At 37.1% G+C, this 72,089-nt stretch overlaps 4 protein-coding genes across 9 annotated transcripts in view; all 4 read right to left on the bottom strand.

Annotated features, from left to right (window-relative positions):
• Positions 1-13,630: 13,630 nt before the first annotated feature.
• LOC123513148 (tumor protein p63-regulated gene 1-like protein) lies at positions 13,631-22,954 on the bottom strand. Of its 4 annotated transcripts, XM_045270059.1 has the most exons (9): positions 22,893-22,924; positions 22,465-22,775; positions 21,721-21,833; positions 20,278-20,479; positions 19,878-20,054; positions 19,550-19,726; positions 19,259-19,392; positions 18,573-18,764; positions 13,631-14,728 (listed from the first exon to the last, which is right to left on the bottom strand). In XM_045270059.1, the coding sequence occupies exons 2-9, from the start codon at positions 22,596-22,598 to the stop codon at positions 14,625-14,627; spliced, it is 1,233 nt and encodes a 410-aa protein (XP_045125994.1). In that variant the 5' UTR covers positions 22,599-22,775; positions 22,893-22,924; the 3' UTR covers positions 13,631-14,624. The 4 variants fall into 4 exon arrangements, with proteins under 4 accessions (XP_045125994.1, XP_045125996.1, XP_045125993.1 ...); XM_045270061.1 differs by lacking the exon at positions 22,465-22,775 and having other exon boundaries at positions 22,893-22,954; XM_045270058.1 differs by lacking the exon at positions 22,893-22,924 and having other exon boundaries at positions 22,465-22,879.
• A 629-nt stretch (positions 22,955-23,583) lies between these two features.
• LOC123512942 (T-complex protein 11-like protein 1) lies at positions 23,584-41,499 on the bottom strand. 2 transcript variants are annotated; one of them, XM_045269645.1, is made up of 9 exons: positions 40,919-41,499; positions 32,147-32,486; positions 30,251-30,455; positions 29,765-29,988; positions 29,365-29,554; positions 28,851-29,060; positions 28,326-28,510; positions 27,915-28,081; positions 23,584-27,751 (listed from the first exon to the last, which is right to left on the bottom strand). In XM_045269645.1, exons 2-9 carry the CDS (start codon positions 32,449-32,451, stop codon positions 27,477-27,479), a joined length of 1,761 nt encoding a protein of 586 aa, XP_045125580.1. In that variant the 5' UTR covers positions 32,452-32,486; positions 40,919-41,499; the 3' UTR covers positions 23,584-27,476. The 2 variants fall into 2 exon arrangements, with proteins under 2 accessions (XP_045125580.1, XP_045125579.1); XM_045269644.1 differs by lacking the exon at positions 40,919-41,499 and adding an exon at positions 34,788-34,931.
• A 5,788-nt stretch (positions 41,500-47,287) lies between these two features.
• LOC123512941 (methyltransferase-like protein 22) lies at positions 47,288-62,224 on the bottom strand. 2 transcript variants are annotated; one of them, XM_045269641.1, is made up of 7 exons: positions 61,993-62,224; positions 52,793-52,939; positions 51,556-51,705; positions 50,131-50,316; positions 49,813-49,980; positions 49,428-49,527; positions 47,288-48,975 (listed from the first exon to the last, which is right to left on the bottom strand). In XM_045269641.1, exons 1-7 carry the CDS (start codon positions 62,081-62,083, stop codon positions 48,768-48,770), a joined length of 1,050 nt encoding a protein of 349 aa, XP_045125576.1. In that variant the 5' UTR covers positions 62,084-62,224; the 3' UTR covers positions 47,288-48,767. The 2 variants fall into 2 exon arrangements, with proteins under 2 accessions (XP_045125576.1, XP_045125577.1); XM_045269642.1 differs by lacking the exon at positions 52,793-52,939 and having other exon boundaries at positions 61,993-62,221.
• Positions 62,225-70,612: 8,388 nt separating this feature from the next.
• LOC123512940 (hsp90 co-chaperone Cdc37-like) overlaps positions 70,613-72,089 on the bottom strand; it is a 13,884-nt gene continuing 12,407 nt past the window's right edge. Inside the window, exon 7 of the mRNA XM_045269640.1 lies at positions 70,613-71,449. Coding sequence (XP_045125575.1) covers positions 71,279-71,449 — 171 coding nt within the window. The 3' untranslated portion in view covers positions 70,613-71,278. The remainder of the gene's footprint in view (positions 71,450-72,089) is intronic.

The raw sequence follows: 72,089 nt of genomic DNA, 5'->3' as shown, positions 1-72,089 counted from the left end.
TCACATAATGTACATAATAGTTAATTGTCATAATTCTAAAACTTTTCAGCACATGGAAATCATCATACATTGATCATTATTCTGCTTAAACTGAAACATAATAAAAGTGCACAATCAATATTTATCCTGAACTCTGAACAATATAAGTGTGTTGTTCCTGAATTGTTCTTTTACAGAAATATATTCTCTGGAATCATCCCACAAATTCACATATGAATGTGCATTTCAACTTTATCAACTTTATTCTTTATTTTCTATCCTTTGTCTTTATTAATGAACTCTGATTATTTAATGAAAAAATGCTACAAAGCAAAAAAAAAAAGCAATCCCATTTCTAGTTTTCCATTCACATATTTCACCTATTCATTTAGAAAAATCTTTTACATTATTCTTTTGATGGTATATGTGTTTAGTTTAGTTATCCTTCTTCTCAGAAACATAATGTTATATATAAGGTGATACAAAACAGTTGCACTAATTACAACTTACATGGATATACATTCATAAACCTCATGTATTCAAGAAAACTGAACAATAGCTGTATTATTAAATGTTCTTTCAAAGTATAGAATATATATATATATATATATATATATATATATATATATATATATATATATATATATATATATATATATATATATATATATATATATATATATACATATATTGCTTCTGATACACTAAGGAAAAAATCTTTCTACAACAAATTTAATGAAATTACTTAGATGCATTCTTTTCACAAAAAATTCACCTTTCAGCACACTGGACCAGGCCTTACAATATCCGAAACAAGTGAAACTCATTAGAAAAATATAATTATTCTTTTTAAACCATACCTCAATAGACTGCCATTATAATCTGAAAAAAGTTCATTCATATCATTCTTAGCCCCTTGATTTCCTGACATGATAGCAAAAACACACCCACATCCACACAAATACTGGTACACAAATTACATTATTGCCACACACCTACAACATTTTAGAGAGCTTTTTTTTAATTACATCTGTACAATACTTAATATTTACTACTCCTGGTTTTTTAAGATAATCATACTTCATAAATCAATGTAATCATTTTCTTCTTGGCATGTACAATACTTATGCTACAATGAAAAAAAATCAATAATATCTTATAATAATTGTTCTGCAAATGTCACCTATATCAACACCATTTTGACAAATACTAAAGCTTCCTTTTTGGTAGCCATTCAGATTATATTACACCAATTTTGGATTGCATTCCTACACAATAATAATTTCCTTTACTTCTTACAAAGATTTACATGCTTCAATCATAGATTCACATTGTTCATTACTTCAGTTCATCTAATTTATCACTCAAAACATAAACACAAGGTATTATTTTCAATCATTTCATCTTCGGACAGCTCTCTGCATGTAATTGATATGTTCGTTCCTCCCAGAAAGTAAACAAGACTGTACATAATCAACGCAACATACCCATTAAAATATAAGATGAATTAATCAAGAACCAGGAAAAGTAACAGATATGGTCCCATAATCAATAGCTGTCAATGAGACAAAGTCTTACAGAACAAAGTACAAGTGATTAGTGACTAGCTAGCCATTAAGTACTGATAATTGACAGTCTTGGACATAAACCTTTGCCATCACTTGGAAATGCTGTGGTTGTATTTAGACATACTTTCTCCTTAAAATGGCAGATACTAGCTTGAGGTTTATTCTATATATCATCTGTTTTGTGTACCTAACAAGCTTATATTTGATATACAACTGCATAAAACAAGAGACATGGTGGCAAGAGATTTATTGGTAGGAAAGTTATTGTGATGCAGTGATTGGATAACCATTGCTTTAGGTATGCAAAAGTGAGGCAAGTTCTACTACTGCTATAAGACACTGCTATAGCTATGCATCATCATGAATAGCATGCTGAAATTCAAGTAAATTACTAGATCTCTATGTGAAAAAAAAAAAAAAAAAATATGTAGAGATGAGAATCCCATAGAGGTTATGATTAAGTTATGAAGAACCAAAGGCAAAGTATAGTGGAATCAAGAATCTGATAAACAGGAAATTATGTGGATTTTTATGAGCAATTTTAAATTTCTTCACAATAATTCCTACTATATTTTGTCAGTCTTGGGCCAAAAGGATGAATAATAAGGCTGCTCTTGATTAAAAATGTGGACCCTTGGAACCTTAAACTGCCCTATTTTCTCACGTAATAAAATAACTGCTGTAAATGTCTAAATACATGATCAAGTTATACACTTGTTACCAAAATGCACATACAACCATGGACAGAAATATCAACATAAATCAATTGGTATTAGAGAAGAAAAGAAGGAAAGGAGAAAGCAAAAGTATTTATACAAAGTTTGTTTATCTGTAATAATACATGTATGCAAGTTGATGCTATGCATGTGGGATGGTTGCCAATGTATATATATGCAAGGGCTTTTTTCACTCTCATGGCAGTCAATGGGAAATCTACAATTTTTTCCTACTTATATCACATTAATTCAGGTATGGAACAATGGTGTGATAATGTGAAGGATTATCACCATGAGAGTCAACAATGCACCAAAGTCAAATGCATTACACTTGCCTAACAACAAATACATCAAACTATGCTGGCATGGATTTGTGGGTGCTGATGCTGTAAATAATATTACCCTAAAAAGAAGAACATTCTGTTGATACCATTGGGAAAGCAGTGAAGATGCAAGGAAGATGCTAATATGATGTGAATAATGAATACTACACAGGTAAACAACAATTTCATTAAAAGTGACACACACTCAGCATGCCTCACAATAAATGTGTCTGTAGGCAATTCTGGCATACCCTTATGTTGGGGCACTGATGGTAACCTGAGAGCAGCCCAATCTGTCTGGATATCTTGAACACTGTGTTTACATATTGTGCATTTGTTATATAATGAATACACAACAAATGCATACTGGGATATATAAGTGCATTTAAATAATCAGAACACTAGTATAAGTAAGTATAACCTCAAATAGGTGGTACCAATCTGGTACAAACTGCCACTTCAGAGCATTGCAAGTAGTAGTGGCTCCCACAGACAAGCCTAAGCAGACCTATTCTTCTTCTAGTTAACTATATAGTCTTGATACAATAATAGTATGTAACTGTTGAAAGTATAGTGTACAACTTTAGTCATGTTAGACTCTTAAAACATTTATCATATTTTCACATCATTTATAAATTATTGATACCATTTGATTTTTCATTCATAACTGTAATTTTCACTTAACATAATTGTGACAGTGAACAGAAGCTAATTGTAAATAAGATTGTGTTAATCTTCCCTAGATGATGGCAAAGTATTCATTTATAGCTTATAAATTACTTGCAGCTATGAGAAACTGTCAAGATTGTGGGAAGGTGCTTAAGAACCAATAAAGGGCACAAGACAAGCTCCAGGCTCAATACACTGGAATACTATCCCTACCTCTATGCACAAGAGTTACTTCATCAAGCTACTTGCAGGGTGTTTCTTAATGCACCAATTGCTTGAATTTAAAAAATAAGTGCAAAATATACAGTAATACAGTAAATGGTGAACAGAGTACTATTGTGTGCAAAAACAGTTACTGAGTAATCAATGCAATGTCTTTTTTCTTTTGCACTACACAAATTTGTGGTTTTACCAATCCATAGGGCTAAATTCATACTTACTCCAAATACAACCATATACAATGAGTGCCTCCTATATGCCCATGCAGGTTATATATAATACATATATGACTGAACTGTCATATATACATATACGTATAAAGGAAAATAAGTAATTTCCAATATTAATTAATATGACTAAATTTATCAATGTTATTTTTTTATACATATTATGCAATATATATATATATATATATATATATATATATATATATATATATATATATATATATATATATATATATATATATATATATATATATATATATATTGAGCTGTGAACAGATATCTACATTACATCCATAATTATAATAATAATGATGATAATAATAATAACAATAATAATAATAATAATAATAATAATAATAATAATAATAATAATAATAATAATAATAATAATAAATTATGATAATGATAATAATAATAATAATAATAATAATAATAATAATAATAATAATAATAATAATAATAATAATAATAATAATAATAATAATAATAATAATAATAATAATAATAATAATAATAATAATAATAATAATAATAATAATAATAATAATAATAATAATAATAATAATATTATTATTATTATTATTATTATTATTATCATCATCATCATCATTATTATTATCATCATCATCATTATTATTATTATTATTATTATTATTATTATTATTATTATTATTATTATTATTATTATTATTATTATTATTATAATTATTATTACTATTACTATTATTACTATTATGCATTGTTATTATGCATTGCATTATTAAACCTTACCTAAGCCTCCTCATCAAATCTATATTCATGATTCATAAAATACATGCCAGTTCATTTCATCATCAAATTTCTTGTATTTTTCCAATCACATTTTTAAACAAAATGTTAAAAAAAAATGAAGAACAAATTTTACCAATGTACAAAATTGGTTATTTTTAAACTGAATAATGTACAAAATAAATGCCTTTATTTAGTTACATGTAATGCTGTTCCTTTCATACAAAATTATTTCAACTAAACATGAGCTTCCTTTGTTGAAAATTTATGCATTCCAAAAAATATTAAACCTGTCAATGAGAAAGTTTAATGTAATATAGATCCAAAACATTATGAAAACTCATTTGTGTTGAAAATAATTACATCTTAAAAATGCAGTTCTATGTTTAGAGATCAATAAAGCAAGATCTGCTCATGAACAAATTATCTAACATTCCTTGGCTGACTATCTAAAAATTCATGTTATGTATGGCAGGAAGTACTTCTATACAATTTGAATACAATAAACTTGTCTTGTTTTTGGTATTTTGAAATGTATTGCATGGACCTCTCAAAAAACACACTTAAATAAGGACATTTGACTAGTAACAAAAATATAAGAGAAATATTATGTAGATGTTTTCTTAATTTGCTTTTCTATCCACTAACAACAAAGAGTGCTCATTAATTTACATGAGGTGCATTCCATTAAACATGAAGTAGTCATTCCCAGAGAAGATTAAATGTGAGGAAGTAAATCAGTCAATAAACATTACTTTGTATTTTGTTGTGATTTTTTTCTAAATCAACTATAGTAAATAGTCCTACAGAAACTATAAGCTAACTTCTAATAATGTTAAATTAATAACTGAGAACAATGTCATTACCAGTATCTTGATTGAGATTATACATATCAATCATAAAAAGGTAAATTATGCAATCTGAAGAGAACATGAAAATTCTGTTATCAATACACATCTACAGAACACTTACAATGTGGTTACATATATATTTGGTTGAGTATTATATCTATTAATTTCACAGAGATCTGAATAATTATGTATATACAAAACAAAGTTAATGCTAATCTTAGCATGACTAGATTAAGGAACATAATCATAAGGAGCAGAGAATTTTTACTTCAATCACACTACAAATAATCTACAAAAAAAGACATCAGAACATGAGTAATAATTTAAAAGATTTGAACCAGCCCAGTGTTTCCTCAAGAACAACACTGCATCAGCTTGACCAGTTACCAGTAGTCCATTTCAGGATGAAACAAAACTGCTTAATCTACAAAAAAAAATTATAGCAATACTAGATGGAGAAATAGTGACTGCTATGAATATAAATTTACTGTATGAGAGCAGAAAACTTCATAACTCTAACAATGGCAGATTAGGAGAAGTAGGAATATCTGAGTGAAGCAAGAGGATAATGTAGAAAGATGAAATAAAAACAAGCCAAGTAAATATATCAATGAACAGAAGAGTGGAGTACCTGCAATGTTATCAGGAATCAGTGGCTCAACAATATTTTAGATTTTGGCATATACATTACTTTTTATTTAAGATGACACACGATAGTGTTGTAACAGTGCAATGCTTTACTGCATCAGCTATACACTTGACTCATTTGTATGAAGGTCTGAACTGTGCCTCTGGAAGCCAATGCTCAACTAACTCAGCTGTTCATCTGCCCTGCAGTATTAGTTTGTAACTGAACATATTACATGTCACTCACAAATAACCACAATGAGCTGGATGATGCAATGTTTCATTGGTTCAGAGAACATATAAGAAGTCACCCTATGATAACAGATGAGCATTGCTGCTATGAATCAGTTGGTATGCCTCCAGCCTTTATACCACCATCATCATCATAATATCACCCCATGAACAAAACCAATGCAGGCAAGCATGAATGGAGCCCTTCAAAATAATAAACATTGTTTTTGCACTTTATATTTGTTGATGCAAATTTATTCTAAGTGTTTTAACTTTCACATTGAGAGAAAGATATATGATCAAGTGATTTAATAGCTCTAGACAATGAAGTTAATATCATTATAGTAAAAGTATTTTTTCTGGTTGAGGTATGACTCTGCCTTTGCAATTGTAGTCTTTAAACCTTCATTTTTCTTAAATTCATTCCCTTACAACTAAAGTTCTAAGAAGCTAGAACACTGATGAACTCAACTCCCATAATTATAGACAAAATACTGCATCCATATTTCTTTCCATTCTCAAAACTCTTTTAACCATTGCATTGTATATTACAAGTATCCTCCTTCCAGCTTCCAATTCTGAATTCATAATCTTATTAAACAAACATGATTCCATGACTACTGAGTTAAGGACTAAGGACTCCTCACAGCAAACAAAAAGGGCACTTAACAGTCCATGGTCCACATCGAAAGACATAAAACCAGAAAAGTCTGAAATATGAACACATAACAGGGTGGCCTGTTGTGATTTGTGGATGATAAGAATATATGCATTCCTGTATTGAATATTAAATGGATGAAATAAAAACATGAAAGAAATGGAAGACATTAGTGCATGTGATGTCCTAATTTGATCCCAACACCAATAAATAATCACCTGGTCATTAACACATCAAATGTATACATTATAATATGCAAATTTTCCTATCCAGGTTCTCCACCCTCAACTCAGACAAGAGTATGAAGTACTCTTGATGGCCAAAACAACAACAGTTATGTCAAATTGATATCAATGATGTGTTGGTTCAAAGAAAACCTTTCTGTTTTGGTCTCTTTTACATTTTGTTATCATCGCTGAGCCTCCTTTGCTGAATAATGAAGGAGCTATTTCATACAGAGTCCAAACCTAAGATTTTTAATCATCTGCTTAGAGTACTACCAGACATCAATACAAACTCAAACCATTGTGACATGGAACAGCAGATATTGTAGTGTGGTGGTGCAATCGCTCATTTTGCCAATGTATTCTTTGTGCAAAGGTCTTAATTGCTTTCTTTAATTTTATATGCCATAAATATACTCAGGAGCACACATTATCCAGTACAATCGGGGAACTGTGGGAGATCTTAAGGAGGCTGAGAAGAAAACAAACAAATCTAATTGGTAGACTTCAGAATCAATTTTGTTTAGTCTTTATTGATTGGCAGAAATTCACCAAACCAAATTTCAAGTGCATTTCTCTTTCTTTAGATCCTTTCCTCACAGTTCGTCATATTCCATTTCAAAACTTTTTGCACAGTCAAATCCATCTCTCACTTTATTTTTCCACATGATCAAATGTGTTCATATTCATTATTTAACAAATGTTCTCAATTTCAGGACATTATAAATTCTACTTCATAAAGATTATTCATATTCTACCATCTTCATATTGAGGTAAAATCATCAAAAGCATTTAGATAGAAATGCTTTGGATAGAACATCTCATTCCAAACACAATTCTTACTGTGGGAGAAGTAACAGTCTCACTGTACAATCTCTGAATGGAGACTACTTTGAATATGGAAAGTGACTAGAACCAATTTAAGCTAACTCTTTTCTTTTTCTCACTCTTCTTTGAATAAAACTAGTATTTTTGTACTGCTTGTCATATATAACCAAGCACGAATCTTCAGTTTCACTAATATTCTTCATAAATACTTGGTATTGTGTCTCACACATTTGTCTATCACTCTGTATAGTGAGACTATGTGGTACACATATAAAAAATATGTGGATTCAAAATCTTTATTACTTGTGGCTTCCTTCAACATCAAGAACAATAGTTTTTAAATCCTACATGCCACTTCCAGTAAAATGTGATAATTATGGAAAAAGAAATGCATGCAAAACTTCAAAAAGATGGAGAAAATTATCATACTAATATACAAATAAAGAGCATTAGTAAACAATAAACACAATAAGAAATGGCTGAGAAAGAGGTGTCCAAAAGAGCACATTAGAGGCTGCTGAGGAAAAAATTTGTAACATGGAATCCACTATGATCCAGGGTTCAATCCCCTGGCCAGGTAAATATTTGGAAAAGTCTACTTTCACACTAAAGCTTGTTCACCTTGTCAAGAAAAACAAATAAATGGCTCTGAGTTGTGATCTTGAAATTCAGAATGAGGATATAAGCAACAAGTTAATTCCCCTGTGTGTGTGTGTGTGTGTGTGTGTGTGTGTGTGTGTGTGTGTGTGTGTGTGTGTGTGTGTGTTTCACTGTTTGATCTGCTGCAGTTTCTGATGAGACAGCCAGACATTACCCTACGGAATGAGCTCAGAGCTCATTATTTCTGATCTTCGGATAGGCCTGAGACCAGGCACACACCACACACCAGGACAACAAGGTCACAACTTCTCGATTTACATCCCATACCTACTCACTGCTAGGTGAACAGGGGCTACACGTGAAAGGGGAGACACCCAAATATCTCCACCCGGCCAGGGAATCGAACCCCGGTCCTCTGGCTTGTGTGTGTGTGTGTATGTGTATTTACCTAGTTGTAGTTTTACAAGGCCTGGGCTTTACGCTCGTGTGTCCCCGTCTCCATATCTACACTTATCCAATTTTTCTTTAAAACTATGCACACTCATTGCTGACACCACTTCCTCATTCAAACTGTTCCAAGTCTCAACACATCTTTGCGGGAAAATATATTCTTTAACATCTCTCAGACATCTTCCCTTCCTCAGTTTCTTACTATGCGATCTTGTGCTTCTAGTGTCATGTTCTTCTCTCAGGATTAGTTTTTCATTATCCACTTGATCCATTCCATGTGTTTTTTTTTTTTTTGTGTGTGTGTGTGTGTGTGTGTGTGTGTGTGTGTGTGTGCGTGTGCATGTGTGTGTGTTCACTGTTCACTGTTTGATCTGCTGCAGTCTCTGACGAGACAGCCAGACGTTACCCTACGGAGTGAGCTCAGAGCTCATTATTTCCGATCTTGGGATAGGTCTGAGACCAGGCACACACCACACACCGGGACAACAAGGTCACAACTCCTCGATTTACATCCCGTACCTACTCACTGCTAGGTGAACAGGGGCTACACGTGAAAGGAGACACACCCAAATATCTCCACCCGGCCGGGGAATCGAACCCCGGTCATCTGGCTTGTGAAGCCAGCGCTCTAACCACTGAGCTACCGGGCCGTGTGTGTGTGTGTGTGTGTGTTTACCTAATTGTATTTACCTAATTGTAACATACGGGAAAAGAGCTATGCTCGTGTTGTCCCGTCTCCATATCTATTAATGTCCAGCTTTTTCTTAAAATCATGAATATTCCTTGCGTTGACCACTTCCACGTCTAAACTATTCCATGCTTCCACCCTTCTATGAGGAAGCTATATTTTTCACATCTCTCCTATAAGTGGCCATTTTAGTTTTTCCCATGCCCTCTCGACATTCTTTCATTCCACATACACAGATCTTCCCTATCCATTTTTCCATGCCAATCATCACTCTGTATATTGCTATCAGGTCTCCCCTTTCTCTTCTGTTTTCCAGGGTCGGAAGTTGCATTCTTTTCAGTCTGTCTTCATAAGTCAAATCTCTTAAGTCAGGCACCATTTTGTTGCAGCCCTCTGTACTTTCTCTAGTTTCCTTATGTGTTTCTTTAAGTTCGGAGCCCACTGTATTGTTGCATATTCAAGCCTCGGTCTTATCATTGCAGTAATTATTTTCTTCATCATTTCTTCATCTAAATATCTGACGCCACTCTTATGTTCCTCAATAAGTTCAATACTTCTCCAATTATTTTGTTTATATGTCTCTCTGGCGATAGGTCATTGGTAATTGTCACCCCAAGGTCTTTTTCTTCATGACTGGTTTTATGTCTTCATTTCCTATCTTGTACATACTCCTGATTCTTCTTTCACTCTTGCCAAACTCTATTTTCTTGCATTTTGTCGTGTTGAACTCCATTTGCCATGTACAGCTCCATTTCCATATTCTGTCCAAGTCTTCCTGGAGTAGTTCGCAATCTTTGTCACATCTCACTTTTCTTAACAATTTTGCATCGTCTGCAAATAGGCTCACATAACTGGACACCCCATCCACCATGTCATTTATGTAGACCGAACATTACTGGTGCCAACACTGATCCCTGTGGAACTCCACTCTCCACCAAGCCCCATTCTGATGGTCTGTCCTTAATTATTGTTCTCATTTCTCTTCCTACCAAAAGTCTTCCATCCATTTTAGTAAACTGCCATGCACTCCTCCTACCATTTCAAGTTTCCAGATCAGTCTCCGGTGTGGTACCTTATCAAAGGCCTTTTTTAAATCCAGATATATTCCATCAGCCCAACCATCTCTTTCCTGTATTACATCTATCACCCTCGAATAGTAACATATCAGGTTTGTCGTGCATGAACGCCCTTTTCTAAAACCAAATTGACACTCACAAAGTATGTCATTTTCTCCAAGAAGTCTGTCCATCTATTCTTCACCACCCTCTCACACATCTTAGCTACCACACTTGTAAGTGACACTGGTCTATAGTTCAATGGGTCTCTCTTGTTACCTGATTTATAGATTGGGACAATGTTAGCTCTTTTCCAGTCTTGGGGCACTACACCTTCCCTTAATGAGGCATCAATTACTTCACAAACTTTTTCTGCCAGTTGCTCCTGCATTCTCTTAAAATCCATCCTGATACCCCATCAGGTCCCACAGCTTTTCTCACTTCTAAACTCCCCATCATGTTCTTGATCTCCTCCACAGTTACTTGAAACTCCTTCATAATCCCTTTCTGTTCCATTACCAGTGGTTTGTCAAAAGCAGTCTCCTTTGTGAATACCTTCCGAAAGCATCCATTCATAGCCTCTGCCATTTCCTGGGATCTTCACTGCATACTCCATTTACTTCTAAACTTTCAATACTTTCTCTATTTTTGATGTTGTTGTTCACATGTCTGTAAAAAGCCTTGGTTGGTCTTTACATTTATCAATTATATCCTTTTCTTGTTTCTTTCTTTCTTCTCTTCTAATCAACACATATTCATTTCTTGCTCTTTTGTAACTTTCCCACTGCTTAATCCGTCTTTTCCTTCTCCACCTCTTCCATGCATCCTCTTTTCTTGTTCTAGCCTTTTCACATCTATCGTTAAACCAGTCCTGCTTTCCAACTTCTCTATGTTGTCTTATTGGTACAAATTTTTCTCACCTTCTTTGTATATTTTTATAAATTCCTTCCACTTTTCATTTGCTCCTTAGCACTCTTGAATTTCATCCAATTTGTCTCTTGAAAGAATTTCTTTAGGTTTCCAAAATCTGTCTTGGCATAATTCCATCTTCCCACTTTATATTCTTCATTTCTTCTAGATTTCTCTTCATCTATCACCTTGAACTCCAAAACTGCATGATCACTCTTTGCTAAAGGGCACTCCACCCTCATCTCCTCAATGACCATTGGCTCTGTACTAAAGACCAAGTCCAGTCTTGACGATGCTCCCTCTCCTCCAAACCTAGTATCTTCTTTGACCCACTGAGTTAACACATTTTCCATTGCCAGTGTCAATAGTGTATTTCCCCATGTTGTCTCTGATCCTTCCATTGACCAGTCTGTGTGTGTGTGTGTGTGTGTGTGTGTGTGTGTGTGTGTGTGTGTGTGTGTGTGTGTGTGTGTGTGTGTGTGTGTGTGTGTGTGTGTGTGTGTGTGTGTGTGTGTGTGTGTGTGTGTGTGTGTGTGTGTGTGTGTGTGTGTGTGTGTGTGTGTGTGTGTGTGTGTGTGTATTTTACCTAGTTGTATGTTACAGGGTTCGAGCAGGGTTCATAGTGACCTGTCTCCATATCTACATTTATCTAACTTCTCCTTAAATTTGCACACATTTTCTGCTGTTACAATCTCTTCACTTAATCCATTCCAGATGTCTACTGTCCTATGTGGAAAACTGAACTTCTTGATATTCCTATGACACTGACTTTTCATGATTTTCTTGGAATGTCCTCTTGTTTGTCTGTCTCCCTGCTCCGTCAGTGTTACCAGGTCTTGTCTATCTATCTTCTCCATACGGTTTACTAACTTATACATCGTTATTAGGTCTCCTCTTTCCCGTCTATCCTTCAAAGTTGGTAGCTCCATCTCCTTCAGTCTTTCTTCATAGGGAAGATCTTTTATTTCAGGGACCATCTTTGTAGCAGCCCTTTGTATCCTTTCTAGTTTCTTGATATCTTTCTGCCTATATGGCAACCATACCACTGCTGCATATTCTAGTCTAGGTCTTATCATAGTGGTTAATATCTTTTTCATCATACTTTTATCCATGTAATTGAATGCTACCTTGATGTTCGTTAGTGTCTTGTACGTTGAAGCAAATAATTCATTTATATGTACGTATTTCTGGAGTCAGGGTGTCTTGTATAATCACTCCCAGGTCTTTCTCTTCTCTTCTTTTCATTATAATCTCTTCTCCCATTTCATATTCCTATGTAGGTCTTCTACTACTTTTACCCATTTCCATTACATGGCATTTCTTAGTATCAAATTCTAATTTTCACTTCTGGCTCCATCTCCAGATCTTATCAATATCTTTCTGTAATTCCATACAATCATTTTGTTTTTTTTATAACTCTCAAAAGCTTGGCATCATCTGCAAACAAATTTATGTAGCTACTCAAACCCTCTTGTATATTGTTGACATATATTTGGAACATTATTGGTGCCAACACCGAACCCTGTGGTACGCCACTGGTTACAGTACTCCAACTTGATGGTGGGTGGGTGGGTGTGTGTGTGTGTGTGTGTGTGTGTGTGTGTGTGTGTGTGTGTGTGTGTGTGTGTGTGTGTGTGTGTGTGTGTGTGTGTGTGTGTGTGTGTGTCATTCACCTCGGTTGCCTGCTGGTCACCCAGCCAGTCTTCCCCATTACAGAGCGAGCTCAGAGCTCATAGACTGATCTTCGGGTAGGACTGAGACCACATAACACACTCCACACACCGGGAAAGCAAGACTACAACTCCTCGAGTTACATCCCGTACCTATTTACTGCTAGGTGAACAGGGGCCACACATTTGCCTCGCCGCTTACCGTGATTCGAACCCGGCCCTCTCGATTGTGAGTCGAGCGTGCTAACCACTACACTATGCGGTGTGTGTGTATGTGTGTGTGTGTGTGTTCTATGAAAGTTCAGAATACTCTGCAATATGTATACAGTAAAAAAAAAAAAAAAAAAAAAAAAAAAAAAAAAAAAAAAAAGATTATGAAGGAGGAATACATAAAATGCTGAGATTCATGTGACTGAATAGATGATAAACATGGAAAATTTTATGAAAATGTTTAGATACAAGAAAAGAACCACATAAAAGATGAGTTTGTTCAAAAGTATAGGTATTTATTGATTTATGCGTGTTCAGATTATGCAATTCTGAAATAACACGAGGTAAAAAATTTTGCCATTTTCTCAAATGACCCGGACTGTTTAGAATAACACGATGTCAAGAAAATCAAGTTGCACAGCTGGTTTAGTTTTGTGATGCAGCCACAAGGTGACACCAGGTGTTCCCCCAGCCAATATGCTGTCCCTTTGTGCAGGGCCCATAAAAGCTTGGTTCCTTAAAAAATAAGTATTTTTTGTAATTACTAAATACATCTATACAGGATAATAAAAATGTCTCAAATGTTTCACTGTTACCCATGCACCGCTAGTGTTGACATATCTCTCTGCTCTCCTCTCTAAGTGCTTTAACAAACATATTGTATATATCCCACAATCCATATCCTTCAACTTAAGGCAGTTTCACACGTGTTAATATGTGGGTGGCATTGCTACCCGCTAGATGTATCAGGTAGATATTGATGCCTAGGAGGTGAAGCTACTACCAGCGAAACAAGACTGACACATTGGTCTTGTCCAGACACTAGCGGCTTTGTTTACATTGTGACATTGGGAGAAGATTTGAACATGTGGTGTTTAGATGCAGATAAGAATGGAGGTAAAAAACCTAGTCATTTTTTTCATATTACACTAATTATTTAGAATAGCACAATGTCAAAATGCTTTGCTGGTATGGGAAATCTCGAGGATTATGAAATTCCGTCAGATGTTAGTTTGGGCCGCCATATCAACACAGCTGATCACAGCACAGGCGCACTTCACCTTCAGGATAGTTAGTGATGCATGATAAACATCATTAGGAAGATCAGTGTATACCGTCTTGTCGTCAGTTAGACTCTGTTACTATAGCAATGATCATTCTTTGTTTATTGCAGCTGAGAGGTGCACAAAAGTGTTTGTTACAGGATACATGTTGTAGGGACTGCAAGGTGCGTGCCAAGTCACTCTCTCAGACGCAGCTGTGGATTCAAGAATGGATTAATCTGTCTTATATGGATTCCTATGGGGAAAATGGTTTAGGTTCACGAATATATATATATATATATATATATATATATATATATATATATATATATATATATATATATATATATATATATATATATATATATATATATATATATATATATATATATATATATATATATATATATATATATATATACATAGTAGAACCTTAAACAATATACAGCTTAGTTCAGTAATCATGTCCACTGTATGCGATTTTCACATTACGCGATCCCTTCAGGAACATATCTCTCGCATAAATCGACAAATCCCTGTACAAGAAAACAAAAAATAATTAGCAAAGAAGACTGACAACGTAAAAAAGAAAAAGAAGAATGAAACATGTGGAAAAAAGTAAATAAATAAAAATCAAGATGGAAAAAGAACAGCTGATTACAAGGACTTTATGCCTAAAAGAAAACAAATAACTAGGGACTCTTCCCTGCCATGACCACTCATCAGCACAGGGTTCCTAAAGGAACAGGGTGTAAAATATGCAGACAAAAATGTGATAGATTATGAATGTTTATCTTAAACATTTTATATAAAAAAATATAAATTTGTCCTAGAAATTACTCTGTTCATACATGCCACAGCTACTGTGTTTCAAGCCTTCAATTGAAATAAAAGCACACTTCGCTCGTTTGCGACAACAACGTCATAACTAAAAAAAAATGGATTTTCGAGTTATCCATATAGACATATTCATCTTGAAATGCAGATTTTTTTGGCAAAAGTGTCATAATTGTAGTTAAAAAATTGACCACTAGAGGCGCTAAATGTCCTAACGATATAACATGATATGTACCAACTTGTTTGCGTGAAGAACGTCACATGTCAGTTGTTCTGTGACCATCGTTGGGGTAACTACACTCACGCTCTCATTTAGAGTGTCATATTTTTATTTAGAACTATGTTGTTGCAAAATGTAAGTACTGAACTTATGAGTTATATTTCATGCAATAAAGTGTTATTTTCATGTAATATGTTTTGTCTGCGAACATACAGCTCTATGTTTTACATCACAATTCAAAATGTGTCATTATTGGTAAAAACAAACAGTTCAATGTTTTACATCCTAATTCAAAATGTGTCATTATTGGAAAAAAAAACTTGTGAATAATAGGTGTTGTATTTGAGTTATGACAGTATTGTTACAAACATTACCTCATATTAGAGAAGCACATTTTTTGTTTAACTTAAATTATGAGCGAAAAACTCAAAAAAGGTTGTGTATTGGTGACATTGTTGCAACAAAACATGGTATTCATAAATGTCATATTTTTTCAGATTAAATAGGTACCATGTCATGTAGAGGAAAAATGATGCTAGAATTAGCATTAAAGGCTAAGTAAAACAGTGAAGAAAACCCTGAGGAAAATAGTACAGGTAAATACTATCATAACCTTGATTCTATTTCTATATAATTTGCTTTAAGGTGGGAGGTATGCCTAATTTTTTTTTTATTTATTTATTTTTTTTTTATTATTATTAATGGGCCGATTTTGATGAAAACTATTTCGACAATCAAAACTTTCGGAGGAGTAGGGATTTGACGTTTAAATATGCAATTTTTCAGAAATGCAAAATAAAGTAAAATTTTCAGATAACTGTTCTGGCCAACAGAAAAATAAGTTCAGGATGGCACTTTACCTTTATGCAGTAAACAACTTACCAAATATAACTTCAATAACACACAAGTTTCTAATCAAAGGGCATACCCAAAACTAGGGTGACTCTGCCCATTTCCTAATTGAAAGAGAAGTAAAGAGAATTTTGAAAAGTGGACCCATTTATGTGCCAGAAACTTACATAACGGCAATTCAAACAGCTAGAAAGAAAGGACAGCCTTTCGTAGTAAAAGAACTTTGTTACAAAGATTTCTTGAACATCAAGTTTCTAGCTACTGAAATGGGACCTATCAATTGCAAGACTCTTCAACTCTCTGATGTTAAAGTAATGAAATTTGAAAAACAGTCACCATTGTCAGTTTTTTGTAAACATTCCTATGGTTCAGACTATAAGGAACTTAAAATTTTGAAAAACTCAAATAAAGCCACCTCTATTAATGACTTATTGCCATGTTACTCCAGCAAACTTACATTGCCTGCTAACAAGAAAAAAGACTTGATGGACCTTTGTAATAAAAATCTGATTCCACAATGCCATCATAAATTTTATGAAGAACTGTAAATGAAATCAATCTTAATGAAATTACTTAAAATACAAATTTAGTACGCCAATTACGATATTAAGTTTTGTTGTATGCTAATTCCTTAGGTACATATTATTTGAAAGGAATGATAAATGGATGTTTATTTATGTTTTTTTTTTTTTTTTTTTTGTATCATACAGTCCATCTTTCATTTATTTGAAAATTTTTGGGTGGTCTAATTCTTTAGGTATATTTGAAAGAAATGATAATTAGGAAGAATCTATTATGTTCATAAGGATGTTTTTTTTTTTTTATATATTTGAAAGAAATGATAATTAGGAAGAATCTATTATGTTCATAAGGATGTTTTTTATAATATTTTTTTGTGTTACAGTCTATCTTTCATTTATTAGGAACAATCTATTATTTTCATAAGGACGTTTTTTTTTAATATTTTTTTGTGTGTGTTACAGTCTATATCTTTCATTTATTAGGAAGAATATATTATTTTCATAAAGATGTTTTTAATAATATTTTTTTACAGTCTATCTTTCATTTATTAGGACGTATCTATTATTTTCATAATAGGAAATTAATGTATTATCATCAATCTTGTCACAGTCACAAGCAATGAACAATACATAATTAAGTAACATATTGGTCATTATTTTCCTTTCAATAATGGCACAAAACAAAATAATATATGAGAGGTTTACTAATTTTTTATGTAAACGTCATATTTAAAAAAAAACATTAAAAAAGTTTAAATAATGTTTGATTTAGCAAAGATATAATTATTTCAATTTCTATAAACTTTAGAGGACTATTTGATGTTTTAAAAAATGTTCCAACTACGGTCTTTTGGGACTATTCACAATATTGAGAGTGTTTTAATTCTTTAAAATGGCTCTCCTGAAAAATTGCTTTTTTTGAGTTATGACGACGTTGTCGCAAACGAGCAACTTGATAAAAAGTAAAGCACTCAAACCTTAGGCAATTCACTATATATACTCAAAATTTGTCTTGTAACATCTATATTAAGTATACATGACTAAAGGGCTGCACTCATAAATAATATTAACAAGTATGGCACAGTACACTGACAATATTTTTTAACACAATTTCCTATAACTGGTTCAAATAACCATTTTCTTCAAAATAATATCACAATAAAGCATCAATAAATACCTGCAATATATTAAACAAGAAAATAAACACTGTAATACTTTAAGGAACAAGAACAGACTAGGCTAGTGACATTATATGCAAAAGGAAATCTGTATAAATATTCACTCTAGCATAAATAAAGACTGTATAAAGATATGCACATCAACAATTTACACCTTCTGAAATGTATGCCTGAATATTCTCTACATCATCCACATTTCCGTTTCTTTTATTCAAAAAGAAGACTCCCAAGACATAGAGAACAATAACCATGTAGCCCCACTAGGGTTACGAGAGAGAGCGACCTCCCTCACTGAGTAACTGCTGTTATAGGTGCATGAATTCATGACCTTCACAGCCATAAATTGAGCACTCTACGACAGCCACCCAGCCCCCAGAGCAATTCAGGAGAAAGTAATAATGATTAGAGAAAACACACACGCACACACACACATTTCAAAAACTCACTTTACCTCGAAGTTTGAAGAAGCCAAGTTCTGTGGCATTATGAAGAAGAGAAGCAATGCCTAAGTAGTTTTCAATAACAATGGGGCCCTGAGAGATGGTACAGGTGACTACCCCTTGCTGCTGTTCTTGCATTTGCTCTAATGCAAGCTTCAAATCCTTAGATAAGCTCTTGGCATCATAAAAACCATTTTCACAACCTGTTGTAAAAATTAACATGAAAATCTGACACTTTTAAGAGAGAATAAAATAAGGAGCTTTTATTAGTTATATTCTTTGTGTGTGATGTGACTATGAAGTGGCACAACAAATACTAGCTGACAAAATATATTTTAATTGTTCTTGGTGGTGATTTGGGACAAATTAGTAACATTTGTATGTTACGTTTCCTGTACCATTGTTTGAAATCTCCAGCCACTGACTAAAAAACTGAGAAAGAATTATTTGAGAAACAGTAACGAAAAGCATTTTATATACGTATTTGAATAACTTTGTGGTCATTGAGGACTGCAAATGTTACATATTGAGAAAGCTCATTATCTCTTGTGAGTAAGCTTTCTTGCAATGTTATCGAACATGTTATCAAAATCACATGGCACAAAACACAATAACAAACTTATTATTATATATGATGGAAAAAAAGTATGGAACAGCATGCAAACTTAATAACAAAACTCTGAGAAAGACCACTTGCCTGTGTACCAGTAGAGTGGGTGTGAGGTAAATGTGGTGTAGGGAATATCTCTACTCCAAGGATTCCATTTTTGAGCAAAAGATATCTGGTGGCCATTGTTCCATGTCACACGAAAACCTTGCATGTTGCGAGCTCTGAAAAGAATTAATACATCAGTATTCAAAGAAGCTAATGCATACAAATAAATTTAAGCTTTTATATTTACCTTTTTTTTTCCTCCTTACTTGAAAAAATTTTATATAAAGGAAAATTTAGTGATATGACTATAACTTGATTTACATGAATGCTTACCTTGGTTCAAAACTAACTGCTGAGAGAGAAAATTGTTTTTCAGTGGAGGGTTCTTTTGGCACATTGCGAGGAGACCCTGTTGCTTTGGAGCTGATAGTGGCAATTGTATTCTGAAGTCTATTCAACAAACAGCTGCGAATGACAGTCACCATACCTCCAGCTATACCACTTATGCGCCTGTTAGAGCAGAATTTATTTATTATTTCTTTTGACAGCAAACAGAGTATTAAAAATTTTTTTTTTTTTGAACTTCATAAATAATGCATTTCTCTCACAAATGAGTTGCATCAAAGACTAAAACAGCACATGAAGTAGAATATCAACTTACGGTACAAGGGAATGGCTGGGATACGTCAATTCCCCAATCTGAAGGTTTTCCAGCGATGTAAGATTGATGCGAGTGAATTCTAAGGATCGTAGAGCAATGAAATCATACTTTATTACTAAGAGTGATCTTTCACATAAAAGCACTACTCGTTCTTTTTCTATGTCCCAGTGATTGATCCTGAAAGCATATATGAAGAAATTAATGGAATGTTTTACAGTGCAATTAAGCATCACAATTCACACTGAATTATTATCAACACACTACATAAAACTAATCTGATAAGCTACACTGTTAGCAACATACCATGGCTATACAGATACATGATAATGTAAGTGATCGGCAAGTCATATTAATACACTATTCACAATTTCAGTTTGATACAATAATGTCATACACTCACTCAGTTAAGAGCCATGCTCCTTTTATAGGCCCATCATTCTCTGGAACTATCAAGTGCCGGCACTCCTCTATAGCCTGCTCTAAGGTGCCAACTCTGACAGAGAAAAACTCATCTATGCAAGGCTCAGTACCAGTCTCTGCATGCCATGAAGCTCTCCGAGGTCGGCCAATTGGAGGTTGTTGATAAAAAGACCGACTCAATCCTAAAAAGCAAACATGCCATTAGATAAATGAAACATCTTCAAAATTTCCTGTAAGATTGATATACGTACAAGAAACTTGCTTTGCACATGTCTAGTTCAGTTTACCTTTCTAAGTTCTCTTAAATAAAAAGTATTCTGCACCATGATTTTTGTCTGCTCACAGATACCTCTCTATAAAAAGTTTTGACATAGTCTTGAAGTGGAAAATATGAAAGTAATAGCTTTAAAAAATTATATTCATGAATTACATGCATCATCATGAATATATTAAGGATCAATTATATTTACAATTCTGAAATATTAAAAAGTCAACTGTGAAAAAACTGTGTTAAATTCATATTTGATGACATGCATATACCCATTAGAGGGCAGTATGTGAGTAATAAGGTTTCACTGGTGTTGGTTGGCTTTTCTTTCAAATTACGTCACTCAAGCTTTCTTGACTACTTCCATGGCTTCCAAAAAACTTTTGACAGGATTTTCAGAGGCTTAAATATGTATTTCCCTTGCACTTGATTGTTTTCTCCATCAGAGCTACTCCTGTTAACATGGCTAAAAAAAATAAACAACTTTTCATCTGGATGGCCTTTAGGAGGTTGGACGCATAGGAACATATCATTTACACACTTCTGATGTAACCTGCAATTTTGCAGCATGCAAATGCCAATTCCCAGTTTAGGCATGTATTTATTTAAGATAAGACTTAACCTATACTGGAAGATGATTATGTCAAGATAAAAAAAAAAAAAAAAAAAAAAGCTTACATATTCATCTTTACAAACACAGTTATGCTCCAAACCTTGGTAAAAATTCCTGTCAACATTTGGCTAATAGTCCACAACATGAATAGTAACTTGAGACAAAACAAATGGATTTTGCATCACAACAATACCCTTGAAGTTTGATTCTTAAAATAAATAAGTTTGTTCTTGCTTAATGAGCATGTAATTTCCCAATATTTAGTAGATCTAACACCATCAAATTTTTCAGTTCTTCCCTGGTATATAAAGATATACATTATTCTGAGTCGATACACAAGATAAATGCACACAAGTATTCTTGTATACTGTCAAAAAGTGTTAAAAGTTGAAATTTAGTTCAAAAAATTTGACAAATTGTTAAAAATCATGCATTATATAAATGTAAGCAAAATAATAATCTTATGATAGACAAATCTTGTACAAAGAATATTCTAAAATAGTAACATCAAATGTTAAAAAAAAATCTTAATGTATACCCACCTTGACTACAGTAAAAATTATTTGCTTGGTCAGGCGTTGGAGGAGTGATCACATCTGCAGTAGGATCACTGATGGCAGTGCGCAAAGTGGGTCGATTTCTTTCCTCCATTAACCTGCAAACAATGTCAATAGAAATTTTTATTATTTCTGAATTCTTGCAAGCAATATGCTAAGGTCCATGTGACCCTACTGCTAGAACTCTTAAGAAAGTACATGGCTACACAGGAGCAACTTCACTTCTTTACTTGAGGTTATGAATATGATGGATGGCAACACATCCCTACTTTATTTACTTTCAGTTGTTTGCCAAGGCAATAACCTTTTATCTATGTGGCCTTGGTCAGAAACTTCATTTGTGTCTACATGAGGGCGAGTCCTCATATTATAATAAGAATCCTTCATTTCTCTCCTCTTCCCTGGCAGATCGTCTCTCGGGGAAGGAAACCAAACACTGACTGGACATGACAACTTGGGTTACAAGATCTCACACAACTTTGTACACTTTCGTTGGCATAACATTTAAACATAGGTTCACTGCCACTATAAAAAATGAACAGTGGAGGCTACTGTTCAGGCTGGGTCAAATATCAATTATTTCACTGGTTCGCTGCTGCACATAGCTTTGATTCACCACAAAACACATCGTTACCTACTTGATCCGAGCCAGACTGAAATGGGCAGAATAATCGTTCTTCCTAGTAACCTTAATACTACAACAAGGAACACAAGGTGTCCGATCCTCACCTGGGGGCGGCGTCCCCGCTGGGGCTCACACTCCGCGAGGGTTGGCCCGAGGCGGGCTCCAGGCGGAGGGTGGTGCCCTTAAAGTCATCAATCGGAACATCATCCAGGTTTTCTTCGCCAAGCGGGGAGGCCATGGCATGTAAACCAATGTCCGTATTGATTAGTGCAAGGCGCCGCCCCCGGCCACTATCTTTCCCGAGACGAAAATCTGAACACACCAATCCTTGCCGATCCTTGCTCTAGGCACCCCAACTGTATCAACTTCTCGACATCTCATGCACTCAATCACCTAGACGAGTTTTCCCCCACCGCTAGACACACAAAATATTCATATTTTCATAAGTTTGCGCAGCAAATTTCAATTATTATTTTTACAGCATGAAGGATATATCAATCAAGTAGGTGTACTGGTGTAGCCAATGGCGCACCTGGCCGTGGTGAGGTGACGTGCGGGTCACACGAAGCAGCTGACTGATGACAGTCAGCTGATGGGCCTGTCCAATGCGCGTTAAGTGTTACACCTTTCACTTTATTTATATTGAAACGGTATTAAATTTCTTTGAAAGGTAGCTTGCAGTCATGCACGTTTGACTCACTGATAGTCGTCTTTTTTTTTTTCTGTTCTTGGGAAATTCTTAGAATATAAGCATTTTCAAACGCACTTCTTACGCGCAGGTCTCCTGGGAGCTTACAAAGCTTATAACTACTCCGCCCGGGCGGCGAGCTACAAGCTTTCGATATCCTTTTCTGTCATTATTATAAATAAACAACTTCACTCTTCCTTCATTAATTCCATATTGATGTATTGGATCTTGTCTAATCTACTCACATGAACACCTCTTCCAGAATCCAGATGACTTTCTGTGAGGAATAGATTTCCTTGAGTATGCCAGGTAAGTCTCTCCTCAGAAAAAAAAAAAAAAAAAAAAAAACACTTTACAAGGATGCCATGCATCACTAGTATCTACTAGTTCCACTTTTGCATCTGCTAGACTGCCTGTGTAGTACAATGTGCAAGCTGTTGAGGTGTAAATTGTAGTATGAAAGCATATTTGAATTCTTAATGTTTTTCTATAGTATATGTATCTAATTGGTTTAACATGGAAAAGAGTAAACAACTTTTTCTTCTTTTAACATATGTATTTTACCAATACATTAAAAACAATGAACAAGCTAGGTAGGAAGAGAACATGGTAGCAACTTTTAATAAGAAACAGTAAACAATGGTTAGTCTCCTCCCTAAATTTACATGTCCAGACTTGAGAATTATTGCACATTTTTTTTTCAAGATTGTTTTTCTTTATACACAATGACAAAAAAAAAAAAAAAAAAAAAAAAACTAGGACAGAAAATCTAATTTACTGAAAAGTAAATACCTATGTATATATGACATGATTTGTTGAACATCATTTTCTATGACTGCTATTAGTTCCCTAAAAATAGTTTATGATGTATCATTATGACTTTTATATTACACACTGAACCATTAAGAGCAATAATAGTTTAAACATAATGCTTAAACTTATATAGCTCCAACATACAATAGGGAATCATCACATATCAAAATGCTTGATTTTAAGGTCTGGATGATCAAGAACAGCAAATATTATCATTCTCATGTTACCATAATTGAATGGGAGAGCATATGCCACATGTTGCTGAAAATCATGCAACTTTTGCATAACTGTAATACAGATTAATAAAGTACCAAAATAACTCTCCTTGGGTCATTGTAACAAAGCATGCAGTACAGTACAAACAAACATAAGAACTCTACCATCATATATATGCCTTACATGTAAATAAATGCCAGTCATAGGCACTCTTGGCAATAAAAGTTATATACCCTTTAATATTTTGACAACACAATGATGCATTAGTGGCCACTGATATTTTCTACACAAAAACTTTCACTTATTGAAATGTTTCATTACATCAGCACAAAACTTCTTTAATATAAAGATAATGCACTGATTCACATTCTTGATATGTAATAAATAAAATCACTATAACACCAGGATTTTTCTACAGAGGACACAACTAATAGGTTTACATCTCTGCTAGGATTTCACAGATGCAACAATTTATAATGTACATATAGTTACTTCATATCAGTGAATGTGTTAAAATGGATGGTATCAGTGCAAATGAAAGACACAAATGTTAGTTGCTTAAAAACTTTTCTACACAAGAATGGAACGAACCATAACTACATACTCATTCATTACTTAACACATACATAATAAAAAAAAACCAGTGGAATATGACTAAGTGTTTTTTAAACAAAGACACTACACCTCAAGATAGAGGGAGACCTCATTAATTCCCAGTACCACATTATTTGTATGCAAAACAATAATCAATCATAATATGATTCCCTAAAGTCCCAAACAGTCGATGTATAAGTGTTTCCTTAATTGGAATGAAACTAGAATTTCCACACAGCTTTTACCTTACTCTATCTCCTGCACTTAATATAGCAGGGAAATCACATTCAAGATAATTCATAGCAACTGTCAGAGGAGAAACATGCCCAGTGAAGTGGACCACATGACCATTCACACATGTAAGTTACTGACATCCCACACAATGTTGTTGGTTATGCCTACATATTTTTTGACAAAACTGAGATATCAGAGTAATGTAGCCACTCCAAAGCTTCTAAGGGACAAACATGCAACCCAGTCACACATGCAGTCAAGCAAATATATCTTCCAACCTAATACACAGTAATTTACTGCTAAATGCTAATCATGAATGGTCATACACTCATAAAATCTAGCCATGTTACTGAAGAGCCATTTATGTAGCCAATCAATACTTGCTTCACTTCCTGAAGAGTTAGTTTAATATGAATGCATAACAGTTGATGCAATAATGTGACACACTAGTTTGATAATAATTCAAACAAGATACTACCTTTCAAGTTAATCTTGTTGAACAATCATACTTGAGTAACTTTTGGGGGTTTCCTTGAAACAGTATAAAAGGTCATACCATCACTACCCTGTACATTTTATATATATATATATATATATATATATATATATATATATATATATATATATATATATATATATATATATATATATATATATATATATATATAAAAGATATTCTGTGTTGGCAAGAAACCATGTCTATTTAATTATTGGTTGGGTTTGTAAAAAAACTTCTGCATTTATTACATATCTAGTGCTTTATATTAGCATTTTGTACTCTCCTCTTGTTTTACTACCATCCTCAATTAAGAGTTCTTTGCCCAGATGTTCCATTCAACTTAGCTCCTTTGACATAATAAAACATTCACTTATACTTTTCTCTCCATTACTAGCAATAGACAATTTTCACTGTATCTCCTTATGGAACAGCTCCCTTTTTGTATGGAAACCTGCTTTTGTAGCAACAATATGCTTCTTTAATTCATGACTTTGTATGAGTGCACGTGTTTTGTGATGTAACATCTGCATAATGCGTTATCAAGCATTGTTAATATTCACCCAGCCATTCATGTTTCAACACAGCCTTAACTTTGCATTCAATATAATAAGCTAGCATACCAACAAGGAACCATAGGTATCATGGAGGTACAGGTTACATAACATGCACTTACACACCTTTAGGAATAACAATATTTACTAAAAATATATTTATAAAAAAGCTTAATATATCACTTCTTTTCACATAATGGGCTATGAGCTTGTGACTCCTTGGTATATAGCACAAAACACTGAAATGACTATTATGATTTTGTTATTATGAAATATGGTCATACTATAAAAATATTAAAAAAAAAAATTCAGACATATAAAAATCAACCATTTTGGTTTGTCATCTCTCCATTCAGTGATACAGGAAATCTTTTACTCATTCACAGACTAAAGGAACAATGTACATAATCTGGATAATGTTCAATAACAATAACTATTACAAGGGCACCTAATACTACACTGTACTCTTGTTCATTACATTCAATGCAACACAACCTTTTGTAATTGAGATAACATTATATCATAGCAGAATGTTAATGGACTTACTCTTTACTACAATAAGAGATATTGTTCCATGGATCACATATAACTCTTGAAAAGAGTATAATGTTGCTCTTACTTAGTTATCCAGATATTGCTAATATTTCAACAGTCAGTGTGACTCTAGATCAGGGTTCTCAACTTTTTCATCTTATTAAGAACCCCATGAGTTAGTTATTAGATCATCTACCCAAACCACCAGTAATATGACATCAAACAGAATGTTATTTCAGTTACTAATTCAATATGCCATGGTACTGCAAAGGATATTATTGGTTCAGCCATCTAAGTACCCCTGAAAATCTTACAGAATGTTAATTTAATGACTGACACTAACTCAATATGCAATGGTACTGCAAAGAATATTATTAGATCAGCCATCTAAGTATCTCTGGAAATCTGCTTGTGAACTCCTGGGGGTTTGCAAACCCCAGGTTGAGAACCCCTGCTCTAGGTGTTGAATGACATCAGCAAATTAATTCAAGATAGTGTGTGTGTGTGTGTGTGTGTGTGTGTGTGTGTGTGTGTGTGTGTGTGTGTGTGTGTGTGTGTGTGTGTGTGTGTGTGTGTGTGTGTGTGTGTGTGTGTGTGTGTTGGTCACATTAACAGTGTGATTCTGTTATTCTATGTGATATGGTACATTTTTTACAAAATTCCATAAATGCACAGGTTTTAAATGACAAAAATACTTCATATATGCATTCAGTGCTGACAACCTATATCACTGTGCCAATATCAAGATAGAAGCATATCAGGATAAGTAGATGATTATTAAGATATAATCAACATTGATACACAGTACAATATATGCCAATGCATCTTATATCAGTACTTAAATATTTGTCTGCCTCAAAGGGAAAGAGTTATTGTTAAATAAGTACAAGCACCAAATAATCTAACAAAGTTAAGAAAGCCATGTACTCACTAAGGCTCTAGTCATATAAACATTTACAGTTATTAATTCTAGCTCAAATAACTGATTCAATCACTTGATGTACAAGCAACAGCATTTTCTTTAGGACTTTCTTCTTTTTTTTCTTCCCTTTGCTTTTTTTGTCTTTCAGTTTTGATGTGATCAGTCAAAATATCAACATAATACTCCCCAAACACAGATCTGTTGTGAGCCACAAGACGCAAGAAAGTACCACAGATGTGAGCCAATTCTTCCTGGAGGGTGGAGAGGCCAGGTGGTATCTGCACTGGACTTGTAGTAGTTGAGCCCAACAGAGTGGCAATGAACTCCACGGATCGTTTAGCTGAATGAGAAATGTTACAATTACTTTATACTTAACTAATTCCAATTATACAAAGAACAGACAATCTTATACATATTTAAAAAGATGTCAGAAATCCCCATATCTGAAATCAATACATAACAATGGTTCTAGTTACAAACCACAATGAAACAAAAATACTCACATATAAGAGATCTAATGCGATGCTCTGGATTCTTGATTTCCAACACCTGTGCTTTCAAGGCATTCTTAGCTGACTGAGGGAGCTGAGGTTTCTCATTCTCTGAAAGATGATCTTCTACCTCCTTTATAATTTGCTCTGCTAAATTGTCCATCAGAGCCAATGTTTCACTGTAAATTGAGGTCATAAAAAGGTACAGTGAAGTGATGAAGTGATGCAACATCCATTTCATTATAATCATTAAAAAGAAATGATAAAAAGCTGATACATCCATTCAATGCTTTTTGAACCAAAAGAATAGAGCTATAAACACTTAGCATCAAATCACACTTTTTCAATTACATACTGATAATCTCTTGTCATACATACCTTCCAAAATTCTTGCTTAACCCTATACAGCAAAGTAAAACTCACCTATCTGATAGTGCTGGATCTAAGATGATACACAAGTTACGCTTTAACTTCAACTTAAAGGCGTCAGGTTGTGTAATCATTGGGCCAACAGCTGTGAGTGTCACAAGAAGCACAGACCCCAAGATGCAAACTTGGCTTAGACGGTCTCTTAGCTCCAGAATTCTACTTCCATCTAGCACCACAGTCTGAAAATAATCATGAATATCTGTTAAGTACTCAATATATTCCCACCTTCATCTCTCTTTTCTTTACTAAATGTAGCCTTGTTAGTGAGTAAGGTTTCACTCAGATATAAAATATTTTGCCTTTCCTTAGATGTGTTTTTTATACTGTCTATAGAGATATATTAGCATCACCCAGACTATCAGTATCACAGATCATTTCATGTACAAATGTCCATTACTGTTTGTATTACAATTGGCTTCCTGCAAAGCTGACAAAATACAAATCTACTGGATTGAAAAGGCTAAAAACTAATAGCTGATGTATGCAGGCTGCACCTTCCCTGTCAACAGAATAACTCACCTCGGGAAACATTTTTTCATCAGGCCAGGAGAGGAGCTCCATATAAGCTCGGTTTATGACTGAATTCACAACTCCTCTTATTTCTAAGTCATCAGGTACTGTCAAATCTTCTGGCTTAACATGACTCAGCAGCCATGCTCTGGTCAGCTCCAAACCATCATTTTGTGTCTTCAAATACTCTGCAAACTTCTTTTTCTCATATGTAACACTCTGAAATTATCAATACCTATCAGCATCACAAGTTTCTCATTATTAGGTGCAGTAACATGCATGATATTTCAATTTGACACTACCATCATTTCATAATAGTATAAAGAATATCAGTATTGACCATGTAGTACAATACATCATAACGTCTTTGCTGTGCTGAGCAGAGCATCATGTTATGTCCATTCTCACTACAACTTATACCATTACATCTGTTACTAAGTAATTTTACATAAAGTATTCTATATTATTGTATAACCTACACAAAGACTTTAATTTTGTTTACACATTGAAATGAAGTAATAACCTGAGCAACAATGTGTGGCCTAATCTGCTGAATGGTGAAGTTTGCCATGTCCAGGCGCATCAGATCCAGAGTCTCCATCACTCCTCGGAAAACCGACAGAACATCACTCTCCTTCATCAGGTTCCGGACTGTCTCATCCCGCACCGGGGCACAGAGGCGGGCCATTATAGACAGGACATACTGAGAATATCTGAGAAATAAGGAAAATACTCCTAATAATTTTCTCTATTTTTTTCAATAACCATCTACTTTGTAAAGATTACATAAAAATTAGTTTGGTATGATGGAAATACTAAAACTCAATAAATAGATATCTTTGAGTCTTGCAGCATTCTGTATGGAAAAAAGTAGTCCAAATAATAGGTGGAATTAGTTTTGAGTATGAAAATAAGACACTTACTGGGAAAAATCCAACAGACCATGCTCAGTTTGCTGTTTAATAAGGTCCACATCCAATGTTTCTGAAATCTCTTGTCGCAGCTTGTTGTGTTGCGGAAGAGTGATGTCAAGCAGGTTGTCCCTGACCTCTTGTAATAAAACAAATGCTTGGTCATAGGTGGGGGGATCTTGAGCCAGCTCTTGTGCTAGGTGGTCCCAAAAGGCTTTATGCATAACATCTCTTACCTAAGAATCAAACATAGATTAAATAGAATAACTCTTAGTAGACTTAATTTTCTACTCTTGTTGAAGAGCACTGTCACAACCCTTAACCTTACATCTCACACTTATTCAATGTCAGGTGAGTGGGGCTTCCTTCATGGAAAGATTGATGTTTTTCCAAGTATTACAATGCATACACTACAGTTAATAGGTATTGGTAACAAAGTTTTAAATAATCTTTAGCCCAATCTATTTGTATACAATGTGAACTCACGCAATGTCTCACCTGCTTTTCAATGCTATTGTCTGGGGGATCAAACTTTTCCAGCTTGAAGTTTTTGTCAACTGCTATTTCATGAGCAAGGACCATATTACTGACACCCTTTGCTGCTTTCATAACTTCTTCTAAGGACATAAACTTTGGTGGAGACGCTGCCACTCCAGGAAACAGAAAATTTTGGACTGGAGAAGAATCACTTATGGTTCGCTGCCTAATGAAGTAAAGAAAATGGCACATTAAATTTACAAAATAGCTACATACAGTAATTTATATGAAGATAAAATCTACTTAGCTTATGTACAGTGTGGTGCAGATAATTCAAGACTTTTCAGGCAAGATATATCACCACAAGATGCACAAGATGTCAGATTTGTTGGCTTTCTGGTCAAATCAGAATCCAATAATCCTAAACTCTCATCAGGTGTTTACCAGCTTATAAATATTGAATTATAAAAGAATTACATATATATATATGGATAATCTTACCAATAGGACCTCCAAACGAAGCAGTAAAATAGTCACATTTAGTGATAAAGTACTTAATGCACAATACGTTTCTTGTGGTTTTATTTGGGGGACGGCCTTAGTGTGTCGCACACAAGCCTTCAAATGTGCGGTGTTTGGCGAGTTTTCTCTGAGTCCAGCAAGCTGCGGCGAGCCACGGAGCTCCATCACACTCGGAAATGAGCAGTACACTGACTTGCATTTGTTTATAGCTGGGGTTTGTGGGTAACTGCTGAATAGGATTCATATTGTGTCAATAGTTCTTTTGTCTAATGACGTGCCACCACCTCTTAACACCACGAGCTGCGCCAATGGGAATTTGCTATATGTATTCATAGGCGGGGCACAGCTGGGCAGACAGGTGCACCAAGACATCTGTGTGCGCAGTTCAGCCATGGCCACCAGTGACATTAGTTGTAAAGGTTGCTATAAGAGAACCGGTGTGGGGGGAGGAAAGCTGCTCCAAAGCAAGGATATGGTAGGTTAGGTTTATGTTCAAGGGGGGGGGGCAGCCACCCCTGGCTAGTATAGGTTAGGTTAGGTTTATGTTAGATTGTAGGGGGGTCTGGGGGGGGGCAGCCCCTCCTGCTAGGTTAAGTTAGGTTTATGTTAGGGTTAGGTTAGTGTTGTAAGGGGGCTGCACCCCCCCCAGCTAGGTTAGGTTAGGTTTATGTTAGGGTTAGGTTAGTGTCCTACAGGGTGAGAGTATGTAAAACTTTCCTATATTTAGGGATATTTTCCAACATTTGGAGAAATTTCCCTATATTTTTCAAAGTCCATATATCATTCAAATATGCCCCCCCCCTAAAACCCCCGAATCCCCACAGGCCCCCAAGCTTGCTGGGACTGGGGAGGGATGACATAAGAATATATAAGGAAGTGCTATTGGTAAGATTTACCATATATATATATATATATATATATATATATATATATATATATATATATATATATATATATATATATATATATATTAGCAAGACCAGATGTAATAGTCAAAGGCAGAGATAGGTGTCTGGATAATTGGATGGAATACTTTTCATTATAACTAATGAAAGAAACATGACTCAGTGGAATGTTCGCTTGTCATAAAAGTGATGCACATCTGCTGCCTGATCAAAACACAAGGCTGTTATCACTTGCAATTATACCATCATCTTTGAGAAGGTAAAAATATTTAAGTGCATGTTTATCCTGTACAATATACAGGTTCTTTCAAGAAATGGTAAAAAGAGTTACATCACCATCTAATCTAAATTCTTGCTTAAGGATGAGGTGTTAATAGAAATCATGACAGACCTCTTTTTCTTTTCCATCACTTAATTATAATTGGATCTCTTCATTAACAATGGAAATCCTACCAAATAACTGATAACACTACTCCATTCATTGCCTTACCTTTTACCATTTTCTGACGAGCTTTCACTATTAATACGTGCCCTTGCACCTTGAACTGGTATTCCTTGAGGTTCATCACTTTGTTTACTGCAAGTCTCAATTTCACTTTCTGTATCACTTCCACTGGACTTTGTCTCTGTCCCGGAGAGAGGCTTCAGGTCATCGTCAATGCCATGCTCCAGAGGGTCAGGAGTGGTTTCCCCAGAGAGAGGCTTAGATTTTGATGAGTTAGAGTTCTCCTCTTCTCCCAAGGCCATTTTTTTTTTCACAGTGTGTCCTTTGGTTATTTCTTCGGTACTCCCCATTCTGTGCTTTCTCTATTGAGGTGTAATCAATATATCTGAAATTAAATACAAGAATATCAGCAAGAGTTAAGAGACAGTACATCAAATATAAACATGAGCACTGTTGTGATGTGATTGAAATTTAGTTCAATACTTTACAAGGAAATATCTAGCCATAGGCACAGTTATCAATAGCATGCACAGGCTTAATAACGTAAAACTGACACCTGAGAGACACTAATTAACATCAATTATATTAGTCATTTATACAATGGACCAAAAGTGCCGACTGGGACGGACCGCTCTCCTCCTTAGCTATGACATTATTTGCTTGTCAATGCTGTAAAGATAAAGTTAAGTAGTTTTATTCTTAAAATCAACAATATTTGCAAACAAATGTAGCTGATACAATTCTAAACAAAATGTCCCAAAAATGGTAACATTACCTAAATATTATATTTTTTTTATGTAAGAGGAAGAACTGCCAAGAGCAAAAAAAACTATATTAGAAAAAAAGGCCCACTGGAATTGCAGTCTCCTTAAAAGATTAGAAAGAATTAGTGAAAAGAGTGGGACAAATGTCTTGACACATCTCTCTTAAAAGAAGTTAAGTCGTAGGATGATGGAAATACAGAAGCAGGCAGGGAGTTCCAGAGTTTGCCAATGAAAAGTATGAATGACTGAGAGTACTGTTTAACTCTTGTATTAGAGGGTTGAACAGAATAGGGATGAGAAGAAGAAAGTCTTGTGTTGCGGCGGCAAGAGAACAGTTGGCATGAAAATAGTGATAAAAGATAGGAAGAGATTAGAAAAAAAGGCCCACTGGAATTGCAGTCTCCTTAAAAGATTAGAAAGAATTAGTGAAAAGAGTGGGACAAATGTCTTGACACATCTCTCTTAAAAGAAGTTAAGTCGTAGGATGATGGAAATACAGAAGCAGGCAGGGAGTTCCAGAGTTTGCCAATGAAAAGTATGAATGACTGAGAGTACTGTTTAACTCTTGTATTAGAGGGTTGAACAGAATAGGGATGAGAAGAAGAAAGTCTTGTGTTGCGAGGCGGCAAGAGAACAGTTGGCATGAAAATAGTGATAAAAGATAGGAAGAGATTAGAAAAAAAGGCCCACTGGAATTGCAGTCTCCTTAAAAGATTAGAAAGAATTAGTGAAAAGAGGGACAAATGTCTTGACACATCTCTTAAAAGAAGTTAAGTCGTAGGATGATGGAAATACAGAAGCAGGCAGGGAGTTCCAGAGTTTGCCAATGAAAAGTATGAATGACTGAGAGTACTGTTTAACTCTTGTATTAGAGGGTTGAACAGAATAGGGATGAGAAGAAGAAAGTCTTGTGTTGCGGGCAAGAGAACAGTTGGCATGAAAATAGTGATAAAAGATAGGAAGAGATTAGAAAAAAAGGCCCACTGGAATTGCAGTCTCCTTAAAAGATTAGAAAGAATTAGTGAAAAGAGGGACAAATGTCTTGACACATCTCTCTTAAAAGAAGTTAAGTCGTAGGATGATGGAAATACAGAAGCAGGCAGGAGTTCCAGAGTTTGCCAATGAAAAGTATGAATGACTGAGAGTACTGTTTAACTCTTGTATTAGAGGGTTGAACAGAATAGGGATGAGAAGAAGAAAGTCTTGTGTTGCGAGGCGGCAAGAGAACAGTTGGCATGAAAATAGTGATAAAAGATAGGAAGAGATTAGAAAAAAAGGCCCACTGGAATTGCAGTCTCCTTAAAAGATTAGAAAGAATTAGTGAAAAGAGTGGGACAAATGTCTTGACACATCTCTCTTAAAAGAAGTTAAGTCGTAGGATGATGGAAATACAGAAGCAGGCAGGGAGTTCCAGAGTTTGCCAATGAAAAGTATGAATGACTGAGAGTACTGTTTAACTCTTGTATTAGAGGGTTGAACAGAATAGGGATGAGAAGAAGAAAGTCTTGTGTTGCGAGGCGGCAAGAGAACAGTTGGCATGAAAATAGTGATAAAAGATAGGAAGAGATGCAACCTTTCGGCGGTGAGGCTTAAGACAGTCAGTCAGTATACTGCTTCGATGCTTTCCTCATGGAGAAAACGGAGAAAATATACGTCATTTACGCTGGGGTAACTGTAAGTGCTGTAAATCGATCAAAGCAATATATATCTTGAGTCCTGACAACACAAAGGCGACGCATCGTAAACCACTGGCTGCCTAAACCACCACAATTAATTGTGGCTCCAGCCCTACGTCGTTTCTTTAGGAACCTTGAGCCAGTGACCCTGGGCGATCGATATGTGCATTCTTATCCATATTTAACCACCTTATCTACGCATTTTTTGACATTCCGTAGTATACTAATGCAACTCCATTATCTTACCTCTTGTTTGAAGGTACAAGGTAAGGTTTACAAATGCGAGACTTGGAAATAAAAAGCCTTCCAACCAGAGCACCTGCTGGCACGTCTTCACCCTTCGTCGCTTGGCGTCGCTTTGTTTATCACAGCCAGCGTGGACCATCAGCTGTTCCGTGTTTACAGGAATGACGTCACAACCAGCCTCTCATTGGTCCTTTGCACCTCTCTCACGCTCGCCTATTGGTCCACTTCCAGCTGAGAGCAATGGTGCCGCTGTATCACCGCTTGGGATTTAAAGCTGCGGTGCCATATCTCCAACATGTCACAAAACCACGCAACACTCACCAAAGAAATGTTATTATCAGACAGCTCCAATGCATCTAAAAGTTCCTTTGAGGTAACTTGTGAAGTATTTAGGCATGAAGGAACAAGACATACGTCACACATCCATATAAAAGTACGTGTGTTGCAACGTAATAATGCAAGTGCTTTGTCTCGAAAGGGTTGGGAGCGTGGAAGCTTCTACCATGTTCTAGCATTCTTCACTCCACACTTTCCTCCTCCCCATCTCTTTGACTCACTGGTTTTCTTATTACCCTCATTGCTTCACAGAAAAATGCAGTTTACCTCTCGGTCAACATAATACGTTTTATAGAAAAAAAAAAAAGTATACATCAGTACGTTTGATTGCTTGACAATTATCTCTACCAAAACACTTAGCTACTTGATAAGTTTGGATACGCAGAAACATATCCAGTCTCAGGTATAAAGATAATCAATCAAGATACAGATACTTTTGTAACTATTTATGTAACCAACGCCACTACCCCTCCCGCATTATCATACCTCGATCCGCCAACGGCTAACATTGCCACCATTCACCAGTACACGTACTCTGCCACGTGATAACATCTCCCATCATCAACATTTATCTGCCTACACGTGGATTTTGATTGGCCCACTAGGCGTTAAGCCAACTTTTAATGTGTACGTCACACTGCCATTACTTTTCCCACCGCAAGGTAACACACAATCCAGCACACATCCTACAGCACTTCACTCACACCCACCAACATCCACCCAGCCAAGCAGACCCGTGCTAACCCCATTATACTGATTCCATACTCACTCTACCGATATATTGCATCATATCTGGAAGCCATTCGCTCCGATCATATTCAGCAATCATATTGGACTGTATTCCAGAAATTACCGAATAAAATCTGAAAGACAATATCCTTGCAATTGTGAATTACGTGATGGAGACGCTCACACATGAACAACAAACCGTGGAGAGCAGAGGGGCGTCAAGTGGCATGAAGCAGTTGGATTGAAAACTCTGAAGATACTTTGAGGCTTGCAGAAACAGGGAGACTAAGATGGCATAATAAAGAAAATATTGGTAGTACGAAGGACAGTTATTTTTAGACGTGTGTGTGTGTGTGTGTGTGTGTGTGTGTGTGTGTGTGTGTGTGTGTGTGTGTAAATTGAAAACTGTTTCTCACTTTCATACTATAACCAAGAGAAGCAAAGTTTCTTCAAGCTTGAGTAAATGAGTGAAAAGATTTCGTCTCTTGCCAGGAATCAACGGTGATTGAAATTCACGACAAAGGGAACACGGAGAACACACGATAAGGGGAGAGCAAAAATATGCTACGAGAATAGTACATAATAGATAATATTCAGGTCACGAGTCAAGGTGGCTGCCTTCTTCCTTGGTCCTGTAGCGTGAGTGGCTCTGTGTGTCACTCATCCACTCCGTACTCCATTCACACACACCACAACACGACATGCCTCACTTGGCCACACACACTGACACTGCGCTGCTATCTACGCCAAGAAAATAAAGGAAATGTAAATATTTATGTACCCTGTCATCTATTTCTGCACCTGTCCGCAGTAGCTAGGCCTCATTGTTAGCAGCATAGCAGAGTGTCTTCCCAGGATTGGAAAGGAAGGCTGCCAACATTAACACATTGGGAGGAGTAGGGGGAGAAAGGTCCTGTGAGGTTTTACTTTCCTACTTGTAATCCCAAGGGAGGTGATCATCACGCTCTGTTTCCCGAGGATTTTGCTGCCGCGTCATGGATTCTGTATCAGTTGGACCCTCCCACCGCTGCGTCGTATTTCTTTGTCTAATTCCCCTTATTCCAATGATGGGACATAGTCTTCTCAACATCAGATACAAAAGTCAAATTCCATGACGATAGGAAAAGTAGGTCAGGTCGAGGGCGTCACTGATGTAGAATTTAATGACAAGACTTCGCGGATCAAACAAGAGCGATTTATAATTCCTTGGTTGTCGTTGATTGGAGCATCCTTGATCCCGCTCACTCTCCGCCACCTCTGTGCCTCCTAGCTTCTCCCACGCTCCACGCCACTCATGAACACACTTTCTACCTTATGGAAAGCTCTGTGCTCTCTCTCTCTCTCTCTCTCTCTCTCTCTCTCTCTCTCTCATGGTTACCTGGCATATATATAATCCTGTACTGTTGCGAACGTTCGAGAACAATGATTAGTCATTAGTCACCTACTATACACCTGGCCTACTACTACTACTACTACTACTACTACTACTACTACTACTACTACTACTACTACCACTAATGCTACTACCATACTACTACTTCTGCTACTACTACTACTACTACTACTACTACTGCTTCTATTTCTATTACTACTACTACTGCTACTACCACTATTGCTACTACTATACCACTACTACTACTACTACTACTACTACTACTATTTTTTATACTACTACTACTACTACTACTACTACTACTACTTACAATAATATTAATAACAATAATAATAATAATGATAATAATAATAATAATAATAATAATAATAATAATAATAATAATAATAATAATAATAATAATAATAATAATAATAATAATAATAATAATAATAATAATTATTATTATTATTATTATAATCATAACAATAGTAGTAGTAGTAGTAGTAGTAGTAGTAGTAGTAGTAGTAGTAGTAGCAGTGGTGGTGGTTGGTGTCTTCGCGTGCCATGTCGTGTTAGTGTGTTGTGCATAGTGTGTGGCCCTTCACTTCCGTGACAAAACAACAAACATACACCTTGCCGTCTCGCCTCCAGTGAGTGTGTATTGAGTTTTGTACCTTTGCTGACACTGCTAAATTCATCCTTGTGTGTACGTTTAAAAGAATAAGTAAACAAGGCTTATACCACACAAGTATTTGACAACAAAGATATTATGCAACCACTTCATAAAACCTTCAGCAATGAACCTTCCTTTCTTGTGCTTAACATTTATTTATATACCTTTTCTTTTAATCGGAAGCAAACTGGCACTGAAGGACGCAGTTACTTATGCACCGCTGAAAGACGCGATCACTGGTTAACTCTCAGTGAGTGTCGGCGGGACTCTTGTACACTGTTGTGGGGCAACGGGGCAGATGAGACGTCAGGTGGGGTGGAACGGTACGCCAACGCGGTACGGGAGGGGACGAGGCATGGCACCGACGCCACTTCTCGGAAACTGTCGGTGAGATGTTGGCGTCATTCCAATACATGGCGCCAAGGGGGTAATTTCTGTGTATCCTAGAATGATTCAGTCTGTATCCACTGTTGCCTCGTCCTCAGCAGTGTCTGTCAACAATTCTAAGTCTACTGTGCTGCTTCAGATCCTTCCAACCCAACGATCTTACTGTCGTGACATAATAATTAAGGAAACTTTATGACCACAGCATTCAAGCATCTCTGAATTTTCTGTGCCAATCTCGGACCACCTCCACACACTTCCTTGTCCGCGTTCCAGGGAAGCAATTCACGGCAGCCATGCGACACCTTATCGTCACCATCCTCACACCGTATATATGACAGCCGGCAGTCCTTGCTCACTTGGAGGGCTGCAGGACTTCCTTCTGTCATTGCTGTTGTTTCTATTTATGTTATCCCTCTAGTAGTAGTAGCAGCAGCAGCAGTAGTACTCGTAGTAGTAGTAGCAGTAGTAGTAGTGATACCAAGTATGTTACAGCATCCATGTGACGAAGAAGGTAAGGAAAAAAAAACAAGAATGGCTCAGCATCTGTAGTCTCTCACTTGTCCTTCGTTAGTCTGTTATTGAATAGCTGGACGAGACAGAGATGCAGAGAGCGAAATGTGCGGCGATTGAGAATATAGAGAGTTGGGGAGGAGGAGCATATACGTGATAGGGATGGGAAGAGGAAGGGAAAGTAAGGTAGGTGGGTGGGTGGGTGGATGAGTGGAGAGGCCTGAAGGTCAACCCCTCCTCAGCTGTGAAGGTTGGCCACGACTAATGTCTAACGGAGATGACGTCACAGTATCGCGGAAGGGAACGACTTAAAGCCATAATCGGAAAAGTTAAACATGGAATTTATGTGAGTACCTTGAGTTTGTCACCAGCCCTTGTTGAGGAGCGAGACATGGGCAAGCTGCATCCCCGCGCGCGCGCGTGTGTGTGTGTGTGGTAACAGTTGTACCGGTCTTTCGTCACGTTTGTTCACTAGGAAATGACGGGTGTTCACGTGTCGGTTCCGGCTAGTACAGTGGAAGTGCTTGATGGGGTAGGGAAGAGGGATAGTCTTCTTGACATAAGATTGCCCGAGGTAACCAAGGCGCAGCCAGACATCAAGGAGGAGGAAGTGATTTGGCAGTCTGGCACCGGCGAGGGTGTGTGCCTATGACCCTTGGAAACTTGGCAACGTGTAACCAGGTGGGAATGAACGTTCAGTGGGATTTATGGTGCATACAAATGTCGAGTTGAAGGAAAAGGAAATAACAATATTATGAACGTTAAACAAAATAAATCATCACCGTGATTTATCGGGTGCGGAATATGCACCAGAAATTTAAGTGAAATATCGTTTCCTATAAATGCAGTTAGGTAAACAATCACTGAACAAAACAGAACAAAAACAAAATAGAGAAGAAAAGCCCTCAAGATTAAGAAAACGAGGCCACTCCATTATCTTGCTCAGACATACACACGCATCCAATAAGAGTCTGACTTCCACACGGTACACAGGATATTGCAGAATTAGTGTCTCCCCTCAGAGCAACACCCTCGCTCCATTATAAAACCTACGAGTGTAGATTAAAAACAGCAATCCTTCCCCGTTAAAGATGAATCATCCACATCAACCCTAAAAACTCATCAGATTTTAACCCAGAAATATGTACGTTGCCTAAAAGTTATATGTTACCGAGACTATAGTGATGAGCGTGATGATTACTGCGTGCTCTTCCGTGGTTATGATCAAAATAAAACAAAAGCGTTAGTCTATTAATTTTCCTTCTAAGTCAGTCTTATAAGGGAAAGAAGCAACAACAATAGAAATAATCACAACAATAGCATAAATAGCAGCAGCAACAGCAAGAGCAACAACAACAACAACAACAACAACAACAACAACAACAACAACAACAACGCATACAAAATATATCTATCGACTCTGAAATGAATTCTCGTCACCTTACACTTTCCCTCTCTTGTTTCCCAACAAGTATAAAAAAACAACAATTACGCAAGTTTCGACAGGTAACTCTTACAAAACCACGTTAGGCTTCGCATCACTGCCTCGTGCCTCTCCCTCTCCCTGCCTCGTCACTCCAAACCTTCCCCAAATAACCTCTCGTCACCGCAGCCTCCTTCACACACGTCTACATTCCTCCTCCAGTTAGAGAGATTTGATTTTTCAACGGTTTCAATGCTATGAGATAAATAAAACGTCTAGAATGTCAGTAGCCCAGCAAACTTAAGAAACACTCCATACTAGGGGCCAGAGGGAACGGATTCTTGTGCGTATACCTAATTGAATGATAGATAGATTGATTGACACTTAGGACAAAAGTGAGATCATATGACACCAGTCTCTACACGTGAACCGCACCAACAGATCGCGGACGTACGTGGACATCTTTGTCGTCAGCGAGGTGGAGGAAGATTGAAGTGAAGCAGAATTCCAACGTCATAGTAACACAAGTAAAAGTTTGAGTGAAAACGAAAAGCACACCGAGTTCGGCGAGAAAGGAAACCAAGGAAAGGAGAGTGGGAACGAATTTTACGAGTGAGTGAGCTACATATAAACGTGTTTGATTTCGAAACGTACATCTTTCTGATGTAGCTTAAATGAACACGTATTTCAAGACTCACCTGTATTTTCCAGTTCAGAGGTGGTGTTAATAGGTCAAATATAAGTTTTGCAGGTTCACAATGTTGCAGGAACACGGCGCACCACCCAGTCCTCCGTCACAAGCCGCTATCCTGTGAGCATCGCAGCGCCGCGTCAACTGTTTAAGGTGTTGGAACCTCCCAGCGGGGCCCACACTTTTCTCGAGGCGGCTGCCGTCACAACAACAGTGCCATGACCCCGGCACAACGTTCTACTTGCCCGCGCACCAACACTGACACAACAAAGACAAAAGGTCTGCTTGTCCTACTTTGGTCCCAGTAGGCATATCACTTTTTGCCAGAGAAAAAAATGTGACGCTGCACGGCCATGCGCCTCATGGGTTCAGGATGTCCGCTTCACATTGGTAAAAGTGGTAAGCGGTAAGGAAGGACATGGCACGGCTGCCAGAATAAAGTAAGCCACGTGTCTGTCTTGTTTGGCACTCTTGGCACACACTGGGGAAAACCCGTTACTGCTGGCACTGTGGTCTGTTCGACACAAACACGTGTCGTCTCGAACATAACTATGAACCTTCAGATCTTTGTTTTATCCAATTTAAACAAAGACAGAATCTCGGATCGCATTTCTCAATATTTACCAAGTTTCATTACAAGGCGACACAACGATGGCTGAGAGGGAAACTGGGCCATAAACTTTTTTGGTCACATTGATCCGAGTCTTGTGCTCTATGAACCACCAAAACATGAGTACGATTCCTGGTGACTGACCGTCTGAAATATCTAACCTTACTGACACCTAAAACTTCTCAGAGAGGCGGGTATGAATGTCACGCGAGATCAGCATTTCATGACTGCTGACATTTGCCCTGCTTTAGTTCCAATCTCGCTGCGATAAGAGAGGACTAAGAAAATCCCTCTCACTCTTGCATCAGTGTTAGTGAATAGGAGACTCATCCTGCAACGCCTAGTAATATTTTTCTATTTAGGAAGGGCGCCGATTAGGGCAACAAAAAATTACAATAAAAAGGCCCACTGAGGTGCCAGGCCCATGCAAAGACAAAAGCGTCAGCCAAAGCCAAAGGGTAAATGTCTTGAAACTTATCTCTTGAAAAGTCTAATTCAAAGGAAGGTCGAAAAACAGAATCAAGAAGGGAGTTGTAGAATTTACCAGATGCACATAAAAAATACAAAGAAGAATTGCAAATAGAATAAAGCAAGTAGCTCCATATTGCATAAATTTCCGTATAACGAAATTAATTATGAAAAATCATAACAATAAAGTTTCAAGCTTTTTTTTTTTTTTTTTTGGTTAATGATGAACACTCAAACAAAGATGAAAGAAATGCCCAAGAATCATGGTGAGAGAGAGAGAGTGTGTGTGTGTGTGTGTGTTTGTTTGTTTGTGTGTGTGTGTATGTAATTCACCACCACCACGGTCGTCTGCTGGTCACCCAGCCAGCCTTTCCCATTACGGAGCTAGGCTCAGAGCTCATAGACCGATCTTCGGGTAGGACTGAGACCACAACACACTCCACACACCGGGAAAGCGAGGCCACAACCCCTCGAGCTACATCCCGTACCTATTTACTGCTATATATAGGTGAATAGGGGCAACATATTAAGAGGTTTGCCCATTTGCCTCGCCGCTTTCCGGGATTCGAACTCGGACCCTCTCGGGTGTGAGCCGAGCGTGCTAGCCACTACACTACGCGGTGTGTGTGTGTGTGTGTCTGTGTGTGTGTGTGTTTCGCTGCCAGTATTCCCGGACAGAGAACAAAGGGAAGTGACAACCCGGACAGAACAACTAAGTTTCCTTTCTTCCGCCAACAACGTCCGTCCCTCAGCCGCTCCTTTGTTGCTGCAGCGCTGTTCCACGTTTCAAACTCACAGTCTAGCGCCACACCCTGCTGGGGACGAGTATGGGCAGCTCTACATTCGTGGCTGAGCTTGTCGTTAGTCGTGAACCGGTAAATTGCAGGAACAGTTTAACACCTTGGTGAATGCACTTCAGAATCGTGCGACTTTTTTCTTTGTTTCTTTCATAACAAATGCACACAAAAGAGACACGAATATAGATTTAGAGGCGTAATCTTTATTTTATTCTTTTGTTCTCTCTGCCTGCAAGATACCGAAGCCCTGTAGTGTGTCAGAGGTTATCCTGCAGATTAATGGTAAGGTGTGGGCGAGGGTTGAGAGGAAAGGAAGGAGCTAGGTGGCGGCAGAGGAGGAAGTGTGTGGGCGGACAGGTATGCTGGTGCTGGCGGGTCACGCGGCAAAATCGCAAGCGTATTCGTAGTTATGCTGTATCAACGAACCAATAAATAAAAAATCTAAAAACTATGTCCATACGCTTATCAGAAATATTTCTTGTAGTCATCCGTGGCTGTGCAAGGACAATGCTATAGGACACCGGTCATGACGCCTACCTTTCCTCTCTCCTGGCCGCCTGTTGGGAATAACGCTTCCGTCCTCACATCTGCGCCTTGCATGCTGCCACCAAGGTCATGCTACAGGTGAACGGCTTGCCATGCGTCACTTCACACGAATTTGTAAACACGCGTGTACCCAAATATACCCGTCCGTGTCACCGAGACAAAGGCGTTCTACGTATCGTCTTTGCGACAACTTGTTATCTATTACTTTTAAAGGAACGAAAATACTAAGAAGAACGAAAAGAACAGTATTTTACTTAGCAACATCTTGATATATCAAATTGTGCCAGGAACAAGGTGGTGCTGAGGGGAGTAACACACAGAACCTGGCACCCTCCCTACCTCCCAGCCTGCCCGCGCCTGTCCGTTGGGGCCGGTGAATCCAGAAATCCTGCGGCCGCTGAGTCACGTCTCGGGTGGATGGGTCATCACCAGGAAGGGGCTTGGTATTATTACTGCAGCAATAAATATTTCTCTCTCTCTCTCTCTCTCTCTCTCTCTCTCTCTGTTACACACAAAGCCCCAGTGAAACTGAAATGCCTTCTAACACGCCCACCTTGTACTCACTTATGTGATAATCATTACCATGATGGATAGAGACAGCGTCCCCTCAGCCTCTGCCATCCAATTCATCTAGTCCTCGCTATGCACAGCGGGGAAACTCAAGAGAGGGACACTGCTTCCTACATCTGCGTGGTGATAATTTTACCAGAACGTGTGAGTTGCACGGGGGAGGGGCAGGGAAAGGGCACCTCACCTGCGCTACAGTATAATGAAGCTCAGGTGCACCCATCGCATCGCCCGCTGCCTGGGCGTGGAGGCACATGTAAACAAAGGAACCACCCACAAAGAAAGTGAGGCGCTGATGACTGTTCAGCACACACGTGTCTCCTTCATTTTGGAAGGACCTTGAAATGATACGAGACGTCGCTTTTCAATAGCTGATGAGTATTTCGAAAATAATGAGAGAAGTAGACCAGTAGTCAGTGTCGAGTGACTTCAGCGTTCAAGGTGACGCAGCTGGGCCGGAGTGGCTAACGCCCAGCTGCAGGACCAACGGCGACGGACAGCACCCAACTGGCGCAGCAAGTATTACGACTTGAAGTAATGAGGGAATCAGAAAACAACACTATAGTATAAGAGAGAGAAATTAATAAATAATTACAATAAAAAAGAAAAAAAAAACTGTTTAAACAATTCATGGAAACCTATTATTATAAATAGAATAAAAGTCATTACACAAATACACCTCCTGGTTGTTGAGTGGTCTATAAATAAAGATGCGGGGTTGTGGTGAGGCAGGGAGTGGATCGCAGGCACATGAAGGCTGCGGCTTTGATGCTCAGCTGCAGGATGTGAAAACGCGCGATCAGAGGGCAAACCAGACACTGTTGTTGTTTGCCCCCCACAGATCAAATAAGAATTCAGCAAGTCCTCAAAGCACTTCCCTGCAAAGAAAAAAAAAAAAACGCCGCTGTTCGATCGAAGGAAAATGCGCAGCGGGAAGTGAATTCTAGCGAGTAATAAATATAGCATAGGGAAAAACAAATACAGTTGTATAGAATATCAACATAAAAAAAAGTAATAAGAATGAAGAGAACACGACAAAATGAAAATAGAAAAAAGATAAAATTTACAAACTATGCAAAAGAAAATATCATCACGCTGCAGCGCTCAGGGTTATACCAAATCCTATTAAATCTATTAATTAACTCTCTCACTCTCTCTCTCTCTCTCTCTCTCTCTCTCTCTCTCTCTCTATATTAATGTATACTTAACTACATACGCACATAAGTACTATAGTCGCATTTGTTACATAGTTTCTGTGTGTGTGTGTGTGTGTGTGAGCAGTGAGCACGCACGAGTTGTTGGTCTGTGTAGGAGGAGCACCAACGGTTATGGGACACTGGGATGCTATTAGGCAACACACACACACACACCGTAAGAAGTTAAGAACCAAGGATGCTCTACAAACGAAGGGAAGACTACCGGTACCGGATGGGTTGCAGACAATTTGTAGATATCCCAGTGTATGTATGTCTGTATGTAAGAATATTACTTGTACCTTATACGGTACCTTGCTGTTTCTGTCCTGCCAAGGTGATGTGTGGTGTCACCGCTCCGTGGTGGGTTGGTGAACATTGCGTCGCAGTGGCGAAGAATATTAATCTGCGACATTTCTGTTGAACAAAGAAATGAACTTTTTTTTTTTTATTATGCAAAGTTTATCATCACAGTACGGCAGAAATTTAATATAAAATGATCATCGTTATCTTTTGATACATTATGACATTTGAAGGCTACTTGGCGATTGAAGTGCTAAATTGCGTAAACTCAGCACAGCCGAGAAATCCCACCGGTTCGCATCTCTGGCCACATTGTCTGCCCCACTGATTGGAGATAATAATTGTCTTATTTTTCACTGTATCCTTTGTTCACCTGGCAGAGAAGAGGCAAGGGACTTGAAAGCTTGGCTGCACCCTGGCAAGCCACATCCAGCGTGACGTTTTGAATGGCCTTCTCGTCAAACTGAATTCCAATAATTTAGAAGAGGAACAGAAGGGAGAAGAAGAAGAAGAAGTAGATGAAGAAGAAGAAATTATGATGTTAATGATGATGATAACTACCAAAGTAAAGATAATTTTATATGGTTTTTGACGCTATAATTTCCTCCAGTTTTCCAATTCAGGATGTGACAGTCAGCCACCCGTCAGTCACCAGCTTGCGGTCATTGACTCGCGAATTCACTTACTTACAATACACACACACAGGATAATTTCTATCAGCTGCGAATAAATAATCTTTCTTTCTCTCTCTCTCTCTCTCTCTCTCTGGGAAACGTGGAAAGGTCTGCTAATTAATTTTTAATAAAAATGTTGTTTCCACGTTCAAAACAACCGAGAAAACAAATGCATAACTTATAGCGGTACATATCTACGTATACTTAACTGTTTATATAACTCATACAGGAATAGAGAAATAGAAAACTACATTCCAGCAATGACCTAGCTTCTGTTTCGGCCGGAAGTGAACGGCCTTGCGGCGCACCCTTTTTATTTCGCGGTGATGTGTAACGTGAAAGTTGTTTTCTCGCATCCCGTCACGGACTACAGTATATTGAGGTGGACACAGTATATATATTTTTTTCGTATATATATATATATATATATATATATATATATATATATATATATATATATATATATATATATATATATATACTGTAAACGCCACGAGAGATTTTGCAGAGGGAGAGAAACGGTATCGCTCGTACTCGTGCCAGGAACGAAGCGATACCGCTGTCTAGAAAAGGAGAGGGAAAGGTTATAAGGTAACCGTCGTCTTTTATCTACTTACTCTTATTGACCGTGGTGGAATTAACTGCAACGCAGAAAAAAAAAATTGGACGTAAAAGTTATGAAAACAAAAAAACTTCGCCCTTTACGGGAAACTGGGACACAACGACAACTTCAAGCAGTGAAGCAGTGAAAGGTGACCCTCCCCAGGGCACTTTCATGCTATATATAAAGGACTCCCACGCCGAGACCTGCGTTGGCTGTGTTCCTTAGGAGATACAGTGCGCGTGCTACAGATAACAGGCCATTAAACCACAACCCAATGCAGGAAAGGGGGAAAAGAATAAGTAAAACATTAATGTTAATTGTACACAAAGGATAATTAAAGCCATAAATCAAGGAATAGAAATTAATTTTATACGATAGAGCGAGTGTTAACTGATAATCATTTAAATGTTTCCAGTGACGAATTTCTTTATATATATATATATATATATATATATATATATATATATATATATATATATATATATATATATATATAATTTGGTAAATTTTCATTAACATTACTGCAAAAATCAGGATAGCTGGGGTATTTTCCATTATACTTATGATATTTGCAGTTCTTCATGTTGGAGATCTAAAAGGAAAAGAAAATATCCTTGGCCTTAAGCTTCCAGTAAAAAGAAGCATGTTAAAATTTATTTTATCTATCAAGTTTGATACATTCCTTCACAGACTATAAAATCTAACTTCACTGGGATAAAAAAAAATATACATGAATTAAGCACCTCCACCAAAACTGCAAGATTATAGAACTACCCTTTCTTTCTCCTAGTTAATGCCTGACAAAAGCTTGAATGCCAATTTCTTGATACAATGTGCATAATGTTAGCACTCCCCCAGTTTAGTTGTAGGTTTAATTTGCTCCTAATTTTGATGCATAATTTTCTGGTAATGAGGCATTTCATGAAGGATTACATATCAACTGCTACCTTAACACTTCTTTACAGACCAGAAACCTAACTTCTTAGATCAATATCACTTTCCTGACTAGTATCTCATAACTTGAATCACATATTGAATAGCATTTCTTAATTATTTGGAACACAATTTCTGTGATATTAAAGGATATACTTCCTTTATGAATATAAGTGAACCTACCATCACACTCAGACAAGATACATAACAGTATGTTCACCGAGGCATGTGAAGCTGACCCTTGCCAGCAATTTGTCATCCCCACATGGCAGTGTCACAATTATCTAAAGGTGATGCTGGCCAAGAGGATGAAGTTAATTCCTTGTATATAAACTATGTAAAAATACTAATTTTCAGAAAATATAGCAAAGTTGTTGGGTACTGTAGTTAAACACATCAACCACCACTGTACAGTATCAAAATACATACATATCTACCTATACATCTGAATGACATCCTTCTTATAGGGAATTAGTGAGATCACCATCTAAACAATGCCTTATCTCATAATAAATACACAGGAGGGAGTCCAGTGTTATCAATCTGTCCCTTTTAGTTATCTTTTACAACACACAGTAAAAATGTGGAAGTATAAGACATTTTTACAATCACTGTACACTTCACTGGTGATCAGTAACAGCTATGAGCTGGAAGGATGCAGGACTAGCATGATAAGGCAGATTCATATACCATAGGCATAAAACTTGTCTTTTATAATGCTGATGAAAATTATAATAAATCTACATGTTTATATAGCACATATCTAGAAATAAACCACATATCTAGAAATTCACCTTAGGCAAGCACCACCCTCCTCTATAACCCAACCAGATAACTACAGCAAGAATTAAGGAAACAGGTAGTTAAGCTAATCAGAGAAAAATTATTGATTATACAATATAAACATATGTACTACAGTTCCCTGGCATTTCTAAAATTATCAATCCTGAGGCATAGGAATTGAGAATATATATTTGTATTATACATCATAAAAAGTGATCTAAAGGAATAGAGGCAGAGATAAAAATCAGTTCCTAACTTTGCTTCTCTCACAAAATATTAAAGAAAATTCTATTTCCTTCTTACCTCTCCACATCTATTTTCTGATTTTTTCTTGAGATGCAAAGATAAAAGTGGCAAAATGTTCATAGAAATAAGTTTCTAAGGTTGTTTAAGCTTTGCATTAATTTTCCATAGTACTAAGTGACGTGTACGTTCATAAGTAAAATACTGCTCAAAATCTGAAGGCAGTTCCTCAACTGTCCACTCAATGTGATCAGTCCTCTGAGAGCGTAACCACTCCAGACCATCAAGGAAGTATTCATAACATGGAGCAACAGAGTCCATGTCCTCCATAGTGAAAACATACCTGCAAGAAACATGTACGACAAAACAAATTAGAGATGCCAGATATGTTGGTCACATGCTCTTCAATAAATCCATCAATTAATATCCACAACCCATACATTCTTAGTGGGTTGCACACAATAGAGTTCTATAGCGCTGCAACCAGCTACCTCAGGATGAGAGAAGTGGAAAACATATTTAGATGATGATGGCACCAATCATATAGTTAAGACAAAGAACTAAAATTATACATATGATATGAGACACCAACTCTTGCCTCTAGAAGAAAACAAAGATGGTCAGTTTTACTAAAGAAAATCAGAGCATTATAATAAATTTCTGATAATGAAGAAATAAAAACAATGTTTCCCAAGAAAATATGAGAGAGAGAGAGAGAGAGAGAGAGAGAGAGAGAGAGAGAGAGAGAGAGAGAGAGAGAGAGAGAGAGAGAGAGAGAGAGAAACACCAATTTACCTTTTCTCCAGAGCAATGAACATGGTCTTTTCGGGCGGGTCACTCATGAGACGCAGTACAGTGCTGAAGAATGCGTCAGTCAGGGGATTGTTGTACACAACTGGGGGAAGAAACAAGACATGTATCATCACACAACTAGTATGTCATCAACAACAATAATGATCATAGATTTATTCAATTTGTCAAATCCAGTGAAAGAAGTAAAGTTCTGAATAGAGAGGTACGTATATGTATTTACAAAAAATAAATTAATTAATAAAAAAATAATAATAAGTAAAAATAATGGCTACATATACATGGTTCATATCACAATACAAAAGAAGACAGACACAGATTGATAGATAAATATAGAAATGAATGATAGATTATACTACAAGTTCCATACCATCTGCAGCCAAGATGACAGACACATCTTTGTTATTGGCTTGGAGATCATCTATGGTGTCATGGTTGTAGAAATCAATTTCTTTTACACAGACTTCTGCCTTAAGCACATCTTCATTTCTCTTCAAATTACGACGAATGAGCTCTAATATTTCACCCTTATCAACATCTGCAAATGAAAAGATGCTAAAATATTGAAAACTTAACTAATTCTGAAAATATAAGTGACTGGTAATGGTAAAAAAAAGTGTAGCTACATGATGAAACACTTGTTCTTAAAAATACTGCATCACAAAAGCAAATTAATTTATAATCCCACCTGTGACAGTAATCTTTATTGCCAGCATGGCTGCCACCACAGATGTGAGGCCAACTCCTGAGGCCACTTCCAAGACATGCTTGCCTCTGAAGATGTCACTGTAGTGCAAGATGAAGTCTGCAAGGAAGAGAGCTCCTCGCCACACCTGTTCTCCCACCAAGTCCAATGTTGTAGCATTTTGGTGCTCTGAAACAAAGAAACAATATGGAAGTATTCATAAACCAAACTAATTGATATGAGATTTAATATATTTTTTCAGAATTTTTGCTTTTCACATTTTAACCAAACTGATATTGATACACTTGTACTTGCACGAGTTTTGAAAAGAAAGCGAAGTTAAACAAAACATGTCCACATCTTATAACTGAGTTACTCCATATCCACCTTACAACTCTACTTCTCACTTCTAATCTCTTCAACTTTCATCACCTACAGTACACAACTACAACTACCGTATTTAAAAACTCTAAATAACAGTGTAGTAATTCTCAACTACATATACAGTGGTAGCTTGAGATACGAGCTAACTGAGATACAAGCTTTTTGAGATATGAGCTATGATTTGGTAATTTATTTCTTTATTTATTTTTGAGATATAAATGAAATTTTGAGATACTAGTTGTGCCTGGGGATGCTGCTAGTGGCTAGTGGCTTGACGCATCAGTCAAGCCTCAGCTCAGCTAGTATATATGTGCTTCCTGCTGATCTCATGTACAGTGATTGTTCTTTCATAATTTTCACACTATTTACTTACCTTTTATTGGTTTAAAGAAAGTGCAGTTTTAATTTATGTTAAATGTTTACATGTGAATGGTGCCTGCATCCCAACATTAGCTGAAAATGTCCATCTCCAAGGTAAGAACACTGAATAAAATTTTGCTTTTATTTTATATATTTTTATGCATTAATAAAGTATGCATGTGTATATAACTGGAAAGACAAAACAAATTTCTCCCATCTCTGGCTACCTTCTCCACCAACGCTTATCACCGAGGGGAGGAGAAAATGTAAAAAACTTCTATGGCTGCAGTAAAGCACCCAGTATTCTGTGGGTGGTTATATTTGTACACTCCAGCTGATTGACAAGACACAAGTGAGGGTGGGGATGTCGTAGGGTAACGTCCTGTGCAATGCACCCCTCCTACATAAATATACTTTATAAGAGTAGTTTATCTATTTATATTCCCTTTTGTTATGTTTTATTATGTTTCTATACAATTATTATTATTTATAAATAAATGTTTCTACCTTAAAGCATATAGAAAGAAATTGTGGTGATTTTTTTTGGGGGGGTAGGCTGGAATGAATTAATGGCATTTCAATGCACTTCAATGGGAAAAATTGTTTTGACATACGAGCTCCATCACGCAACGAATCAAACTCATATCTTGAGATACCTGTGTATTTTCGATGCTACAATCTTACCTATAAGAACTATACCCTCCTGAAGGTGTAGATCCTTCCTCCTGGTAACCACAAGATCTCCATCTGAATCCACTTGGGGGCAGGAGTTGGGGCTCCTGTCTTGGGCTTGGAGATCAGGTGGGTACGCAAAGTCAAATCTTGAGAGCACCGCTGTCAAAAGTGAAGCAACATATGTTACTAAATCTTTTATGTAACAAATCTATGTACGTGAATGCATTTAAAAAATTTACTTAAGTATCTTCACACTCTGTTCTTTGTAACTTGTTCAAGGATCTGACTGAGACAAATATCTTCATTTACTCAAAGCATCTCATCCTTGTACACTCCTGTCTTTTCACACTTTCACCTCCCATTTAATTATATATCATATCATCTTTAAAGTTCACAACTCATTTGAATATTTGTACAAAAATAAAAGCAAGTGTCTACCTTGAAATGCTTTTCAAATATACATGATGCTTTATGCTATACAGCTTACTGCTTAATAATTTTTTTTTTCATACATACATCATGCTTTATAATACACAGCTTACTGCTTCACTGCTTTTACTAAGCATAAGCATTTCTTAGCACACCCTGCCATTGAATACTTGACAGGTTTACCAAAACTGGAAGTGTTTCCTGGCTACTCATAAGTAAGTTCATAAAACATATTCAACTAAACCATTAAATCCCTAACCTCTGGGTGAGATCAAATCTGTCCACATGTATGATTTCTGTGTGCATTTCTTACATCAGTCTGGTGTATCAAAATCATGTTAATTTTGAGTGGCAAACAGTGACATCTCAAACAATAACAATGAGATAGTACTCACTCACCTCTACAATATATTTCTTCCCAAACTATTGGCAACCATTTAATGGTTTGACTACTTCAAGAAGATGCCCACCATGTTCAGGGAGAACTACATGGAAATCGTAGGCTTTCTTAGCATGGCTGCCATTGTAACCTACCAAAACATTTGAGTGCACTCTATAGTAACACTAAAACTTTTTTCTCTTGCTCTGAGTCATGAAGATGAACAAACTTAATACTGCAATTTGATTGTCATCATCTCACTTTTCTCACTTAGCAATTTGGAGATACAAAACAACAATTTTACCACATACATCCCAACTGCAAGTCAAAATATGGGATGATGCATCCAGAGGTTAGGGTGTAACCACAAACTGAACTCTTCTAAAAATAAGATACATAAAAAGCTTTATAAAAAGCTTACACTAACATAATACATACTTTCCCTTCTTGGGCTCCAAAGAACAACTTGCCCGTTAGCTCCCAATAAACACTCAAATTCCTCGTCTTCCTGCTCCTGTTGCCCCTCACAGCCAAGGTCAGATGATGTCCCTACTTCTCCTTTCTCGCTCAAGTTCCTGTAGCTTCCTGCAAGTCAGCAGCACCTACTGTACCTCCATTAGTAATCATACACTAAACATTATCTTAGTACATGTTCATAGGCATGTAATCTCTTGCACAACATCACAACCTGAAGGAGGTATCTCATATACAGTCCACAAGCTTCCTCCTGTTATTATCCCACAAGTAAAATATGCATAATACTATACAACCAGTCTAATAAAAACAAGTAGGTGCACACTACCTAACTATTTGGAAATACCTTGACTCACTTGGATTTCCTATCTTCAGGGTAAGAGCCATATCCTTTAGGTCATGTGATAGTGAAGTTAGAAAAGTCAAATTAGCCCCCTTCCCAGCGGAGGATCTATATGTAGATATTTCGAAAGTGGGACTTTTAGTTGGATCGCCTATATATAGATGTTTGTTCTGATTTTACCGCACAAAGTTGTAGCATGGTCTATATATAGACTATATATTCCTTAGAAGTAACAAAACATAATTCAAATCATTATTTCGCATCTCAAATACCCAGACACTTGCCAACATTGCCTCTAAAAGCCGGTCATCGCTTATGCTTTGTCGGTGGTGTATGTGCTATGCATTTAAGATAATATTGTGAATTTGTGTTTTTTTTTCTATTTCTTTTATCATCAGTCTATGATGTCAAGGAGAAAGAACTGTACCACATGCCAGCACTGTTGCCTAAAAATTAATAGGTACAAAACTACTACATGAAAAATAAGAAAAACAGGGGAAGTAAATTATATCTAGGTCACAAGTCCAGTATGTGAGCACCTCCAAACATAAATATATTGACATAGCATAGACCGGGGTGAACTGGTCCCCCCTGCCAGCTGGGGTGAATTGGGCCACACCTCAAAAATTTATGAAAAATCTGAAAATTGAAAAAAGTGAATACTTACCTTGAAAGCCCACTTCAGTATCTACACAACCTTAAAAAAAGTTTTTGGTCCTGACTGAAAACTTATGGTTCCTAGGGTGTCCCCCCAAAAAAGCGCGTTTTTCAAAGTTCCAAAATTTTCATATCCGAAAAAAAACTTTTATTCAATTTCTCCTGAAAGTACACTAAATTGTTAAATTTTTTTAAAAATTGCAGGTCATATAGATAATTCTTTGTTCTTTTGCATGCTTTAATCAGAAATAAAAAATTCGTTTTAGTTTTAGTGCTATAGGCACTTCAATGAGTGGCCCAATTCATCCTGGTGTATTTTGTATACCGGGGTGTATCGGGCCACCACACTTTCATTATGTTTTTGCTAAATTAAAGCTTCCTAATTTTTTTTTTTTTTTTTTTTAGTTATAACCATCATTAAACTTCCTCCTCACACCACTGATGTACTGCAATCTCTTGATGTTTGCTATTTTAAGCCTTTGAAGACCAGGTGGGATGCCACTATTGCAAAATGGCAAGCAGCAAACTATGCTCGGAAAATTACCAAAGGGGAATTTGTAGATTTAGTGGGCAAGGTTTGGGATGAATGTTTCAGTCTCCCAAATGTAGAAAAAGCCTTTAAAAAGACTGGTTTGTATCCACCTGACTGCAGTGTTTATCCAGTGAAAACATTCAACCCAGATCTGTATAAATTATGGAAAAGTGTCCAGACATCTTCAGAGCCAGTTCACAAACCAGCGACTCCAAAGAAGGTCAATCCTCCCAGAGAGATGATTTCCCCTTCAACCTCTTTCAAGCAGATAATGTCAGATGTTTTCAGAAAGCCCTACCTAACCACTAGTGGTACACCACAGACAATGGCAAGCAGAAAAATAGATGTCCATAGTTGTATCATAACACAAGATGAGTTCTTAGAAGCAGTCGAGGAGAAAGAAAAGATGATCATTGAAAAGAAGAAAGCAGAAGAAAAACAAAGAAACAAAACCATAAGAAAAAGGAAAGAAGTTTCATCTGGGGAAGAAGATGTTGACGACTTTCTGGAAGAGTTTGAAGAAGAGACTGTAGAAAAGAAAAGGAAAGCGCCAGAAGAAAGGACATCAAGGAAGAGATTCCGCAACAGCACTCCACTAAAGGAGCCCAGTTCAGCAGAGGAGGAAGATGCTGAGCTATTGAACAGTAGTCATTCTTCAATCAGCAGTATAGAGGACATGGACGAAGATGAAGAAATTGAAGGTGTTGCAATGTTTAATGCTCGGAAGTACAGTAGAATACAGAAAAAGAGAGAAATAGAAGAAAATGGCTACTATGGGGTGGATTATGGAAAAGCATATATTGTGTGGCAAAGAGTTCTTGAAAATAAAGTTTTTGGAAAGAAAACCAAATGACATGTACGACAGGCTGAAAAGGGATGATGTTGATGACTCTGTTGATGTGAAATATGTGTTTTGTGGACCCATAAAGCTTGTGGGCACAACACCTTATCAGAGTTGAGGTGTGGATGTGGCCTATACAAACTATAAAAAATCTAAAAACATATTCGAGAGAGAGAGAGAGAGAGAGAGAGAGAGAGAGAGAGAGAGAGAGAGAGAGAGAGAGAGAGAGAGAGAGAGAGAGAGAGAGAGAGAGAGAGAGAGAGAGAGAGAGAGAGAGGGAGAGAGAGAGAGAGATATAAGTGAAAAGAAAAAGTAAAATACATAAAAGATACTGAAAAAACATTAAAACTTTAGTGGCCCAAAGGATGGCCCAATTCACCCCAAAGGGTGGCCCCATTCACCCCAGGACTTTGGCATAGAGTAGGCCACTTATTTATATTAATAACTTCTATAATGATAATTAAAATTATTATTTTCTTTCAGGGAATATGTATCACATAGTAAGATACCTTGACACAAATTTTCAATTGATTTGACTGATTTGTGTAGATTTTATAATAAAAGATGTAAAAAGTGGCTTGTATTCACCCCGGTTGATGCTATATTATCACCAATCAAACCTAAATAACATTTGCATATAGATTCAATTGTTTCTTCAGTTTTGGGGCAGAGTCTACATATAGATGTCAATCTGGAATGGCCTTTTGTGGGGAAACTATATATAGACATATGGATGAAAGTTAATGGAGTCTATATGTACATAGATTTTTTTATTTGGTAGTACACTCATTTGCCCTGCCACCAGGAATGGGTTAACTGTCTTGCTTCAGTCTTGACTAGATAACAATGAAAGGTAACTCAAAACTAAATCATCATAAAACTAAATGTTATTGTGTCATGGTATTTGTCTTGCAGGGCAACCATTAGTAGGTTTAATTTTCCTTTATTTAGTCATGTGTCTGGTACATCTCTGGTTTGGTTCTTCTACTCAATGATAACAATTTGCAAGGCTTTTCCTTGACCTTCTCTTGCTCCTCATTATTGCACTGTTGTGCCACTGGGTCATTTTAGGACTCAATTTTCTGTGAGATTTAGACTCTTTTCTGTTTTCCCCACTCTTTGCTACAAAGATGGAATAAAGATTTCAATCTATTGAAACTTAGAAAGTGAAACCATATCATGAGACCCCTTAATAATGAGCCCTGAGCAGCTGATATTACCCCTTAGGAGGAAGGAGAGGAAGAAACTGAGCCGCAATTCACTTGCAAAAGGTGGTCTGTGAGACACTGCATAGAGGAATGTTAAGGAGCTCCAATAGTGGTAGTGATGGACTCCTGGTACATAAAGTGATTAGGATAGGTTGACTCCAATATTCCGTTTGTTGCAACTGAGTTGAGAAGCTGAGAATATTGAACCCATCACAAGGGATCAGAGGAGCCATAACATAACATAACATAAATAATAGGATAACAAAGGGCCACCAGGGCCCATCTAGGTTATCCTGTATTCGTCGCACAGCGACCTCGTCATCAGTACTTAAAGATACACTTACAAGTACACAATACATTATATACTAATTCTAAATATTTGGCCCATTAACAGGGCTAAGTCCTACAGCGAAATCCTCTACAATTTGTGGTCCCCATACATGGGGATCATGTCTTATTTAACTATAGTAAATTTCTTATAAAAACTATCATGCAGTGCTATACATAATTATAAATGTAATAAATTTAAGTGCTTATCTAATCTGTTTTTAAACATTGTCAAACTAGTGCTATTTACAACCGTCTCTGGCAATGCATTCCAGAAGTCTACCACCCTATGACTAAAGAAATATTTTCTTATATCTAACCTGCAGCCTTGCTTTCTAATCTTCCTGCCATGATTTCTAGTCCTATTTTCCTCCTCTAAGGTAAAGAAAGATCTCACATCTATGTAGTTTGTATCTGAGAACATTTTAAATAACTCTATCATATCCCTCTTATACATCTCCTCTCAAATGAAAACATGTTTAATTCCTTTAATCTATCTCTATACTCCAGGCACTTTAATGCTGGTATCATCCTAGTTGCTCTTCTCTGAACTGCTTCTAACATGTTGATATCCTGCCTATAGTGGGGTGACCAGGCCTGTATGCAATACTCTAAATGGGGCCTAACATAGGAATTATATAAGCTACGCACCACTTCCTTACTTTTATAACTAACATTTCTATTTATAAAACCCAGGATCCTATTTGCCCTATTTCTTGCTTCTAAACATTGCTTTGAAAATTTCATAGTCCTGTCTATCACTACTCCTAAATCCTTTCCTTCCTCTACTGCCTCTAGCCAACATCCCTCCATCTCATAGTTAAAGTTTGTGTTGTCTTTACCTAAATGCATAACCTGACACTTTTAGAATTAAACTCCATCTGCCACCTGTCTGCCCATGCTATCAGCCTGTCCAGGTCTCATTGTATTCTGTAATTGTCCTTTTCACCCTGTACTGCACATGCTATCTTAGTATCATCTGCAAACTTTGATACTTTGCTACTAATTCCTATATCTAAATCGTTAATGTACACCAAGAAAAGAAGAGGTCCTAGCACTGATCCTTGGGGTACCCCACTAACCACTTCCTTCCACTCAGACATTGCCCCATTTAATACTACTCTCTGTTTCCTATCAGAAAGCCATTCACTAATCCAATCAACTAACCTACCCCCTATCCCATGTAGTCTCAATTTGTACACTAGCCTCCTATGCGGTACCTTATCAAACGCCTTGCTAAAATCTAGATATATAACATCTATGCTATTTCCATCATCTAACTCCTTGGTAATATATTCTAAGATATCGAGCAAATTTGTAAGACAGGACCTCCCTGATCTAAAGCCATGTTGGGTATCTCTAATTAATCTATTCTCATTTAAATGCTCCCAAATACTACCCTTAATGATTTTCTCTAGTATCTTACATACTATACTAGTTAAACTGATCGGTCTATAATTATTCGCATCATCCTTCCTACCTTTTTAAATATTGGAGTAACATTAGCTAACTTCCAGTCCTGAGGTATCTCAGCAAACCTAAGTGATCTTTCAAAGATTAACTTAAGTGCTTCAGAAATACTGTCTACACCCTCCCTAAGTACTCTGGCATGTAGCTCATCAGGACCACTAGCTTTCCTATCGTCTAGTTCAAGAATAAATTTCCTAATAATTCCCGGTTTTATATCAATATTTTCTAAAGCTCTTAAACTACTCGTCGCACTGTTTGTAACAGGATTTCCCTAGTAAATACTGAAGAAAATTGTTCATTCAATAATTCTACTATGTCTTCATTTTGATCCACTACTACACCATCTTTTCTGAGTGGTCCAATCCTATCCTTATTTCTTTTATCACTGACCTTGTAATAACTATATAATTTTTTGGGATCTTTACTCCCAGCTCTAGCTAGTTTTATCTCTGCCTGCCTTTTACTTTTTTTTATAACCTTACTCAAATCATCCCTGACCTGTCTGTACCTAATCAAATCTACATCTTCCCCACTTTTCTGCAACTCTCTGTATGCCCTCTTCTTCTCTCTGATCTGGCTACCTATCTCATGAGTCCACCATAATGGCTTCCTGTTTCTCTGCCTTATATCTTTGTAAGGGATACACTGCATCACTATACCCTTTACTACAACCTTAAAAATATCCCACATCTCCTGTGCAGTTTTATTTCCAAAACTATCTTCCCAGTTTACCTCTCCTAATAACTGACGTAACCTACCATAATTGCCTTTCTGATAGTTTGGGACTCTAGTCTTATTCACTATATTATCCCTACTGGAATTAATGATAAATCTAATTATATGATGGTCACTGTTTGCTAAAGTCTCTCCTACCTCAACTTCCTTTAAACAATGCTCAATATTTGTTAGTACTATGTCTAAAACCTTCCTCCCCCTAGTAGGTTTATCTACCATCTGCACTAAATAGTTATCCTGAAAACTTTCCATAAACTTATTTTCACTAGCATCTCCTACCATCCTCTCCCAGTTTACTGACTTAAGATTAAAATCCCCTAAGACTGACTATAGTCCTGCTCCTCTAACAATGTGGATTGGGTGCGGCTTGTTGGGGAATTCCCGCTGTACAGTGGTGCAGCATGTCTCATAGCCAGTGATGCAGCAGAGTTCTAATAGTAGTAAAACTTTAGCAAATATGGTCAGCAAATATACATACGCATTTAGCCTTAGTATTACAACGTATGAGAGAGCAGTAAACTTATTATTGATAATATATTCATAAGCCTGGCAAGAAACTGGCATACATATTTTACAGTGTTGCTAAAAAAATAATATACTTATAAAGAGGTTTCCTTGTTTGGGATGAGTAAATAGTTCCATAGTTGTAATTAGATTATATCGTGAAGGAAAATACTTTAAAATAAGCTGACATAAGTAAGAAAAAAAACTACATTCAAATCTTCACGGCAGCAACACCAATCACGCCCGCCATCCATACAGGTGATGGGAGGTCAGCTGCGGTGTCCTTGACCAGGAAGAAAGAGAGGGGGAGGAAGAGGGAGGGAGGAAGAGGAAAGATAGACAACGAGGATTAAAGGTATGGCAGCGCTGTCCTCCCGCTATTTCCCATGGGGGCCGCACCCAATCCACATTCTTAGACGAGCAGGACTATAGTACACCCCCTATTTATCTCATCTACCATAAGGTTGTCTACATCTGCTGACTGGTTAGGTGGCCTATAAAAAGCTCCTACTCTAATAACCTTACTTTTGTTTACTCTAACATCCAGCCATAAGGACTCTACTCTGTTATCTACCTTAATACCATTAACCTGACTGGAAATGAAGGATTTTTTTACATAAATAACTACTCCTCCGCCTATCCTACCAATTCTCTGGTGTAAATACATAATGTATCCATCTACTTTATATTCTTTCCTATTTTCCTAAACTTTTCCTCATTTACCCATGCCTCTGTGACACATACAACATCTAGGTCCTCCTCAACTATATAACTAGATAACTCGTCCTTCTTGTTCCTAAGACTCCTGGCATTTACATAAAAACATTTAAGTCCTGCTACCTTCCTAGATGCTGTCTCCTTATTTGGAATCCTAATCTTATTCTCTCCTATTTGCACCTGGAAATCTTTCCTAATCTTTTCACTATCTCTGTTTATCCTATCTAATTTATGTCTAGCATCTTTCTTCTGGAATGCATTTGCTACCTCACCCCCTACACTCCATCCCAACTCCCCTCCAGACATCCACTCAGCACATCCACACCCTTCCTACTCAGATGCACACCATCCCTAGCATACAAATCCCTTCGCCCATAGAACCTATCCCATACATCCACAAAGCTGACACCCACATCCTTACACATCCCTTTTACCCGATCATTCACACCAATGGCCCTAGACAACCATTCCCTGCTAACATACACACGAGGCAAGATTCCTGACACTACACACCTCCTACCACTCTCCCTTATCTTGCCTAACATTTCCCGAAATCTTGCCACTAACTCCTCCGACCCACCTGGTCTGACATCGTTCCCACCTACGTGCAAAACTCTCTCTCCATCCCCCCAACCCTCTTCTGCACCTCCTCACGCACTGCCTTCACACCTGCACCAGGCATACACACGTTCGTCCTCCTATCCCTGTCTTTCCCACAGAAAGTGCTATCTAAATACCTAACCTGAGAGTCACCCACCACACACACCTGAGGTGTGCTAGGCACAACCATCCTCCTCCTCTCCTCTACCCCCTTCTTTCTCCTTTCACTCACCACAACCACTTCATTCACTCCACTCTCACTCTCCCTCCCCTCCAACAAACCGAACCTATTTTCACACTCAACAGGTTTAGTCCTATCCTCCCTAACTGTCTCCGCTTTCCTTCCCCTCGCAACCTGCCATCTCTGCCTATCCTGACTACTATCTTTCCCAGTCTGGCTCGCCTGCTCCCTCTTCCCCACTCTGCTCTTCCCGACAGAGGGCCAAGCCACCCTGTCGCCCTCAGAAGGTCCAACCTTCGGCCTAACACTGATCTCCTGCCTAATTTTTTCCACTGCCTCCCCAAGCCTCTTAACCTCCTCCTTCAAGGAGGCCCAAGGAAATCCTGAGCTCTGAAGGACTTGATAGGAAGAGTTGACATGGAGATAATTTTGTTGATTTCCAAAATGATTTTAAACTTTATCCATTGTTTCCATACCATTTACAACCAATTTCCACAAAAAAATATTAAGACAGCAAATATATAGAAATTTAATTTCTGTGGAAGGAACTCAGCATGAAATTATTCCACCCCATAGCTCCCCTTCCCCCTACAAAAAAAAAAAAAAAAAAAAAAAAACTAATAAAAAAAAATAAATGAAAAAAAAACAACAAAACTCTAGATGTTGAAACTTTGAAAATCATAATTCTTAATTCAACATTATTTCCCATCTCTCTCCAATGTGATGTACTACACCCCTTACAAAATCATTCTATTGTATAAGAATGTGCTTATGTTAAGATTTCAATTAATAAAAAAAGTAATGAATAAATTAAAGGATCACATAAATCAAAACATCTATTATTTATACCGAGGATGTACTACACTCAATCTCCTTATCCTTACTTCATGTCCCTTTCCCTTCTCTACATACCAATCAACGCCCCTCTATGTGGGAACCGATAATGGGTGAGACGCACAATAGAAATTACTTGGTATAGTACTGCGAGCAATACCTTGGCTCTAACCTGTCGAGCTGAGGATATGGGAAACTGGGAAATGTTAACTCACCTCCTTCCCGACCACCCTTCAGGGTCTCCTCCTTCGAGAAATGGTGCACTTCCGAGGTCACTGTGTTATCCACTTCCTCTTCTTCAGCCATGAATGCTAGTGGATAAACGGCGCAGCACACCCAAGCCGCCCGCCTGCCCCTGAACAGCTTGTTTATCTCTCAGCGGCCGGCGTGAAGCTCGGCGCGGTGAGACCCGCGTACCGCCGAGCGCCGACCCGTCCACTACTCGCAAATTATCAAAATAGTTTTGTCTAAATTAGGATTATTCTTTCGACAAGTAACATCATCCAAGGATGCTTGCTAATTTTAGAATGAGTGGATTGTCACAATTTTGTTCTTATTATTACATAACATGCCATCCTTACCGACCACAATGTCTGCCAAATCTCGTTATGATGCATGCCAACTATCCGATACGGATTTGTATGATTTTACTGTGGAAGGCGGGCTACCCAGATCAATTCCACAGTGTCTGGCACTTCCTCTAATCTATATTCATTCATTTTCTTCTTTTTCTGCCTACCTTCTTTCCTTTCATTTATTATTACCGGTACTTCATTCTTTCATCCTTTTTTATATTATTTACCATTATACATTTTCTCAGCATACCTCTAATTAATTCTTTACTTTAACTACTCTCTCTCTCTCTCTCTCTCTCTCTCTCAAGGTTCCAACCGCGGCGGAGACCAAGCGGGAGCCGCACAAATCATGTGTAGCCTTCACACAAGTGATAAGACGGTTTGTACCGCGACGGATACACGGCGGTGTGTGTGTGTGTGTGTGTGTGTGTGTGTGTGTGTGTGTGCAATTCACCACGGTCGTCTGCTGGTCTCCCAGCCAGCTCAGAGCTCATAGGTCGATCTTCGGGTAGGACCACAATACACTTCACACACTGGGAAAGCAAGGCCTCAATCCCTCGAGTTACATCTTGTACCTACTTGCTGCTAAGTGAACACGGATACATGTTAAGAGGCTAGCTTTCCCATTTTCCTCGCCGCGGCTGTGAGCCCATTAGCCTCGCCGGAAGGCGGCGAGGCAATCCTCTTAATGAGTAGCCCCTGTTCACTTAGCAGTAAATAGGTACGGGACATAACTCGAGGGGTTGTGGCCTCGCTTTCCCGGTGTGTGGAGTGTGTGTTGTGGTCTCAGTCCTACCCGAAGATCGGTCTATGAGCTCTGAGCTCTCTCCGTAATGGGGAAGATTAGCTGCGTGACCAGGAGGCGACCGTGGTGAACAAAAAAATTACACCGGTAGTGTAGTGGTTAGCGCGCTCGGCTCACAGCGGCGTGTGTGTGTGTGTTTGCTGGTCACCCTGCCAGCCTTCCCCATTACGGAGCGAGCTCAGAACTCATAGACCGATCTTCGGGTAGGACTAAGACCACAACACACTCCACACACCGGGAAAGCGAGGCCACAGTTAGCCCCTCGAGTTACTCGTACATCCCGTACCTATACTTGCTACTAGGTGAACAAGAGCTACACAATAAGAGGCTTACCCATTTGCCTCGCCACTTTCCGGGATTCGAACCTGGACCCTCTTGGTTTTGAGCCGAGCGTGCTAATCACTACACTACGCGGTGTGTGTGTGTGTGTGTGTGTATGCTACTCATCACGGTCGTCTGCATGCTGGTCACCCAGCCAATCTTTCACCTACGGAAAGAACTCAGAGGTCATACTGACCGATCTTCGGGTAGGACTGAGACCACACCACACACAGGGACAGCGAGGCCACAACCCTTTGAGTTCCATCCTGTATCTATTTACTGCTTAGGTGAACAGGCATTACACATAATGGCCGATTCACACGAGCCGTATTTATTCCGACAGGCAGGCCGCCAGCATGATGCCATCAGGAATTCTTAAATGCATTTTAGTATAACTATTCACAAGACCCGTCACCCTGCTGGCAGCAGCCGTCCATCAGCCGACCGACACGGATTGGATTCCGTCTCGAGAATCCCTGGCCGGTTGAACGGCGGCTTGATGGCGTCCTGGCGGATGGGTGATGAGTAGTGTGAACATGGACCCGTACATCACTCGTCCGTCTAGCACATGTAGCTTGCCCCATTCCCATACACTTTCATTTAGTTTGCTGGCTGGCACAATGGACGAAAGGTTGATCGAGCTTGTACGGAGGTATGAAGAGTTGTTTGTTATGACAAACAGAAGGTACAATGATAATTGCTATAAAGACAAGATTTGGAAGGTGACTGGTGAAGAATTAAACAAACCAGGTAAGAGTATGTGAATTTTATTACTCATTATTTGCATGCATTTTTAATCTGTCAAGGAAAAACTATTGCTCCATATTATGTCCAGTATCTGAGGGAACACTGCCAGTGCTAGTGTGCTGGCGACAGACTGTCTGCAGTGATTGTCGGTCGGGTCGCGAACATTTCCTAACAGTAATATTGCGCTTCCATGGTATGTTTTTATGGTTTCTATAGATGTTTCGTTGTGTTTGAAATGTTTTTCGCGTCTGTACTGGGTAAGTGTGTAGTGTTTAGTGGTGTTTTATGGCGTATGTTAAAGTCTTTTTAACGGTCAAAAATTTCAATTTCCCATTTTGAGTTTTTTTTTATTTGAAGCTATGTGGACTGTATCAAAGAATAATCTATGTTCTTTTAAGTGTGAAATCAATCTATTGAGTGAAATATGTAGGCTTTGAAATGGTGTTTGGTGCTGTTGAACAAAAGTCTAATTTTTCTTTATTTTATTTGTTCACGTTTCTGCTTCTCGGTCTATCTCGCTGTAGAATGCCTTAAAAGATAGCTCTGACACCGTGAAATGTAATAAAATACTCGCCAATTGAAAATGACTTGACTTTCCAGGATGTTTTAGGAAAGTTATTGTTGAAAATGTTCTGTACTTTTATCGTAATTCATTTCGACATTTTTTAAAAAACTAGTTAAGCTGGAGATATTTTGATATTTTGAAAATTAGTTTAGATATTTATCGCGTCATAAAATGTCATGCATTCGGCTGTGGCTTCTTTTTCTAAAAGTAATTTTTCTAATACAATTGTTTACGTAATTTAGCCGAGTCATCCCCATTCCCGTTCTCTCTGACAACCACAACCCAGGTGATGACTCATCATAGCCCCGGGGTGGTGCCTCTTTTCCAAAACCCCAGATCGTCAATATTTTGCCTAATATCTATTGATTTCTACGTGTTTTCGTGTGTTTCTAGGTTCAGGTGTGTAGATATTAATAGCAGAAGTACGAAGAAAGGAGAAATAAAGGAGGATAAGGAGGAAGGATGGAGAAAGGGAGGAGGAAGAGGAGGAGCAGCCAGGCCACAATACTTAAGTCACCCTCCATTTCCTCAATATTTTGTCTAACATCTAGTGTTTTGATGTGTTTCTAGGCTCAGGTGTGTAGATGGAATCAATAGAAGGAAGAAGAAGGAGAGACAATGGAGGAGGATGAAGAAGAAATGAGAAATAGAGGAGGAATAGGATAAGGAGCCAAAGTGTAATATCTAGGTAAGTGTCCCTTTTCAATCTCAACGTTCTGTATAATGCATACTGTTGGTTTTGGGATATATTTGGGGTGTTTCAAGTGTGTTCAGTAGTGTTGCAGGGTGTTATGTTTTTGGTGCATTTTGTGTGTTTTCAGTGTATTTTAGGCCTTTTAGATATATTTTACGAGTATGTGGATTGAGATGTGTTTCAGTATTTGCATGTTTTGAGTGTGTTTTGGGAGCATTTTGAGGGGTTGTGTGGTGTTTTGAGTGTGTTCTTGGGTTAATTCTGAGTGCTTTAAGCTGTGTGGGTGTATGTTAGGAGGCTTTTGGATGTGTGTGGGGTGATTTGGGTATATAACGGGTGTTTCTAGTGAGTTTTAGATGTGTTTGGGGTGATTTTGAGGTGTTGCATGGCTTTTTGAGAGTGATAAGGGGTGATATTGAGTGTTGTAAGTGGTTTGGGTGTGTGGGGTGATTTTGGTTTACATTGGGTGTTTTAGGTGTCTCTTGGTGCATTTTGAGGTGTTGCAAGGTGTTTTGAGTGTGTTTTATGTTAGTTTTAAGTGTTTCAAATGATCTGGGTGTGTGTGGGGATGATTTTGGTGTATAGTGGTGTTTCTAGAGAGTGTTGTGTGTGTTTTTTTTTATGCCTTTTGAGGTGTTGCTTAGGTTTATTAGTGTGTTTTAGCTAGTTTTGAGTGTTGTAAGTGGTTTGTGTGTGTATTTGGGTGGTTTGAGGTGATTTTGCTGTATACTAGGTGAGTGAGTTTTAGGTGTATTTGGGAACATTTTGAGGTATTGTGTGGTGTTTTGAATGTGTTTTGAGTGTTTTAAGTGGTTTGGGTGTGCACCAATATATATACCCTTTGTTGTGACGTCATAGGATATCTACCAATCACAGCACAAAGAAATGGTGATATGGCAACACTAATTGGTGCCTGCTATTGGCCAATGACCAGCATGAACAAACTTTTTATATATTATTCATGCAATTTCTTTTAAATAATGGATATAAGCCTGCCTGCAGTACACATGATTGTATTATGCTCTACTTCGTTCATCTGTAGATACTGGCACTTGCAAGAATTCCTAAATGATATTACTGATAACATTCTTATAAATAAGCACTATATAGTATACTATTTGTGATTTGTAACTCATGCGTATCTACCATCTGTATTCATGTGGAACTGTTAAAGAGGAACCGGTTCCAAGAATTGGAAATGGTTCCCAAAAGTTCCTGGTGGAACCATTGGAACCGGCTCTGAAACCGATTCCTGCCCAGCTCTAGTTCTTGAAAAGTGGCAGCAATTTCATCGAACGTTGATTTGCGTAAGCCTTTTTCTTTTTTTCCTGGATAATCCATTTTCAGGGTTCTAGATGTACTCTTTTTCCCTCACCAACTCCAACATCTCTACATCTGGACACCACCTTTTCAAATCTTTCTTTGTGATGTCACAACACAAAAAAGTCGCAAATCGACTGAACACGACCAACATATCGGTCTTGTTTTGTGACTGTTTTTTTCCAGTCGCTATAAGCACTGATATTCAGTCGAAAACTCTACCGACCTGCAATTTCAGTCACATATTGACACGTGTGAAACCAAAGTGTGTGTATAACTGTCTGGGTGTGTGGCAAGATTGAACACTGGCCCCAGTAGTCCACCACCACTAATGCCACTTCAACTCATATAACCTGTAGCCATAGGTATTTTTGTGATGGCAGTATGTGTCTATAGGTATGTATATAAATGTTTATGACAACTCTGTATTACTATGTGTATCTATTATCAATGAAATACTATTGCTACAAATTAATTGGTTATTGTGAAATCTTTCTTTTCGTTATCGTGACCAGCTATGATTATTTGTCAAAGCAATAAGCTTAATATTAATTTTTTTTTTCTAGTTTTACATTGAGGGTTTGCATCTCCCTCAGAAAAAAAAAAAACAATGTATCTGAAAGGCAGACTATGATATATATTTTTTTATTTCTATCGCCTCTTGATATTATGTGTATTTTCATACTTTTGACAATATTCCAGGGTGAATCGACAAGTAGAGGAATATATACATCTCTTTTTATACTTATTTACCTCTTTATCTATCAATCATCTACCTATGAATCTGTCTATCTATTTATGTATCTACCTATCCCTCTATCTCTTTTTCTATTTATCTATCTACCTATCCCTTTTTTCTATTTATCTATTACCTATCAATTACCTGCTTAACTATCTATTTATCTATCTATCTTCATACGGACATACAAATATTCACAAACTGGTATGGATGGTTGATGGCAAGAGTGGTGGGTACTGGTGTGTGGGTGTTGATGGGGGAAGAGTACTACTGGGTTAAATTGAGTACCTGCAAAAGTTGACCAGAGTATTCTTAATATTTCTGATTATTTCATCGCTTTCTCTGGTACACTCTTGAACTCCTTACATGTTCTTGTATTTCCTTTAGACTTTTATTGAAGTAAGCCAGTCATTCTTCTACATAACAAAAATATAATAATAATAATAATAATAATAATAATAATAATAATAATAATAATAATAACAATGATAATAATGATAATAATAAGCTTCAGAAACAGCTACTCTCTCTCTCTCTCTCTCTCCAGTTCACTGATATATTTGAATAAAAACACCTTTTTATTTTTTTAGTTGTGTTGCTCCATCCTGCAGAACACAATTTTCATCTGGACACAAAAGAACACATTCTCATAATATGCTGTGTAAATCACAGTAGTAGTAGTAGTAGTAGTCGTTCATTGACATAAATTAAAGTTTACAATTATTACAGAGAAAATCTAATTTAACTTTTCGTCCAACTTAATAAAGGACAGAAAATATAATAACATGTAGAGGGCTATATATAACTTGATCATTAAATACAAATTACAGAAATAACAATAATAAAAAATACACCAACTATACACACACACACAGTGATCATAAAATACATAATCCACAACAAAATACTAAACAATAAACATACCAGCCGAGTGACATATTTCTAATAAAAGGTAACGTAAATTTACATAAAACTATTCAGGACTTGATGTACATAATCACATAATTCACTTAAATGTGTGTCTTCATCAATCAGGCTCTTCATGTCTGTGAAGGTTAAGTTAAGGAATCTTGCACGGCAGTGTGCTGACAGTGGGCAATCTATTAACACGTGCCTTTCTGTTTGTACCTGCTCATTGTCACACTGACACACGTTGGTTAGCAGGTGTGTGACTCCACCTCCCTACCTCTATCTTTTAAGCTGTGAGACATGAGCCTGATCCTTGTAAATGATTCACGTGTGTAGTCCTTGACATATTGACGAGTTGTATATACCTGATGCACAGTCATGGATGGGTTCATTTCATTAATATATGTTGTGAACTTTGTTGCCCCAACCACTCTTTCCCGTATATGGCTCACAACACTGGCCAACGGGTCCACATTCCCACCTGCAACTGCTGATCTTTCTATAAATCGATAGCCTGGTGTGTTGGCTAACCTACAAAGATTGTTTACTTTGTGATACGGTTGATCCATGTCTACATATAAATGTTTTCTTTGAATGAAGCTATACCTTTTCTTTTCAATTATATGTTGCACTGATAGATTACCTGCCTCTCTCATACAAAGGTTCATACTTGTGTTTTTCTGAACACCAAGAAGACATTTTACTAATTTATTGTATTGTTTTTCTAGTCCTTTTGTTTTCCTTAATAACCATGATTCCGAACTATATAATAATGCACTCATTACCGCTGCGTCAAACACTGTTCTCTTATACATAAAAGGCATCTGAGTATTGCTTGCACAAAAGATGGAGAACTCATTCACTGTTGCTTCACTTGCAGCTTCATGAAATTTCAAAATATCTTCCATCTTGGCCGAATCTGTGACCCAAGTCCCAAGGTATAAGTATCTAGTGGTATAGTTCACGCTCACTCCTTCACTCTTTAAACACTGCTTATCATTGGCATCATCATTTATAAAAAAAAAAAAAAAAAAATTTTCTTTTCATTTATCATCAAATCACATACAACTTTAAGTTTCTTAGCACACTGTTCCCGACTCGTAGCAAGTATCACCGCATCATCCATCAATAATAATGTGTGCATATTACCCAAAAACCCGTCCGTCACCACAGCTCTTTTCAACATTTGTACCAATTTATCTATATACAAAACAAACAATAAGCAACTTGAGGAAACACCTTGCCTCACACCAACAGTCCCATCTACAGTTGCTGACTTAATTGAGGGGGTTGTCCTGGTGTGACGTGTGGTGTAGTCTCAGTCCTACCAGAATATCGGTCATGAGCTCTGAGCTCTTTCTGTAGTGGAAAGGCTGGCTGGTTGACCAGCAGACGACTATGGGGAATAACACAGCGTAGTATAGTGGTTAGTACGCTTGGCTCAGAACTGGGAAGGCCCGGGTTTGATTCCCAGGTACAGCGAGGCAAATGGGCCTCTTAAATGTGTAGGCCCTGTTCACCTAGCAACAAGTAGGTATGGGATGTAATTTGTGGGGTTGTGGCTTGTGTGGTCTCAGTCCTACCCAAAGATTGGTCTAGGAGTTCTGAGCTTGCTCTGTAATGGGGAAGGCTGGCTGGGTGATCAGCAGGCGACTGTGAATACACACACACTCACACACACACTGCACATATGCATTAACATAAATCAGCTGTTAATACTTGTATCATATACCATGAACAAATTTACAATTAGGTACTTACAAGAATAATTGATGTGTGCAATTGCTGCTCTACTTCTCTGTACTACTTTATTACTTTGATAATAATAATAATAATGATAATAATATTAATAACAATAATAATATTAATAATAATAATAATAATAATAATAATAATAATAATAATAATAAAACAAATACAAAAATAAAGGCAGTGTTGCACTACTAAAACTTGTACCCATACTTGAATACCCATTCCAAGGAGTACCACAATTCTTACCAACACAATATGTTAATATTACTGAAAGCATGAAAGCTTAAAAAAAAAAAAAAAAAAAAAAAAAAAAAAGTTAAGGACTTTACTTCTCAGACATGCTGCCACCATTCAAGTGACTCAATAGTAGAATACAACCAACTTTATGTATAGGAAAGTAAAACAAGATTTCTGTTAATGTCATGATTAACAAGACTGACAATCACAATGAACAAATACTGTGCAAGTACTGTGTGTGTTGACATGCACAAGCACTACATGTAGGCAATGAGGATATACCTAGGCAACAAACTACATACTTTCATCTTCCAATACCCAAACCTGTTTGATCTGTGTTTATTCTTCTTAGATGAATCATTCTCTACAAGTGAAAATGTCTTGAGACATTCCTCTTGGTATATGAAAAAATGTGTATTAAATAAAAATATACAACTACATATGGAAATTTAAATGTTTTATTTTATCACTGAATTTTAACACTATATATATTCATTGCTTTGAGACTTATTGTCAACAGTACAAGTTTCCTGCAGCACAACAATTTCTTCCAGCAACACTCTCCTGATGCATTACTACAAAAGTATATCGTCAACAGTGTGATCACTTTGTTAAAAAATAAATATAATTAACAATAATAAAAACAATGAAAATAATAATAATAATAATAATAATAATAAAAATAATATATAAAATGACAATTGCACAAGTTTTATGAAAAGTTGCCATTTACTTTACTCAGCACAACAATTACATAATCGTTCATCTTTCATATCATTCACACTTATCTGATAAAATGTTCCACTATGATAAAATATGGTCATAAGTAATTACATTTTATTCAGAAGCCTTGCCTTTGTTTGCATTCTCTGCATCAGCAGCATTTGGTACCCACAATCCAGAATCAACACATCTTTTCATGTGATACTTTGCCTCCTCAGGATCCATTTTCTCAATTGTCTTCTGCAACAATTCCACATCCTGACTTATGAAGCATTCCTTCAACTCCTGCAAATATTAGAAAAATGTACAAACAGAATTTGACAATTAAGATACATTTCTGTCATTTATTCATGCATTCACCACTTTATTGTTTTGTAATGACATACCTGAATACTGTTTTGTAAAGACAGATTTGAATACTTTCAGCTTGCTTTATGATTTAAGCTACAATATCTAGGACTAAGAGTGAAAAAAAAAATGTCTGTATTACTAAAATAAAAAGAAATGCATAGATATATAAATAATCATCATAACTATAATAATATAATTTGTAATTCAGTTCCTCATTTAACGTATAATGAATAATTGCCCATTGAGGCACAGTGTTCTTGATGTTCTATAAAATATCAACAAGCATCTTTCCATGCATACTGCACTTTCTCATTTAATGGCATTTTTTCTGTGGTGTGGCATGAAAAGTGTAGAGTATACAACAATTTAATGTATAGTCTCATCATACACAACAATCACAGCCTTCACATTCTAAAGTATTCATGATTTAATTAAAGTACATTTTCATACAGATCAAGTCAGAGTTCTTTTCACACACACACAAACACACATTAAGTTTGAGCATAGTAACTAGGGCACCAATAATGTTTCAAATATATATTAATGATATACAGAAAATGAGTAGCTACATAAA

This window comes from Portunus trituberculatus, chromosome 35 (genome assembly GCF_017591435.1).
Source record: "Portunus trituberculatus isolate SZX2019 chromosome 35, ASM1759143v1, whole genome shotgun sequence".
Lineage (NCBI taxonomy): Eukaryota > Metazoa > Arthropoda > Malacostraca > Decapoda > Portunidae > Portunus > Portunus trituberculatus.
The sequence above is the reverse complement of the archived record's forward strand: the minus strand, read 5'-3'. Positions and strand labels throughout refer to the sequence as shown.

Bases quoted from the DNA above. Each gene is read 5' to 3' on its own strand.
- LOC123512941 (XM_045269641.1), bottom strand. From the start codon at position 62,083: ATGGCTGAAGAAGAGGAAGTGGATAACACAGTGACCTCGGAAGTGCAC. The intron at 52,940-61,992 runs GTGAGTTAACAT...GCTGACTTGCAG, and splicing joins GAAGGGTGGTCGGGAAGGAG to GAAGCTACAGGAACTTGAGC. The intron at 49,528-49,812 runs GTATGGAACTTG...TTCTTCCCCCAG, and splicing joins TGTCATCTTGGCTGCAGATG to TTGTGTACAACAATCCCCTG.
- LOC123513148 (XM_045270059.1), bottom strand. From the start codon at position 22,598: ATGGCCTCCCCGCTTGGCGAAGAAAACCTGGATGATGTTCCGATTGAT. The intron at 21,834-22,464 runs GTGAGGATCGGA...CATTGTTTGCAG, and splicing joins AGCGGGGACGCCGCCCCCAG to GTTAATGGAGGAAAGAAATC. The intron at 20,480-21,720 runs GTGGGTATACAT...TTTGCTTTTTAG, and splicing joins TAATTTTTACTGTAGTCAAG to GATTGAGTCGGTCTTTTTAT.
- LOC123512942 (XM_045269645.1), bottom strand. From the start codon at position 32,451: ATGGGGAGTACCGAAGAAATAACCAAAGGACACACTGTGAAAAAAAAA. The intron at 29,989-30,250 runs GTGAGACATTGC...TTTGATTCTTAG, and splicing joins ACAATAGCATTGAAAAGCAG to GTAAGAGATGTTATGCATAA. The intron at 28,082-28,325 runs GTGAGTTTTACT...CTCAATTTACAG, and splicing joins GATCCAGCACTATCAGATAG to TGAAACATTGGCTCTGATGG.